This window comes from Bidens hawaiensis, unplaced genomic scaffold, assembly GCF_021521415.1.
Source record: "Bidens hawaiensis isolate Kalapana, Puna unplaced genomic scaffold, B.hawaiensis_p1.1 tig00000055_1, whole genome shotgun sequence".
In the NCBI taxonomy this organism is placed as follows: Eukaryota; Viridiplantae; Streptophyta; class Magnoliopsida; order Asterales; family Asteraceae; genus Bidens; species Bidens hawaiensis.
In genome coordinates, this window is record NW_027491016.1 from 4,664,965 (window position 1) to 4,737,053 (window position 72,089).

General features: G+C 37.3%; 3 protein-coding genes and 1 pseudogene across 4 annotated transcripts; 2 read left to right on the forward strand and 2 right to left on the reverse strand.

The window, feature by feature from the left end:
- Positions 1 to 11,515: 11,515 nt before the first annotated feature.
- On the forward strand, positions 11,516 to 19,041 carry LOC143531667 (transmembrane E3 ubiquitin-protein ligase FLY2-like). The gene is made up of 15 exons (XM_077026944.1): positions 11,516 to 11,888; positions 12,988 to 13,060; positions 13,186 to 13,313; positions 13,457 to 13,572; positions 15,277 to 15,337; positions 15,422 to 15,488; positions 15,567 to 15,644; positions 15,732 to 15,889; positions 15,977 to 16,036; positions 16,121 to 16,214; positions 16,317 to 16,484; positions 17,183 to 17,511; positions 18,177 to 18,293; positions 18,449 to 18,608; positions 18,847 to 19,041. The coding sequence occupies exons 1-14, from the start codon at positions 11,772 to 11,774 to the stop codon at positions 18,548 to 18,550; spliced, it is 1,668 nt and encodes a 555-aa protein (XP_076883059.1). The 5' UTR covers positions 11,516 to 11,771; the 3' UTR covers positions 18,551 to 18,608; positions 18,847 to 19,041.
- A 4,083-nt stretch (positions 19,042 to 23,124) lies between these two features.
- Positions 23,125 to 30,621, reverse strand: LOC143553288 (putative serine/threonine protein kinase IREH1; annotated as a pseudogene). The gene is made up of 17 exons (XR_013138810.1): positions 30,072 to 30,621; positions 28,451 to 28,518; positions 28,169 to 28,351; positions 26,818 to 28,095; positions 26,572 to 26,744; positions 26,240 to 26,486; positions 26,078 to 26,170; positions 25,854 to 25,994; positions 25,686 to 25,778; positions 25,239 to 25,440; positions 25,081 to 25,166; positions 24,891 to 24,979; positions 24,709 to 24,760; positions 24,583 to 24,639; positions 24,130 to 24,300; positions 23,976 to 24,053; positions 23,125 to 23,358 (listed from the first exon to the last, which is right to left on the reverse strand). The product of XR_013138810.1 is annotated as a putative serine/threonine protein kinase IREH1 (transcript).
- A 6,078-nt stretch (positions 30,622 to 36,699) lies between these two features.
- On the forward strand, positions 36,700 to 38,908 carry LOC143531770 (uncharacterized). The gene is made up of 2 exons (XM_077027017.1): positions 36,700 to 36,882; positions 38,327 to 38,908. The coding sequence occupies exons 1-2, from the start codon at positions 36,721 to 36,723 to the stop codon at positions 38,873 to 38,875; spliced, it is 711 nt and encodes a 236-aa protein (XP_076883132.1). The 5' UTR covers positions 36,700 to 36,720; the 3' UTR covers positions 38,876 to 38,908.
- A 12,089-nt stretch (positions 38,909 to 50,997) lies between these two features.
- On the reverse strand, positions 50,998 to 56,908 carry LOC143553380 (nuclear poly(A) polymerase 1-like). Its single transcript, XM_077043412.1, has 12 exons — positions 56,337 to 56,908; positions 56,171 to 56,248; positions 55,975 to 56,082; positions 54,093 to 54,155; positions 53,839 to 54,000; positions 53,630 to 53,743; positions 53,479 to 53,541; positions 53,055 to 53,384; positions 52,787 to 52,951; positions 51,547 to 52,266; positions 51,358 to 51,428; positions 50,998 to 51,283 (listed from the first exon to the last, which is right to left on the reverse strand). The coding sequence occupies exons 1-12, from the start codon at positions 56,451 to 56,453 to the stop codon at positions 51,238 to 51,240; spliced, it is 2,037 nt and encodes a 678-aa protein (XP_076899527.1). The 5' UTR covers positions 56,454 to 56,908; the 3' UTR covers positions 50,998 to 51,237.
- Between the last annotated feature and the right edge of the window lie 15,181 nt (positions 56,909 to 72,089).

Below are 72,089 nucleotides of genomic sequence, written 5' to 3' on the forward strand. Positions count from 1 at the left end.
TGGGGCAAGTGCAGTAAATGATCGCCTACTGGGATCCACCGATACCCAGTTTGAGAAACGAAGACTCCCCCGCCAGACTCTCGATGAAGTTAAGGCATGGGCGGAGGCACGACAAAAGGAATTCCAGGCTGAGTTGGACGAACGCTTGCGTTCCGTGCAACAGGCCGACGAATTCGAGTACTGGGAGGATGACTCGGAGGAATCCGACTCCGACGCGAACCCTCGCCATAGGGCAAAAGGGAAGCGTAAGGAAACGGAATCCCAACCGAAAAGGCATTTTGGACAAGCCTTCAAACCAAAAAGCACAGGTGGAAGTCCACGAGACTTCTCTAAAACGTTCAGACCAAACGTTGCAAATGCAGGAACGTCCAAATTTGCAAGGGACATTGCTGAGGCAATCGCCCCAAAGAGTGCCAAACAAATGCCCAACATAGGCACATATGACGGTATATCTGATCCAGACGATCATTTGAACAGGTTCATAGCGGGGGCAACCGTCAGCAATTGGACGGAACCCACGTGGTGCTACATGTTCCAAATGACGCTTGTCGGGGCTGCTAGAGCTTGGTTTGATCGTCTACCGGTCAACCACATCTACGACTGGGCAGACTTCCAACAGAAGTTTAGCCAACACTTCAGCCAGCAACGGAAGTATACCGAGGAGCAATGGACAATCCTCAAATGCATACGAGAGGAAGATGAATCTCTGCCAAACTTCATCACTCGCTTCAACTCAAAGAAGCTAAGTTTGGGCAATATCAGCGAAGATCTTGTTCGCGCTGCCTTCATCCAGGGCGCACATGACCCAGAGCTCATCCGCACCCTAACGGGTAAAGATGGCATGCCATCCACATGGGATGGCATCATGACAGCAGCAAAACGCTATGCGGAAACGGAAAAGCAACTGGGTAGAGATCTCCCACAGAGCACAAACCTCTACACTCAGAAGACGAGAGAAGACAACGTCCTCACCGCCAGACTAAATAAAAAGCGAAAGCTAGGCATTTGGCAGTCAAGGGTAAACTTTGACACCTCATCCGGCTTGCAACATCGAGTGGGCGGAAGGGATAATGTACAGCCGCACCGAAACTCCAGATGGACGCCACTCACCAAAAGCGTCACTGAGATATTCGCCACTGAAGAGCTCCCGTGGCCAAAACCTCCGATAATCCGACATCGTCACGATGCTGATCGGAGCAAATACTGTGACTTTCACAAGACAAAGGGCCACAACACTGAAGAATGCATAGACGTAAAAGACATGGTCGAAGCATTTGTCAGAGATGGGACGCTCGCGCACCTCGTGGCGCAATAAAGGCTGAGCAGGCGGATGCGTGTAGAACCCCAGCTGGGGAAAACGAATAAAAATTCCAGCTTCAACATTGAGACTACATGCTGCGTAAAGAACGAGATCCCGAACCAGGTGCGTATCGGCTCGATGGCGCTCCCATCCCAACATGGAATGGAGCTCATTTACACAGTTTGCATGTAAATCAATTCCAATTTGTAAAGAAAAGGCCAAGAGCCACTTCTAATGGAAATGATTCTCTTTTAAGAACATCGAAGCTGATGATTTTACATTTATACTTTTCTGAACACAAATATGCCGGTTTTCACCGCATAATTACGTGAGGACATTGCATGGGAAGGCGGTCCTACCCGCACGAACCCAAAAAACGTGACAAACCTTCACGCAACCGCGCGTCGAACGGTTAAACTATGCAACACTGGTGACGGCATTCACATTACGTGAAGTCGTTGCGTGGGAAGGCGGTCCTACCCGCACGAACCCAATAACGTGGCAAACCTTCACACAGGTCAGTTGAAGGAAAAGTTCAATTCTCCCATTAAATGAAAGTGCCGGTCTATCCGCATGAATCATGAAAGGAAACTGAACACTAACCTATCGACAACCGCGCGTCGAATGATCAAAAACAAAATTCTTAAAAGGATAAGGAAAACCTACACGCAGGTCAGATAAGGGTAAAGTTTTGCCATCCTACTAAGTGCAAGTGGCGGTTCTACCCGCACAATCACGAAAGAGGAAGCAAAACTTCACACCTATTATCAACCACGTTCAAAGGTTAACTTATCCTCAAAAGATGAGGAAAACCTACACGCAGGTCAGATAAGGGTAAAGTTTTGCCATCCTACTAAGTGCAAGTGACGGTTCTACCCGCACAATCACGAAAGAGGAAGCAAAACTTCACACCTATTATCAACCACGTTCAAAGGTTAACTTATCCTCAAAAGATGAGGAAAACCTACACGCAGGTCAGATGAAGGTTAAAGTTTTGCCATCCTACTAAGTGCAAGTGACGGTTCTACCCCCACAATCACGAAAGAGGAAGCAAAACTTCACACCTATTATCAACCACGTTCAAAGGTTAACTTATCTTAATGCCTTAAGAAATTTCGAAAAGGAAAACCTACACGCAGGTCAGATGAAGGCTAAAGTTTAGCCATCCTACTAAGTGCAAGTGACGGTTCTACCCGCACAATCACGAAAGAGGAAGCAAAACTTCACACCTATTATCAACCACGTTCAAAGGTTAACTTATCCTCAAAAGATGAGGAAAACCTACACGCAGGTCAGATGAAGGTTAAAGTTTTGCCATCCTACTAAGTGCAAGTGACGGTTCTACCCGCACAATCACGAAAGAGGAAGCAAAACTTCACACCTATTATCAACCACGTTCAAAGGTTAACTTATCTTAATGCCTTAAGAAATTTCGAAAAGGAAAACCTACACGCAGGTCAGATGAAGGCTAAAGTTTAGCCATCCTACCAAGTGCAAGTGACGGTTCTACCCGCACAATCACGAAGGAGGAAGCGAAACTTTAACCCATTATCAACCACGTTCAAAGGTTCTTATTCTAAACACCTGGAAAATTGCTAATTTAAACTAAGTATGCAAGTCATAAGTTTATAAAGCAAGGAACCCAAAGAGGGAAATAACAATCTTATACGCAAAAAGATTAATATTTCAAGAATATATTACAAGAATGGCCGGGTAACTACCCGCCTAAAAGAATAAAACTATACAAGTCTATCTTAGCAATGGGAAGGGATCTTCAGGATCAAGCTTCAGGGCCGCTTCCACTTGGACCCGCTCCGTCAGAAGAACGGGGTGGTTCGAGGAACGCTTTGAGGACAGCTAACCCATCATCAGCAGCAGCTACTTCGTCCACCTTCTCCACCACTGGATGCGGGAAGGCGGCGTATTGGTTCAATGCTTGGTCATAAATGGCTTCGGTATCCACATCGAACAAAGGGAAGTTGGAAGGCGGGACGCCTTTCTCAACAAACCCTAGACCAAGCAGGAAGCCGGCCTTTTCCCCATCCTCATGAGAAGCGTTGAGGGCTGCGGTCATAGCATCATCGTAAGAGGTCTCTGAAAAGACCCGACGCACAACCTACAAAGAAAACACAAGTATTAGAACCCTTTCTTACAAAAGAAAAGCGTGAAGATAAAACTAAACATACCTGAGGCAACGCTTCTCGAAGAAGCCATTGGAGGGCAGCTTGAGCTTCTTTATGGGCGCGTTCGGCTTCGCTCTTGTTAAGGTTGGCAAGTAAAACTTCCTTTGCGGCAGCCTCTTCGACGCCCTTAAGCTTCCGCTCGGTGTGGTCAAGCACCCCCCTCTGGTCCAGGATTTCCTGGAGTTTCTTGGCATCTTCCATTGCCAAGGCATCATGAGCGCGTTGGAGAGCCTCTAATTTGGCCTTGAGCTCCTCATTCTCCACACGCAAAGGCTCAGCAACGGCTTCAGCCTTGGCAGCCCTCTCGGTCTCGTTTCGCGCAGTCTCCCTGGCCAGCCGAAGCTGTTCATTCACAGCTTGGGCAGCCTTGGAGCGGGCCTCGAGTCGCGCCTGAACTTCAACCTCGAGGGCCTTGAAGGCCTTCTCCTTGTCGGCGGCAGTTGCCGCCAGCTGTTGGTTCTCCTCCCGAAGAGCACGCGCCTCAGATATGTCCTTGGCGCGAGCTGCTTTCAACTTGTCGTTTTCACGACAAAGCAGCTCGACGCGCGGCTGCATCCGGGCCTGGAGAACCCGAAGCTCATTAGTTAGCCTACCCTCCTGGTAGCTAACCATGGCTTCCCCCAACGCACCCGGAGGAGCAGCGTGGCGAGCCCAGTCCACGCACTCCACAGGTGTGCGAAGGGTTGTTCCTCGGCGTATGTTCCATCGCGGAACATACACTTCATTGGAATCCGACACTGCAAAAGAAACAAAGGCAGTAAGGAAAAGATGATAAAAAACAAGAGAAAAGAAAGGAACCCTACGCACCTGTAGGGTCAATGACAGGCCGATATCCGCCAAACCCATCACCTGAACCTAAAGGAAATCCATCCAACAGGTCAGGCAGACGGGAAGGTGGCAAAGATCGGCGGGAAGCCCTGCGCGTACCTGATGGTCCGGCCATCGGTGCCGGTGGCGCGGGCATGGTGGCAGCCGCCGAGGCCGCCGTTGTGGTCGCCGCCGCGGTCGCCGCCTCGTAGGCAGCAGCAGTAACCGCCGGCTCTGTGAAGGATGCTGTAAAAATCGCACTCACAGCCGGCGGTGACGTCATCTCAGCTGGAACAGTCTGCTTAGAGGGAGCAACTGAACCAGCGGTAGCAGGCGCAGGCACCTGGGTCGACGCCTCAGGTAGGCTGACCAAGCCTACCGTCATTGGCGGAAGGGTACTCCTCTGCGCTTCACCCCGGAATGCGTCAACATCCACGCCTGCACAAAGAAGAAAGTGTTAAGATAAATTTATGAAGTAATAAATCTACAAAGACAAACTATGATTGTACTTACGGGTTTTCTTGACCCTGAACGTACGGACGGGCGGGGAGGAACCCGATGGAGCCGGCCTCTTTGTACCGGTCACCGTCGTCTTCGTTGGTTCTCCAGAGGTAACGATCGTAGCCTCCGGAGCAGTGGTCTTCTCACCACCAGGCTCCCCCGCCACCTCTTCACTATCTGACTCCGAGTCAGATAGAACAACTGGATCAGCTGTGGAGGCCTTCTCCTTCCCCTTCACGCCGGCAGCAGCCTTCTTCTTCCGTACAAGGGGAGGAACATCTGCGGATTCCTCAGAAGAAGATAGGATGTAAGGATTTCCAGCAACGGGTACAGCATTGAGGGGTTCAGGATAGAATATCTCCTTACCTGGCCGCCGGTGGCTCAGGATCTCTTGGCCCGGCGGATAGACCTCCACAAACCTATCCGCCGTTTGCTCCAGGATGGGCAACTCATTGTCGTCCAGAGCACGAGTGCCCACCCGCACGGGACTGTCAGCTTCCCGCGGGAACAGGAGCGACTCCAAATTATTCCCCTCTGAATGAAAAAGAAACAGTTAGAAAATTAACTAATATCAGCAAGAAAGACAAGACATACCATAAGGAATAGAGTTCAAACCGTATTCAAGAAGGATGGGAAACCGGGAAGCATCCTTCCATACCCGGCTCATCCCCAGCAGCACCATCCCGGACTCCGCAAACCGGTAAACCGGAGATTGGACCCGGGATATCTTCGCGAACCATTCCGCCTCCTGGTAGCTGGAAGCGTGAAGGCTCGGAAGCGCTTGACCCTTCTTGAACTTCATAGCAATGGGGATGGCGCGGGCAGAGATGTAGAAGAACTCCCGCTTCCACGATCGGAGACTGCGCTCGGTCACGCAGATCTTCAAACCCTTGATACGGGTTGTCAGGGTGTACCACCCCTGGACGCACCTCCAAGTATAGAAGGTCATCAGGCGGTCCACGTAGGGCTCAATACCCAGAATCCGACACACCCACTCGAAGTGCCGGACCTTGGCAATCGCCATCGGATGCACCTCGGTCAGGTGCACCCCGTGCCTCTCCAGGACACGGTACACAAACTTTGTCAATGGGAACCTAAGGTTCCCATAAACAAAGAATGCAGCATATACCCCGATCTTGCCACTGGGGGCATCGTACACAGTCTGGTGGGATTCAGGAAACTCAGGCTCGAGAGACTCGAGCATGAACTTCCTGACGATGTACTGGTACTGATCGACAGGTAGAGCACACTGGCATTCGCCAGCAGTACTCCTATCGTCGGCTACAGCTTCAGCATCATGAGAAGACATTTTTGCAGAAAGAAGAGTGATTTCGGGAAAATGCTTGCCTGAAAAAGGGGAGTATTTGCCGGAAATCACTAAGAAGAAGAAGAGAGGTGAAAGTGTGGATTACAAAGAGGCCTCTCCCCCTTTATATACTAATCGCAATTAATGCGGTGAATTTAATGCGGAGGAGAGAGAAATCGACGGTGCAATGAAACTATGACACGTGGCAAAAAACAAGCTGGCAACAACTGTAGAAAGGACGTGTGCCAGTAATTTCGCGGCCACGCGCCCGAAAAATCGCGCCCACGCGCCTGAAAAAGCGACTGGAATGACCATGTTCTGTCACGTCACCATAACTTCCTGCACGTCCTGACACAGTCAGAAGAAACCGTCGCACGACGTTTCAGAGGTTTGGACTGTTCTTATCTTTTCACCAACTCTTCGAATTTCAAAATTCAAAATTCGAAAATATTAAAAAGTAAGCGGGAAAATACCCCTTACCCCTTGGCAAGCAAGTAACCGTAAGACGGATGCGGGTACAGTGTAAAGGCAAAACCCTTCACATACCTAGCACCCGCAGGGAATTGAAGCCAAATAAACCTTGGCAAACAAGTAACCGTAAGACGGCTGCGGGTACAGTGTTAAGGCAAAACCCTTCACATACCTAGCACCCGCAGGGAATTGAAGCCAAGAAAACCTTGGTGAACAAGTAACCGTAAGACGGATGCGGGTACAGTGTTAAGGCAAAACCCTTCACATACCTAGCACCCGCAGGGAATTGAAGCCAAGTACCTCGGCAACCAAGTAACTATAAGACGGGTGCGGGTACAGTGTAAAGGCAAAACCCTTCACATACCTAGCACCCGCAGGGAATTGACGCCAGGAATACCTTGGAAGTAAAGTAACCGTAAGACGAGCGCAGGTACAGTGTTAAGGCAAAACCCTTCACATACCTAGCGCTCCGCTGGGAATTGAAACCAAGAAGGATCTTCTGGGCAATGCTTGCGGAAACGGAAATAACATCCCCGCATAGCGGGAACGTCGAGAACTACGTTGTTTGAAGCTCCAAGATGGAATTGGTGGTCTTAACATAATTGATCACTATGTTCAAAACTACCAAAACCTCATGGAAAATACATACAACTGGGACTCAATGCTCCTGACTTGCGAGGAGGTTACAGACCTACCCGCATCATACCCAAAGACCAAGCAGGAAACTCGGGCATTTCTGCAAGTGACAAGGACTTCCGCGGAAAGAATCCCCATGGAAAACCTTACAAAACCCCTTTTCAAAACCCTTTGCTCAAGTCCAAAAGTTCACCTCACTTTATTAAACACTCATGAGAAGAACATTGGACTGGGGGGACTTGAAGAGGTAGGTCCCAGCAGAGCCCAGTTGGACCCGCAAGACTCACCTTAAACAGGGACGTCTGCGCAGAGACCAACTGGATCCGCAGGACCAACCATGCTCAGAGACGTGACGTCCTTACGCGCAGTACGCAAGCTGGTCCCGCAGGAAATGCCTCCCAATGGTGAAGGACTCCGCCTGTCCCCGCAGCCTCGGATACAAGCCATTAGGGAAGGCCACCCGCGCAGCATGGCTACACGCACAAGGCACTTAACTCTCGATCATTCAGTGTCACCTGAAGGAATGAGCCAAGCCGGGAGCAATCCCGCACAGAGGCGGGAGGGGGAATACTCCCGCCCAAATAAGCCAGTCCGTATACTGAAGGATCTTTTACTGTACCTGACGAGGTATGGGCGAAAGATCTGATCAGAGATACGACAGCTCACTGATACAGTATGGCGAGCAGCATGCTCCTGTACTGTATCACTATTAGCCGCTGCCTACTCACCAACTACTGCCATACCACGTGCGTAGCCGTCAGTTGGTGGAACAGGAATAGTATACAGCAGGACTGGTCACTATCAGCCGCTACCTACCCACCAACTACCAGCAGGGCACGTGCGTAGGCTACTGTTGGTGGAACAGGAACACTGTTGCAGCCGGCCATACCTCTTTGGAAACCTACCTTCGGCTATAAATACCACAAATGGTATGACCATCTCATCTTACCTTGTATGATCATCTTACTACATTATCATCATATTATACCTGATATCTGCTCTAGCAATCTCTTAATATACTTTTATATTTAAAGAGCAATCTAGTCTGATTCTCACGCCGGAGGGTGGTCACAAGGAGGAACCCCCCCCCTTCTCAGTGACGAGCTCACGGTGTCTGTTTTGCAGGTTATCAGAAGAACCATCTTCCAAGGGTCTAACCCCTCGTGGGAAACAGCTATCCAACCCCCAGGTTACCAGTAATCTGTCCGGGGTCCGGTTAGTGTTTCTTCACACACCAAAGCTATAAACATCGCTCCTACAAATAACAAGATAACAATAATCTTTCTGGCATCAAGAAACTCATTTCTTTTCTTCTCAATCCATGTAAGAAAAAAAATACTAACTTCTCATCCAAGGGTTAATTTCTTAGGACTGCTGAAGCCATCCACTCAGTCTGAGAAAGTGTAGCATGATTATCGACAATAGTAGATATATTTAGGTGGCAATTTTGACCCACTGACTTATGAATGGATCAATTAGGGTTATATTTCATCTCAACGGGTCAATCAGGAAAAAGCAAAACAACTAATCAAACATATAGCCGTCCAAAGTGTATTTTTAATGGATAAAAACCTCAAATCATTTTATTAAAAACTATATACATAGCAATTAGTGAAATAATATCATTTTTTAATCATATTTAGCACACTAAGTATAAAAAGCATAACATTTTCTGGACAAAAGATGTTTCCTGTCAACCCGCTTTGATTAGAACCAAAGGTTTCATGTTTTGACCCATTGCCCGAAATAATAGGTTGCCACCTTTAATTTATGATAAATTACAGTTTCTCCTTGCCATATACTAGAAAATACATTTTTAGAACATCAAACTCACACACCCATCAACACTACACCAATGTCCCAAACGGGACTTAACCTCGACCTCGTAGGGATGGCACCTTAAATACATCCAGGATACCGTTAGGCCAAAGGCCTGTTGGTACTAGAAACCTTAAATATGATTAATGAAACCTTTAAAGAGAGGAATCAAAATAATTAGATTAACTGTTAATAAGGGGTGTTTGGATGTGTATACAATTTCAGGAATCAGTAGGGATAGGTGGGTAATTTCACATTATCTCAGTAATCAGTTTTCTTACAGCAACACCTTAACTGATTATCCAAATATGATAATCAGAAAACCGTAACCATAATCAGTTTACCCAAACACTCTAAAACTTATTATTGTGGCTTCGTATCACAATAATTAGTTTAAATGCACATTCAAAGTTCAAAATCTTACCTCCTCACCTCGGTAGTCCCGGTCACAGTCTCTACGAATAATAAACAAAGTAAAAGAAACAACAACGATCATCACCATCGAACAAAAATGCTTATGTTCATGCTCATTTATTTAACAAATGAACATTTGTGTTCATTTGTTTAAAGTCTAAACGGACGTAACTAAACAAAAATAAACGAACATATATGAACAAATGCAAATGAATAGACACAAACATAAATGAAAATACTTAAATGAAACAAATTAACAAATATAAAAATTTTAAGATGATGACTCATCCAGATAATAAACGAACGAATGAAACACGTGTTTAGGGGTGGCAATATGAGTGGGTTGGTTGGATTTGGGTGATGGGTTAGAATGGGTTTGGGTCAGGATGAGTTTTTAAAATAGAGGGTTAGGATGGGTATGAGTAGAGATGTTCAAAACGGTTTGGGACTAGGAACCGGAACCGGTTCCTAACCGGTTCCTATATTCAAAACTCCCTTATAAACCGGTTCCAGGCTCGAACCGGTTAGGGAACCGAACCGGTTCTCCCACCCTCGGACCCCTAACCTATGGAACCGGTTCTTACCGGTTCCTAAACCGGTTCCTGTACCCTAACCGGTCAAAAAACGGCTATTTTTGACCCCAATGGTCAAAAAACGGCCAAAAAAAACGGTTAGGAACCGGTTCCGGTTCCAGAACCGGTTCCGCTTCTAGAACCGGTTCCGGTTCGGTTCCGGTTCCTACCCACCCCCACTCAGAAATGCAAGAACCGGTCACGGATCATCGGGTTGAATCAGATAGGGTCCGGTTCCTACAAAAAACGGGTAGGAACCGGTTCGGGTCCGATTCGGTTCCACCGGTTCCGGTTCCAGAACCGGTTTATTTGATCATCTCTAGGTATGAGTCAAGATGGGTAAAGTTAATCCATCTTGACTCAAGTAAAGGTTAAAATGCAAAGGGTTTCAAAAACCCTTCAAAAAAATATTCTAAAAATTTAATAAAAAATCAATAACTCAAGATATAAATTAAAATAGCAAAAACTAAAATAACTAAAATGTGTCCCCGTCGTCCTCATTCATAAAAAAAAAAAAACTCGGTTTTGTCTTGGCTCAAGTTCAGTTTTTTTGGTTCATTTTTGTTTTTTTTTTTTCGTTTCGGTATCTATTCGGTTTTTGTTCGGTTTTGATTTCTCAGTTTTATTCGGTTTAGGATGGGTATAGATCAAGATGGGTAAAGTTAACCCATCTTGAACTATATAAAGGTTAAAATACAAAGGGTTTCAAAACCCCCCAAAAAAATATTTAAAAAAACTAATAAAATAATAATAACTCAAAATATAAATCGAAAACACAAAAAGTAAAATAACAAAAATGTTTTCCCCGTCTTCCTCGTTCATTAAAAAAAAAAACTCGGTTTTGTCTCGGTTCAGGTTCAGTTTTTTCAGTTTCTTTTTTCGCTTCGGTTTTGTTTTTTTTCATTTCGGTCGGTTTCGGTATGTGTTTGGCTTCAATGGTTTTGGTTTTGATTTCTTGGTTTCTATTTGGTTACGTGGGTTTTGTTTGAAATAAAATTGAACAAAGCTTTTTTTAGTCCATTCTAACATATAACCAAAAGTCACTAGCAGCTATCTAACCCATCCACCTTTTTGCAAAATTCTTTTGATCCATCTCAATTTTTAAAGTTATCCAAATTGACCCAAAACAACCTATTTGGGTTTGTTTTGCCACCCTTACATGTGTTCTATGTTTGTTCGTTTAATAAATGAACAAATGTTTTGTTTATGTTCATTCGGTTATTACATAAACGAACTTCCCACCTGAAAGATTTACAAACAGTCCATCATCATTCGGTTCGTTTATAGACGTATCCTTTGCTACTAGTTTACTAGTTTTCTAATAATAATATCCTCCATTAATAATCACCAAGTCTTACCTCCTCACCTCGGTAGTCCCGGTCACAGTCTCTGCGACTAATAAACAAACCAAAAGAAACAACACCTACGATCATCACCACAACCACTACCCACTCAAATCAAATCAATTAATATTATTATTAATATTATTCTTATTATCTTCTGGTAGTTTAGTAATTGACTTGTGAATTGATTCTTGTTGCAACAACCTGACCGCCTTAATCGGTTGTTAACCTCTCATTTTCTCATCTCTATCGGCTGTTGTTGACTCCACTTCAAGCAACACTCGCTTTCATACTTCCTTTACTAATATTATTATTATTATTACTATTCTTATACTTATAATCTATGTGTTTGCTGTTCGAATCTGCTCGCCGATTGTGATTTGGCTCCGTGTAATTGTGTGATCGGTGAAGTTAGGGTTTATGGAGGTGAAGGTGAAGGAAGTTAGGGTTTTGTTAGGGCTGTTGTGGTGCGTGTTGTCGGTTTTACAGTCGGCTAATGGATTGAGGCCTTTGAGAGACAGAGCTTGGGGCGATGAGGTTAGGGTTTATAGCTTTGTGTTTGTATTGTTGTTAGGGTTTGTAAAAGTTAAATGTTGTGTGTAACTGTTAATGATGACCGAATTACAAAGAAACAGAAGTTATCAAAATGATTGTCAATGCCGTTTGACCTGTTAGTTTACCTGATGCGCGTGTTTACGCAGACTTGTTTCCTACTATTGATCTAGAAATGATTGATGTGGCTTGCGTGTTGCATTTGCCTTATACGTTATCAAAATGTATGCCTTTTGTTATCTTCTTGCTTACTGCTAATATTTTGAATTGCTAACATCCGTGAAGCGTGTATAAGATTTTTGCAATTTATGCTTTATTGCTATGTTGACATTTGTTTATTGATGTATAAGGAAGCTTTCAAGTAATAAATACCGTCTTTATACAATTTATGTTGTAATTCCATGCGGATTTCTATGATAGAATGACAAATAATTTTCACTTTTCTTTTGAAGCACTTTTTGGTATACAATTGAAATATTCTTTGTGAATTAACAAAGTAGAAAATATCTTGTATATTGCATACCAAAAATTCATTTTCTACCTTGTTTATTAACATAAAATTATTTCAAGTATATACAAAAAAGTAGTCCAAAGGAGGTGAAGTGAACATTGCAGTTTGTCATTCTGTTATAGAATCAGCATGATATATTACAACCTAATTGTATGAAGAAGTTACTTATTACTTGAAAGTTTCCATATGCATTAATATACAAATATCAGCATGGTATAACAACCGTAATTGCAGCAATATTCTACATGCTTCATGAATGTTTGCAATCCGAAACACAAGATCGATATTGCTAGTGTTAGTCTTTGTAGTCTGCTACGCAATAAAATAACAAAAGGAATATTCTGTGCAAATACTATTAAATGCCATCCCACTTGGCACTGTCTAAACTTGTAAAGGATAGTAATAAGATCAATGGTTTGTTCAGTTGTTTGCAACAAAAATCAAAGTACTCTGGTGTGTAATATCGGTGATTCTTATATTCTGTTTGCTAGAAACATCATGATCACAATCGTTTTTGGTATTGAAATGCCAAGACAGAGTAAAATGTAATTTAACCCTCTCTGGTTCTTTCAGTGGCTTGTTGCAAGGAAAGATGATAATGATGTGGGCCCATTCTCTGCATGGAATATAACCGGGACATACAGAGGTTTGCAAGTTAAAATTAGCTCTAATAACATGCGTATCAAATACTTATTTTCACTTTATTACATGAACATCAAGATATTTTAACTAGGGTTTGTGTAACTGACTTGTTTTTATGCTATCCCTCAGGGGCTTGGAGGTTTCTTCAGTCTTCTAATACGTCTAGCAGGTTTCCAGATTTTAAGAAATCAAGCGGGATTTCTGTTTTGGAATTGATCACTAGGCCAACTAAGATAAATGGTGTACATTATGTTCAGGTATTATGATCATATTGTTGTTATGTATCAAGATTGATAGCTTCAAATATTTCTTTCACACTAAAGGCTACAAATGATGTTTTCTTTTTTTATTATAAGGAATTCTAGATTTGTAATAGAACTTTTTGTTCCTGACATGACAGGGTGTAATGATTTTCCATGATGTGTTTGATAATGAGCCTGAAGTTGGCCGTGTCCGAATCAGAGTAGAGGGAGTATATATATGGCCGTTCAGACAACTTCGATTGGTAGTCAACAGGTACCATTTCTTCTCTGTGTTCAGGCAATTGAGCATATATAAGTTACATGGAAACATATTGGCACATGTAATGGCTAACTAAATATGTATAATTTCTGAAGCATGAAAGCATATTTCTGGTAATAGCAACGACTACTCCCATATTCCTGCTTCTTCCCCTAAAACCCAAATTTGTCCTTACCTTGATCCATATGCTAATGTTTTGTTTCAAGTTTAGCAAATTTTCAACACGCTTTTTGCGTTTAACGTAACTATATGTAATGTAAATTATATATATTATTTTGGAAGAAAGCTAATAGTAGAAAGAGGAAGCAACACACCATAAAGGGATTATAATGTATGCATGTTTTGAATATTAAAGTTATATACGCACGTTTTTGTGTGTGCTGTGGAAGGCATACCCAAGGGGATGAAGCAGAGATGATAAGGGGTTTGAATTTGATAGATCCATGGAACGATGCGATCTGTAATACTTGAGCATGCCATGTAGTTAATATAATATTATGTAGTAGGAACAATATAAGTGCTGAAATCAATAAAAACTTTAAAAATGTGCAACTAGTTTCAACTAGATTCTGATTTTTTTATGTGAACGACTCTATTTTGTTAAGTTTAAGGGTACAAAGAATGTACAAAACTTCCATGCCCCATTTTAAGGTAATAATAGTCATGCCAAATTGGGTTTTATTTTAGCATTTTGCAAATGTTTTAGATAATTTAAAATGTTTTATCTAAGAAAATCCAACTACATCGATATTAGATATGACTGGTCGCTGCTAGTATTGAAAGCCCAAAGTATGACTCGTTTGACCAGGATTTTAAATATCATTGTGATAGAAAAAAAGAATTAAGGATAATCAGCTCTCTTGGAGGAAAAAACAAGAGTGTATTTTCTTAGTTGACAAGACTTGCAATCAAAAGAATACAAAGATGACATGCTTGATGCTAAGTTCTTTAACTTTGAAAGAGATGGATTGCTATAGAGGTGATGAAGGTAGTGTAATCTTATTGTATAACCAATTGCAGCCAATGGATGAGATTCATCCAAGTAGTATGTCCTTGTATCTCATGCCCTGTTCTAATGATCTATTGGGCACTTGTTGCATTATAACCATGCATTGTTATTCCCTGATTTCCCTCTTCCGTTACCAACCACAAATGCAGGAGCTGGGTTAGAACACTGGTTCTAGTCATATTTGGGAATCGTATGAAGGTCTCTCTCACAGTATGTCTAGTAGACACTCGGGATTAAGTCTAGAAAGAGTGACAACTATAAAGAATTCCTACCTTTGTGCGCAATCTATTCTACACGTGAGTTCGATGTGCCTTGAACTCTTGCATAAGTGCCTGATCTTAGCGTATATAGACAGTTAGATATGGGGATGAACATCCTAAGAACCCTAACGTGCCCTTTTCATGTAGATGTGCATAACACTAATATATTCTAGCAGTTCGTAGTTGAGTCAAAGGGCAATCTATTAAGCCAACTTATACTTACATGAAAATTGATTAATCTATTTTTTATGTATATAAAAGAAAGTTACTCTTAGCAACTATGTCAGCAGCGTCACAACCTCAAACAATTTGTTTTTTCTTTCCTTTGTTTCCTTTCATCCTGTTGCTTTATATGAAAAATGTTGATTATATACATTAAAAGTATGTTGATGAAATGAAACATATTTAAAGATGTATATTGTATTGCAGCGGTAGAGACGGAGAGTCTGGTCAAGAAGAGGATTATATATTATCCAATCCATACCACCTGGTAATCTTTATATCTTATTTATGATCACAATATCATCATACAAATGATTTTTGTTTATTGCTCATTTTCTTTACACAATTCCAGCTTGGAGTTTTCTCATCACAAGTCTTCCAGGAGTCCTCACAAGATAAAATCAGAAAGAACACACAATGTACGTTTTCTTCCTTTTACCACACTTTGTTCTTTATTAACTTTATTTCCCAATAAAGTTTTGAGTTTGTTGTTGCAGCTCCAATTAGTGACATCGACAAACACTGCAATGTTGAAATCTCTGCTCACATTTCTCGTGTACCATCTACTCAAAATGGTATTAACTAACTCTCCAATAAAGCTATACTTTTCTTATATTTACAATAACATACTTTGCTAGTAATGTTGAAATCATTTGTGTTAGATGTGGAGCATGATCGTTATTATATGGAAGGGTTAATGGAGAGCCCATCTGCTGATGATGATGGTGATTGCTTCTCACCCATGCTAATGAATGCTACATCTGTTAACATAGAAGTTTATTACAACAAAGCAGTCAATTACACCTTAATGGTTACCTTTGTATCCTTAAATCAATTGAGCATACTTTTGTTATATAAAAATCATCGACTGCTTTATTGTTGCTCCTTAAACTATTCTGTGTATCAGATTTCTTTTCTCCAGGTTCTTCTGATAATTAGGCAAATGGAGCATAGTAATACACAATCTGTAAGATTTTCATAACTTCTACTTGTATTCCTGTAGATAGTTAAGTTCTAGTATTATTATTAATGTATATATTTTAAATGCAAGGGGGCTGCGAAAGTATCAATTCTGATGATTGGACAACAGGCTATAATGGATGCATATCTTTGTCTTTTACATTTGACCGCAGGGATATTAGTCGGTATGTTTTTGCTTCATTTGACTATTTGATGTCCTTTTGTTAGTACTTTAGTCCATGTTTTGTCTTCTGCAAACACATTAAATGTAGCTATTTGGTTTGCAGAATCACTGTTTAATGCTTTTGCTACTGCTGCATTTTTTAAGTTTGTGGTGTTCTCAATATTTGAGATGAGGTATCTTCTTGCTATTTGGAAAGCCAATCGGTCTATAACTAATGGAGAGGGTTGGGAAGCAATGAGACGTGAACTGTCACTTCTTTACAGTCGGTTCTGTAAGTACTTCTCTTAATAACCATTTCTCCCTTTTTTAAAGTTCATGACAAACTCCATTTAAATTGACTTATATGCCAATTTCTTGTTTACTAATCAAATTTAGCTATTTGTCCATTTGATTCAGTTTTTTATAAGATAGTATTATACAAGCTGTGTGTTAAGTAACTCTTTAACACTTGTCTTTGTGTGTGTGCGCCCCGCTGCCCCAAAAAATATAATTTTTTTTTATCCCAAAAAATATGAGGCATTCCTTATTAAGAAAATACTAAAAAAATATTTATGGATGATATTTTAACTTGATTACTTTTAAACACTAAAATATAAGATATTCTCATCATCTCTAACCAGACTTGTTCAATTGTTGGCCTAATTTGTTAAAATACGAAATCCATTGTTCAACCGATGGTCAGATTTGAAAAATTAAGACCCATTGCAATTTGTTCAGATACTGGTCAACTACATAAAACGCCACATCATGCATAAGATCGAATCAGGGGGGGGGGGGGTGGTTAAGGTTCACTTTAGTATAATATTAGGGTTTCATTAAATACTAAAGTTCTAGATTTGTAAAATATATGAAACTTTAATTTTTGGTACCCTACTTTTTAAATTGGCTACTTTCATTGTTCATTTTCCACATTTGTTAGTTGTGTCACATGATCTGTAGTGTACTAAAAAATGTGTGTTTTTATGGCAGATGGGATCCTTTTAGGTGGTATTCTGGTGATGTATGAATTCCACAGATATTTGAGGGGTATTCTTGTAATTTTTCATTTGTTTTGGGTTCCACAAATTGTGAGTAACATTATTGGCGATTCAAGAAAACCATTGCATCCGCATTATATAGTAGGGATGTCCCTGACTCGCCTTGCAATTCCTTTGTATGTGTTCGGGTGCCCTCATAACTTCATGCGAATCCAACCCGATTACAAGTGGTGTGTTACTTTGGGTCTTCTTGTTACTTTTCAAGCTGCGGTTCTCATTTTACAACACTATCTTGGATCCCGTTGTTTTATTCCTCGCCAGGTTTCTTCTTTTTATTCCATAAATCATTTTGTTTTAAAGATTTGGATTTAATATACCTTTGTAATTATGCGAACGGAAACTATCATCAAATAGTAACCAAATTTCTCCAGATGTTTTACCAACGTCAATCAAACTTTTTTTTGTAAAGGAAAAACCACCCAACTTTCATATGTGTTCTAATGCTGTGAAATTTGGTATCTTTTGTAGGTCTCAAGTTTACATAGATTACATGGAATAATAAAATAAGTGATGTGGATTATATTTTCAAAAAAGGATTAACTCTTATTTATAGCATATATACTATTAAAAAAAGTATGTTCGTTAATAAGTTACATCGTTGAACAACTCTTTAGAAGGATAAAATGTACCAAATACAAAAAGTTTTATGATCTTTATATGTGCAAAATATAAATATAATTCTTTTTTTTCCTCTATATTTCTCACCCATCCACACTCGTATTTTTCATTATTGAATCATATTAAATGTTGATAAAAGAATAAAAATTCGGACAGAAAATGTGCTTGTGGTTCAACCCAACTCGTTTAGACCCATTTAATGAAGATTATATACGAAAATACCCTTTGTTTTTATCCACTCATATTTGACCTGTGGCAAGCATGATTTTACTTTAGTTTCTTTTGACTGGCATTTCATTTTTATGCAGATTTTGCCTGAGAAATACTGTTATTTTAGAAGGGTTGATCACGATTCAAATAACATTCCCGATTGTGTCATTTGCATGACTGCAATTGATCTCACTCAACGTCCTGATGATTGCATGGTATTTGATGCCAAATTCTAGTTATTTAGTTACTTTCATCATTAGGTCTAGAAAATAGTTATTAAATATTTTATATTATACTACGCTTTCTAAATACTTCTATTAACTAGATAATGGTGGTATGCTATTTGAATCTACCTAAATGCTGTTTATAGGTTACTCCGTGTGATCATTTTTTCCACTCGGGTTGTTTACAAAGATGGATGGATATAAAGATGGAGTGCCCTACTTGTCGCCGTTCGCTGCCACCAGCTTAAAAGCCTATTACACGGACATGAACCAGTTGACATGACCAACCTGTTAATTGTTATCATGGTAAGAAACGATTAATATTATTTTTGGTTCCTTTTGATATAACTTTTAGAAATTAGACTATGAACCAAAATTAAATATCTTTTATTTTCAAAATTGTTTCCACACATCGGATTTCCTATTTAAAACAAAAAAAGATGTGTTTATCTGAATTTGAACGGTACCATGCTTCACATTAAAAGTCAAACATGGTCATTTTGTTTTCATTAACTAACTTATGACACTGTATGATTATTTGCAGGTGTTGGACCCATAACCGTGATTTGCAGGGGTACCGAAAAGTTGACTTTTATTGAGCTTATAATAGGAAACTGCATAAACTGTATATTGTATATTATGTAAACATTTATTCCAGCACCGGGACCAATTGATGCCCTCTTCAACATTAGGTCATCCATATTGACTAGGAGAAACCACATTTTGAGCTACCAATAGTCATTTGTTATAATAATGTGTATATAATTGTATGGTGAGTGAATTCTAACATGACCTTAACAGTGGTTTCTATCTTTATTATTGCCCATTGAATCTGTTGTTTGAGCTTATTAGTTATTGTAATTGTCTTCCTCTCACTGTTACAATCGTGTTCTCTACAATTTGGTTAATGCTATAAGTAGTTTCAGTGGAGACTATTTTCAGATAGCTGTGACAGTGGCGATTTTGGCAGCAAGTGATAGGTGGTGCAGGCTTATTTAGACTCGTTTTGAGTTAGTAAATTTCATAAAATGAATCGGAGTTGATTACATAAAATGGTTGTGGTTTGTGGTATTTTAAAGTTAGCCTGGAAGATCTGGTTTCAATTTTGTAATATTGAGGTCATAACACTAATATGTTCAATTTTATGTTAACCATATTGGCCGGTCACCCCCGATACTGGTCTCGCCCTCTAAATCCCTCAAATTTCTTAACACTTTTTTGGCAGTTTCTTTAAAACATCATAATATCATATGGTTTAATTTGCTCCTTGCTGCTTGTACTTGGACCATGGTGGGAGATTTATGATATGTTTTATCATGAACCTGCTGTATGTTCATATCTTCCGTTGGAAAAACTCTTTTAAAAAACGGATACACAAATCTCACAACTTGATTACCAACAGATAGTTTGCTTCACTTTTTATCTAGTGGCAAGTCCCTTAATCCTCATTAGTGATAACTTGTCATTAGTGACATGTTCTACTTATTCTTCATGAGCTGTAAGTTCCCTCATCAAAGACAACTCACCCACCAGCAACAAGTGCTAGCAACTTGGATGCAACTCCATGGAGTACATTGGTGGCAAAATCTTCTGTAACGGTATTATCTTTCATTACCGACAAGTGATCTTCAATGGTAATTGACAAGTGATCAGTGCTAGGAGTTAATATCATTCCAATTCCCATTACAAAAGTGATGGCCCGGTCTTAGGGGGAGACTACACTGCCAAGGTATGTATAGGAATAGGAGAAAAGACTGATTTTAAGAGAGTGAGCTTACCACCAAAAGAGAGAAACCTAAAAAAGAAGCCCTGTAGTTCAACACTGCATCTTGCTCAGTAGGTATAGCTTGGAGTGAGAGTGTAGCGGGGTAAGGCAAGGAGGCTGGCAGGCGGGGTGGGCATCACATTAGCAAGTATATAATTGTAACATCCCTAAATTTTCGGGCCAAAAATGTCAACTACAAAAGTCAAGGGACTTAAAATGAAAATTCTGGATTTCAAGTCCTATCGCACTACGCGATGGATTAGAAAGCAACCCATCGCGATACGCGATGGGTATCTCACCATATCCCCGAAATGGCGTTGTCGAGCTATGCAACCGCCTAATCTCAAGGGTAATCGCGATACGCGATAACCAGGTTAAGCAATCGCGGCACGTGTCCAATCACGTGTCACCACGTGGCGGGTCTACATGTCGAGTCATCAAGGCTAGTGGGCGCCGTCATGCTCCGTGGCGGCTAGCCCTAGTATCCGTCGCGATACGCGACGTATTAAAATATTAAGAGACAGTGTAATAGGTCCATCACGTTACGCGATGGATTGTTTTATGCTCCATCGCGATACGTGATAGGTCAGGAAATTTGCCTATAAAAGGAGGCCACGGGTGAAACCCCATTCATCCTAACACACTTTATCATACACACACACCACCTAGAAGTGCGTGCCACGCCCCGATGATCCGGCTAGCTCCTCGAAGTAAGTGCAAGTGGTAGAGGTTCTGATGATTTATTCCTTCCAAATACTCGACGATAAGTAGAAGTGCTGCCCGTGTAAAGCGTAGGTATTTCTTATAAAGTAACCATACAAGGTAGGGGTTTTGCCAGATTATTTTATTATATTTTGGCTTTACCCTAGTCGGGGGATATAGATCATACATCAATCAGGTAAGTGAAATGTAGTTTTTATAAGACAAGGGTATAGTTAAAATATTATTATTTCTTTACAAAATAAAGTTTTTGTAATGTTTCTTCTTGAAGACGAAAGTATATAAAGAAGAAACGAAGCAAATGATTGATAAACAAAAAGGGGACAAAAGGTCAATATATTTTATATAGAAATGATTATCAAGGTAAATGTTATGCAAAAAGGACTAAATGTCTAAAGCTAGATCGTTGATCTAGTTATTTATGAAAGGTTATTCTCGTACTATAGGTCCGAGGTAACAAGCAAACATAAATTAGTGAGACAGACTGACCATAACAAAGGTGAATACGTCCAAACATGAATACGCTCAAACTTTTTGTAACTCTTTAATCGAGTCTTACAAATGCTTACATGAGATTATCTCTAAAACTTTATAAACAAAGGTAGTCGTTGGCCCTTAGGCTATCGTATATGTTTTCCTGGACCCTTTCGTATGTGGGTAGACGGCGGGCACACCGCACCACGCCTGGTTATTCCTCTGCCACGTTGGGCCGGATCTAAGTAATATTCGAGTGGGAAATAATCTTGTGTATATTGGTAGTTGATAAGTACTCAAACGTTGCGGTGTTTGCTGAGCGCTTTCCAGTTGAGCTGGAATTTGTAATAGTAATTTAGACTTTCGGAACTTAGTTATTCTTTATGCCACGATGGGCCGGGCCATAAGATACCCCAGGGAGTAATAAGTATACAAATTATTTTAGTGTCAGCGTGCTCACTAGCATGTGTAACTGACGTATTTTATAAAATGTTTTACAGGTAATGAGGAATAGTTGTTTGGAGGTGACGAATAGTCATTAGACGATCTGATGGCTCAGATGAAGTTTTTGTTTTAATAATGTAAATTATGGTTTGATAATTTCACACACTTTTGTAACAGTTAACGGGTGTTTAATTCCCAACTTTTTGAATATATTAATATTTTAATCAAGGCTTCCGCTTTACAACCCAAAACTCTGATATATTTCAAAACAGTTACCAACTATTGGTCACACTCTTAGGCCCTAAGTTGGGGTTTGACAATAATTATCGGGATGCCCCAAAACATTCGTACTTCTTCAATAAACTTATTTGCTCTTTAATCATTAATAATTAAATTTGTTAAGATCAACATCTACCTTTTAAACATGTTAAATAAGAATAGGCAAGGATCGAGGCCAAATAAATGTGAAAGACTAGAAGTAGAAGGTGCTGATGAAGTCTCATTAAACATAACATCCATTGATTCTACCATCAGTTTTGTTCATTTGTTGAAAACCTTACAGGTCTTTGTTCATTTGTTAAAAACCTTATAGGTCGTTTGCTATCAAGTTCGAACTCATTGAGTCATTGTAAAGAAAATATCAACCAATAAAGTTTCATAAATGTTTCATTTAAGTAAATTAATTTTAAATCAAATAAGAATCATTTCAAAGACACTATTTAAGGTTCAAGGGGCTGTCTGGAAACCTCTACACCATTAAATGCTGAATTAGTAATAGATCCGAATGGTTAAGAAACTCTAAGCCAGTAAGTATTAATTCGATGTTGAGTATGACAATAAGTGCTAAAGTCCATGTTGAGCGCACCGGTGTGGTAGCAATTGGTGGTCGTGGAGTTGGGGCGTAAGTGACAAACTAAGGGTTATGATGAACACATGCAATGGGATAAAGGAGTAAAATTTTCATTCAACATCATTTTAAAGCTTAATGTATAAGAGATTTGCTGACCGATTCAAATGCATTATTCTTGTAAACCAAACACGCTTAATGCTGACTTGTGCATAAATAGCCTCCTGATGGAATCATTAAGATGCTACCAAACAGCCCCCAAGTCTTTAAAGATTAAAGAATGGTTTTGTTATTAAAAAAAAAGTATTTAAGTAATATTGTTAGAACTATACTGTTTTATGATTTCATCCCAAAGAAAAAAAAAACACTAGTACATGTTATTAATCAACATGACAAGTTAATTTGTGTTTTATCATCCATGAGTCAAAAGTCAAAACATAATAATTTTTTTTTATGATAAATTTGTGACTGTAATAGCATAAACCTGCCTCCTCAAAGCAGAACATGGATAGAAAGACAATCCATCCTCATGTATAGCTGCTATTTCTACATCTGAAACACAAAATCATATCATCTCATCATTTGTTGAAATAGCCTAAAAGTTACTGAAACAAAGATACATACATTTACAATGTATATATACAACCAACAGCATGCTGATGTTTAAAATCAGATCAGATCAGAGCACACAAACATCCATTTCAAAAGGGAGATCCGGACACAGATCCAGATCCGTTTGTAGGCGTATCATCCTTCAAGCCTTTAGTCAGCAAATCATAGTTGATTGATGCAAGTTGTGACAGATTCTAAAGCAACCATAAGAAAGAGATATTGTTAGTAATGATGTTCTCATATTATAAGGTCAAATACTGGATCAAGGCTGGAAAAATGCAATGTTTGAATTAATTATTATTTTATTTATAAACACATAATTATAAGTAATATTACAAGCTTGGCTCGTTTAGTATTAATCGATTATTTTAATTTATAGATATAAACATATAAATGCCTATACACATTTGTAATTTTAATTGTCCATTAATATAGTATCTATTTTTTATAACTATATCTAACAATATTTATCACGTCAAATAAAGGTATAATATTTATTTAAATAATAGTCTCGTTTAGGTTTGTGAGCCTTCAAATTGAGCTTTTGTTGAGCCGATCTAGAGTAGCTAACAAGCAATTAGGCTCATCAGTAAATTTCCAAGCTCGCGCTCGGCCTGTTTACTATATTAGTTAATTAATCATTTTACTTATATATGCATAATTATGCTTATATATATTGTAATTTTTATTTTAAAGATTAGCATATATTATTTAGTAACTTTAAATATATACATATAAATATTTATTACTGAATCAGAAATTAAATTATGTCAAACAGAAAATGAAATAATAATAATAATAATAATAATACCTTGAAGGAGAAATTGCTAAAAGAGTAGTTAACAGCATATCCTGAATCAAGTTCAGTAAGACCCCCAAAATCATCAGCCTGTCACAAAAAAAAAAAAAAAGATTTAATCATCATTATTCATGTTTTATAAAATGGTTATAAAGCTACTGAACACTTCATCACGGTGATTGCTAATGCAGCTACTGGTACCACTCATGCTTCCATCATCACTAGAATTATCAGTTTCACTGGCTCCTGCGTATACCTGCTCTGAGTTATTCCACGTGTACCGACTCGTGAAATAACTGGTATCCAGTGCACTCTCTGATGAAGGAATGAATGCAGCCTGCCACAAATTAGTCACATCATTAGTTTAAAATTAGAGGTGATAATTTCCAACATGACACGAAAATCATCAAGCTTTGGGTTGTTGTATCTAACCCAGGTAATAAAAGGTCGTGTTTGGACTTTGGGTTGACCTGTTTAATTAAACGGGTTGCGCTATAAGGTTGACATGATTAACCTGCTTAATTAAACAGGCCGACCCGCTAACCCATTCGACACGTTTAACATATCCACTTCTAATGTGGTGTGATTGTAAATATGAATCATAATGAAAATCTCGCACCTTCTGTCTGGCAAGTGTATCCCAGTTAATATCTCTAAAGTATGGGTGCTGCTTCACCTGCACATTTCAAATTATTAAGCTTTATTTTCAAATTCAAATGTATATTAAAAAAAGAATCAAATAAACCTCAGTTGCTCCTCTAGCTCCAAGTCTCTGGTTAGGATCTTCTGTCAATAATCTGCAAAATAATTACACAAGATTAGTTCACAAGTCATTAAACTCTTTCAACAACAATAAACTTTTAACAAAAGTACACCATTAAATAAATAGATAGATAAATAAATATAGAGTTAAGATGTTTCTCATACTGATCAATGAGATCCTGCGCTTCATGGCTCATTTCTTCAGGCACTGCAGGCCAGGGTATGTTACGGTTCAGAATGTTGTCAAATATCATCTGCAAAGCATGAACAAAACATCCAAAGGCAAGAGTAGATTAGAGTAGATTACAACTATGGGATGTAAACCGTATTGAAAGAACAAAAGCAAGAAAAAAACCTGAGGGTGTTCTGCATTAAATGGAGGAATGCCAACAATCAGCTCAAATAGTATTACACCAACAGACCACCAATCAGCCGATGTACCTATAAGATATTCGATTATATTTTCCACTCAATATGAACTTTCCAAGATACTGTATAAGTTTGCAAACAAACCATGTCCGGTTCCCAGAAGAATCTCAGGTGCCAAATAATCAGGTGTACCAACAGCAGACCGGTTTTTTCGTCTTTCTTCTTGACTACTAGATAATGACTGAGACTCATTATCTCCCAGTAGTGACGTACCACTCACTGCTGGACCAGACAAATCATCTGTACTGTTAATCAGACCAACTTTTGAAAGCCCAAAATCTGTTAACTGTTCAAATCACAAAATATTATACAGGGTTAGCAATAAAGATGGCGTGGCAGCTAATGTATCAGTAACAATTTGACCCATGTTGACTTTTTCTACATTGGTGATGCAGTGCAAACTGAAAACTGGTATTTTGAGTAAATGCTTAAATCATAAATTTGATTTTATTTTCTGGCTAAAGTGGTTTACTAGTAATGCATTATTCCTACAATTTATTACAAAAAAACAGCAATTTATAAGCTATATACCTTAATATGACCATCATGTGCAATCAATAAATTATCCGGTTTCAAATCACGGTGAACCACGCGCAGCGAATGCAGATATTCCAAAGCAAGCACCTGAACAAAAGATGACATCATTAATATGGTAACCACTGTATAAACATTCAAATTTCCACCAAATTATACACATACCACTTCTGCAATGTATATACGTGCAACATCTTCATCCAAACAGCCCAAGTTTCTTAATAGTGAATACAAATCACCTCCATTCAAGTATTCCATGACAAGATACAAATTCTCACGACATGTAAACGAATAGAAGAAACGAACCTGAAACAATTGAAGCTCAAGTAAGAAGAAGAATATAGTTATATTTTAATGTAAGCAATATAATAGAAGCTAAACATCATTACCACAAAAGGATTGCGAACCGATATCAAGATATCACGCTCTGCTAATATACTTTCAACGGCATTCTTGCGGATCATGTCAGCCTTCTTAAGAACCTGCAAACAAATCCAGACTAGATAAAAGAAAGAAATGATAAACTTATGGTTAGCATAAGATGAAGTCACCTTTATAGCAAAAAGATCCCCTGTTGTTCTCTTTTTGGCCAAAAAGACGCGACCAAAAGCTCCACGACTAATTGGCTTTATAATTTCAAAGTCATCAATTGAAGTGCGGTCCTTTCCTGAATGCATAGGGCTGGTTCTTAAGCTGCGCACAACATCATCATCCAACGGTGCGTCTTCATCAATAACAGTACTTGTGATATCAACCTTTTCATCGTCAACCATCTCACAAAGTTGCAAATACTTCTCTCTGGCATCAACAAATAGGTCGTAATGTTATCAATGATTAGCATAACAATGCAAGAGTTTCAAAAAATGTGTGCGCCAAAACTAACCGAATAAGCTTCTCTATGCGTGCGCCAAAAGTCTCAACAGTCAGAGCATTAAATTTTTGGCGGTCAATGACAACCCTAAGGTCATCAAGACAAGTCAACAGATAAGACAAAGACCGGTCATCATCTAAAGGTGTATTTCCAGCACACCTGGCAATATCTGCCAGCTCATTCATCTACACAAATAAAAATAAACAGCATCAAGATATCGATTCCTTAAATTTTCATAATGAATAAACAAACAAGTACCTGTGGAAGATCATCATGTTCTGTGTAAGCGCCCTTTCCTGACAACAGCAAGTCTATCTGGCTAGTCCTAGGTGTCATCAATGGTGACCTAGGAGTCATACTACCAGCAGATGTCGTGGTCATTCCTTGATCCGACTTGGGCCCAAAACGGGTCCTACACGACATTGACAGCAAACCTTTTCCATTGAAACAGAATTATCAGCTTCTGGAAACGAGTCAAGCATATCCTCTGAACCTCTTCGTGACCAGTCACTAAGCTTTGGAGACACAATATCACACTCTTCATTAACACTCGAGTTTGACACTTTCGCGCCATCCAGGCTTCTAACATCCTTTTGTGCCATTAACTTTTCTAGGGTTTCAGCAACTCGAATAAGCCGTTCATCTACACGCAAACCTGTTTGATCACATTGATCTGCAATCGCACAGATTCTAGAATGATCTTCAACGTGTAATGTAGGAACCTCTTCTTCACAAATACGACATATTATCGAACTTTCGTCTGTAATATTCGGTTGATCACCCCACCCCCATGAAACCCGATGTTGATGCTTAAAAGGAGTGCTAGTTTGTGCATGTGAATCTTTTATTATTTCAGGTGGCTTTAAAGCAGTCAAATCCACATCTGAAACTATCTTATTATCGACCACATGTTTTTCCACAACTTCCTCTTTTGGGCTTTTCCCACTTGGAGACGGGAATTTTTTCCAAGATGCCATGCGATCTCTTCCCGATGGGGATTCTAAGTTTTTAGATGTTTCTAAAGAACTTGGAGTTAGAAAGTTTTCAGGTTTTGTAACCTTTTCTTTCTTCAAATCCGGTCTGTGTTGTTCTTGACTGAAGAACTTTCTGGTTGATGGTGGTTTAACACCACCAGATGGAAGATGTTTACCTGCCGAATGCAGTATTGGCGAAGTTGAAGAACGAGTTCGTCTTCAGCTAACCCGGTTTCTTTGTGAAATTGTAACAACCGTGTACATCGGGTGAGTATGAAAAGCATACGCGTATGAAGTTGCTTTAGAATACCCATTGGAAGCTCTTGACGTCTATCATCAGATCTTGAACAATGCCTTCACATTGTAACCAAAACTCTCCGGGTGATGTCATCGCACACCTCTGAGCCAATACAAGCAGATCCTCCAAGTTTTCCTGCAACTGTGGTTGACTCTCTGCATTCTTTTCTGAAATTCCGAGCAAATCACCAGCAAATATATGCAGATCAGCATCTACTTCTTCTTTTGCTTTATCAAATTTACCACGAATCATTAACAAAACCTCCTGCAAAGAATGATGTAGCAACAATGTATTTAACAAAACATAATATATTAATAGTAGAAAGTGATATGTTTACCTCTACGTTATTTAAACCACGAGGCTTCCAAAGTGGAAAAGGTCGTACGCCTTTTGAGTTCAACTCATGGGAGAAACTTTTGATGTCGGTTGGATATCTCTTTCTAGGAGCACTTGTAACCCGAAGTATAGCTTGAAAACGAGGTGACTCAGATTCCTTAGGGTTTTCACAATCATATGATGCCTAAAAAGGTAATAGTTGATGGTTTAGTACTTCAGTTACATACAGAGGGAGAAAGCATCTGCTCAATCAAAACCATAACTATGAAAGACAAAAAATTACCGTCAACTCTGGAGTACAAACTTCTGAACTCCTCAAGTTTCCAGAGAATCCCCTTGTCTTCATGCGCCCTACTCAAGTAATTGTGCAACTCAAAATACTTTACACTTGGATAAAATCTAAGCAGTTTTATCATATAAAGTGACAAAAGGATCTAAACGTACAAGTAGGTTGAATGAAAACTTTCAAGTAAATTATATCTGGTAAATTGGATAAACCATGTTAACTCTGATATCATACTTAATGTCATTTAAATTGCTTGATAAACCAGTTACTACTCGAAAATGAAAGTTTATTGGCTTATATCTAATAGAAAACATAAGCCAACAATTTTAAATAGATAAAATGTTGTAACTTCTAAATGTACAACAATAACATGTTATAAGAAACTTATCTATTTAAAATTTTGGATTTAATTTAACAGAAGATAGCTGATTAAAATACTAATCCAATAGGCAACTGCTGACAATCTATATAACATTATAACAGTCTAATTTAGCAATTTAACAGCTAATCTAACTTAACAGCTAATTCATTAAAAAACACAAAACTAAATTCAAAATCAAAACCAGGGAAAACTTAAGAACTCAAATTACATGGACTACAACACACGGATCATCAAAAGGTCAAATCACAGACACATAGGTGCGCTTTATTAAACCTAGGCTATAGCCTAAGCATAAGTCAAGTGATCCTGTTTTGTCTTAAACTGACAGAATTAAAACTTCAAGATTTTAAAATACTATTTCAGGTCTCCTGAATTGATCTAACCAATACAGTACCAAAATAACATTGTATAAAAATCAAAGTTTCATACGTTTGCAGAATCTAAATGGTTATACATTACAAATAACAAACAATTCTCCCATCACGATCATAAGTTTATATTAAAAATACTTTAACCGGCAAATGTGTAGGTGCTTGCTGATTGAATCCAGAGAATATTCTTGATAAGTGTTTAGAGCAGTCAATGTAAGATATTATTTGCGAAAACCACACACACATCAAAATGTCCTTCAGTTTTTTGAGTGTCCGAGTATTTTCTAAATACTTCTCACACTTGTTGGTTATGATTTATGTGGGTACGAGAGTTTAAACTTGTATGATAAAACATGATAACGATTTAAAATCATAGAAATGATGTAAACTACATGAATATGATGAACTATGTTAACAAAAAATGTAAAGATCTATGAAAAAATCTCTTACAAAAATGATACACACTGCTTAAGAATGGCATACTTGCTTGAATCATAAATTGCAATCATAATAAACAAAGGATCTAAGTAGATGAACTTGAAGACTGCTTTAATATAAGACGTAATACTTGTCCTTTACTCCATTGGTTTTATTAATTACACTTTTAGCACTAAACAATTACTAGTACGAACTTCCGCTGATAGCAATAATAACCATACGTTTAGAAAAAAAGTCGCAATAATACTATTTATGGAAAATAAGTCAATTAGTGTCTTCTTTGACATACTTGAGAATTTGAACACTCAACATAACTAGGGCCTAAGGTTTGAACTCCAGCAGCTAAAAACTGTTGCTTAACTCTAGCATACATATACACATATACAGTTACAGCATTAAAAATGCATACTTTCGAAAAGAACCGTACCGATTTCCGAAGAAGACTCTCCATTTCTAAGCGGCGAACGTCCAACAGGAGGCGTCTTCTCAACAGAAGCAGCAGGCATCTTCTTCACATCAGCAGCAGCCGTCTTCTTCGAACCATCACCGGTTTTCGCCTTGGACAAATTACTCGCCCCAATCGAAGACCCTTTACCATTATTATTACTACTAAACCCTAAAAAACTCTCCTGCGGCAAGGGTCCGGACCTCGTCTTAATCCGATTCAACCCGAGGGAGGCGGCGACAATCGGGTTGGTGTTAACTTGCGTTTTGGGAGCCGGGTTCTTCCGATTGGAAGCTGGGGATGAAATTGGAGTTGAATTGGATGTGGGTTTTGAAAAGGAAGCATCTTTGACTTGATTTTGACCGATCGGAGAGTCTTTGGGTACGGGCTGTTGGTGTTTCTTGGCGGATCTGATTGGGGAATTGGAATTGGAATTGGAATTGGAGGCGTTGGATCTTGGGCTGTCGGATGAATCAGGGCTTGAAGTGCCGGATGATTTCTTTGAAGAGAAGAATCTGCCTTTGAAGACCATGGTATTGTATCATAATAATCTAGGGTTTGTTTTTGTTTGAAGATCTAGTTATTATTACTTCATTTGCTACTGCTGCTGTTGCAGTTGAGTTCATCTATCTATGGATTTTATTATATAAAAGAATAAGAATAATATTAAGTTTGGGTTTGGGGGTGTATCATTCCGAAGTAATTTTGAATTGCTTGTCTGACTTCATTCATATAATGTTAATAAAATGTTATGTTTTAGTTTTTTTCTTTTTTTAATATAGGATGAGACATTTATTTTTGAACTTTGTATGAAAAAAATTCATGGGGTATTTTTGCATTTATTACGCAGATAATATGTGTAGGACATGAAAAGATATAAAGAAAGGTATGTACAATTAAGAGTGTGATGGCATTAGTTTAACCCTCAGTTTAGTAGCCTATTCTTTATGTTGGTGTCTAGTTTTTTTCATAACGGGTTGTACATAATCGGGCTAACATGAATGTAAGTTCCTGCAAAATAGAACATCATGAGCTCGTTATGAGAAGGAAATAAATGGGTCTTCTCGTAACCATCCTTCGGCGTGAGAATCAGTATTGATGAATGAATAAGTATAAGTAATAGAATGGACTAGTGAGTGTTCTTGCTCTAAGAGTTCGAACCTTTTACCGTTGAAGTGTGAGTTCTATTCATAGCCGGATATGAGGAGAGAAGGTACGGTCGCCTGAGGTGTCAGGAAGTCCACCAATCACGGAGCACCCACGTGCGCTTAGCAAGCTGGTGGGTAAAGCAGTTGACTGATTGCGGCATTTGTACTATGTTATGCTATTATGTATGTGTTGTCATTCCCTTATTGGCTAGCCGTCCTTTTCATTGAGATGCTTCCTTTTAGTACCATGTTTATGAAAATCTTTGGCACTAAATTTCCCAATGTGTTCGGTAATTTTTGGTGCTTGACCGGTTTCACCTTGGTGCCTATGGTAGCGTTTTGGCGCTTGGGTGGGTTTAGTACCCTACCTCTTCAGCTGAGCTTTTTTAAATAACTTATTTACTTTTCAAAAAGCAAATAATCATGTTTGGATATCATAAAAACACTTCTAATTTTTGCTTTTGGTGTGTGTTAAAAAGATGGTTTCCAAAAATAGAAATTCAAGCCTTTTGCTTTGCTTTTAGAATACCAAATTACAAATATACGCACAATTTCATTATCTGTAAAACCACTAAATATGTAAGATTGGCCTTTTTGGTCATTTACATACTTTTTTTGATTTCTTCAACCACAAAACATAATCGAAACACTTTTCTTAAAAACTACTTTTAAAAAAACCATAAGTAAATAAGCACTTTTAAAGTTAAATAAGCTTAACCAAACACACCCTATGTACATACATTATTGAAATCAGGCAATAAGACATGTAAATAAGTCATGTGGCTATACAATTAGGGTCTTATCTAGTATATGCAATCCAAGCAAAAGGTTATATAATGCGCAGAGTGTGGTGTAAATTGAAAGACAGTTGAACCAAGTTGTCCTCTCTAAAAAGGTCACCAATATTAGTTGTTTAATACAACTCGTAGCACGCGGGCGTTGCTTGTGCAACTTTTCTCTAACAGAATATATATTGGTTTTCAATAGCTTGATGCATTGATGTTGTGATTGAAGGGCTACTAAATAACACTAACATTGTCAAAAACTAGTAATCATGTATGGCCTGAGAAAGAAGACTTGATACTTTGAGAAGAAAGTTGTGAGGTTTATAATTGCATTGCAAATGCATAATCAACTTAAAATGCTGTCACACCCCGACCAATGAAGGCGGAAACGTCGAGGCGCGACATGATTGCTCATTGTACAATGACACTATAAAGTTACAATATTTAAACAACTCATTTAAATCCATATCATCATAAATAACACAACAATTGTTCATACAAAATGCCAAATAGATAGATAAACAAATAACTTATTCTTTTATTTTCTAATATCCTAAAGCCAAGATAATAAGTTTCTTCAAGTAATCCAATCAAGCTAACATCAAACCTGTAACATTGCATAAAATAGAATTTGTCAACACGAAGGTTGGTGAGCAATTTTCATAGTTTTGGACAATAAGTATATAGTATGAAATCCACAACTAGTATATGAAAACAATAAATAATAGCAACAATTTAGATAATAAAACCATCAATAAGAATACATTGACGAACCGTCAATAAGAATACATTGACGACAATAATGAAATCGTCAATAAGAATACATTGACGATACCTTTCTATATGGGGATACCATATATACTCGGAATTAACGTTTGATCATACTTTGATGAGGCTACCCGCCTTAGCATTCAAGAGGCTACCCGCCTTAGCATTCAAGAATTTGCACATAATTATGTAAAGCATATAACATCAAATCGAGCATTTATTTAAGTAAACATATACAATACGTGTTGTGGTTTAAGATTCAAGTATAAATCATTTGAATTTGAATAAGTATGCAATGCCACCTCCAAAACGAAAGATGAAAAACGGGGGATGAAAAAGTACTCACATTAACAATTAACATGAAAGATAGTGTCGTGAATAATCGGAGAGATCGGTTTAACGAGCAAGACCTATATTAAACGGGTTTTGTGTTAGTAGGTAGTCTTGGAAGGGTTTAAAATAAAATACATGACAAATAAAGTAAATAAATAAAGTTTAGGATTTAAAATGTAAATATTTGAGAAATTAAAAAAACGAGTTTTGTAAAATAAGTTTACTCGAAACCGGGTCTCGGTATTCTATTCATTAGTTTTTTTCTTTTTTTTTACTCAACCTATGTTAAGTAATAATGTGGGTTAAAATGCGATATTGCAAAACCCTTGGTTATAAGAATACCAAAACGAGGTTTAACGAGTGTTCGGGTTTGTCGGTTCGAGACTTGATAATTGACCAAGCTCACAGTTAACTTCCCAAAATAATAAATGTTATGAGATAACTCAATAAAATCAAAATAGACATAACCAAGTATGTAGTTCTATTGTGAAGAACCTTAACGTTCGTTAAGAGAGTATACGACCTTATCGGTTCGAACTTGTTATAAGATCAAGTTGGTTACCGACATGCCAAGTATGTTTAGAAATTAACTAAAATTGATTTAAAATATAATCTTGAAGAAAAATATGAGTTTTGGTGGCTAAAAACACACTTGTGTGTCTTAAGCGAGTGAACTCGGTTTAGTTTGGTTTTTGGTTCGGTCCTTGACTCGGAATAAGACCGAGGATGGTTACCACATACCCAATTACCATGGAACTTGTAAAATAACTTATAAATAATAATACTCAAGTTTTACATTCAAAAAGTTAACAATAAAGCTTTTAAACAAAAGTTCGGTTTTGGTTCGGTCCTTGACTCGGAATAAGACCGAGGATGGTTACCACATACCCAATTACCATGGAACTTGTAAAATAATAATACACAAGTTTTACATTCAAAAAGTTAACAATAATGCTTTTAAACAAAAGTTCGGTTTTTGGTTCGGTTCTCTACTCGGGATGAAACCGAGGCTAGTCACCACATACCCAATACCATGGAACTTGACAAATATGAACAATAAACTAAAATATGTAGAAGTTAAGCAAGTATAACAAGTTATATGGTTAGATTTGTTAAATATATAAACAAGGACTACAAAGTCCTCCATGTAACCTTGCCTTACTAGCTCGACATTTCAACCGGCCGAGACCGGAGAAATGAAAGACCGAAGGTAAACAAGGAGTGTATATTATATATATGTTGTAACATCAAGCTTTAAGTAGTGAGAAGTTAGTTAAAATGAAATATTAGCTTATGAAGAACAACTTTATAATTCAAGAATTTGAGAGAGAAATGAAGAAATGAGCAAGTACAAATGAAGAAGATGGGTGTGTATATATAGGGTAAGTTGAATGGGTCTTTCATAAAGGGTGTTTCATGAAAATGGGTTGGTTATAGACCCAAGAAAGCACAAACTACAAATGGGTCCTTCAAGTCTCCATTTTGGTAGTTTTAGTCCATGGAGTTCGTTTTGAGCGTTTTCAGGGAATTTTAAGAACCGAAAAGGGTGTTTTTTTTATCCAACAATTATAAAACAAATATTTAACATACAATTCATTTTGATAATATCGAAAGGTTCGGGATACAAAATGGGTCGGGTTTACATTAAGAATATAATTATAAAATAACCCGAAATTGACAAATGTCACAAATGTTCTCTCATTAAATATAGCATGTAAACGCTTAGAAGATCAATTAACAAGGTTGGCATCGAGAAAGACGCAATGCCCCCATGTGTGTCACTCTCAAGTCTAGAGGAACAACTTACCAATAGTCGAAGGATAAACTTATTATTATCATACAGGTTTAGATTTGTGTGGCTTTAATGTTTGATTGGATTATGAACCTTTGTTAGCTTCAGTAAAGTTACGGTTTCTACTCTTATGATGTTCATGACTGTCTATGGTGATTGGTTATGTATGCGATTGTGTGGTTTTGTAACCAAGTGTTGATAGGACTATCTTTATGTTGTTGATTGTGTGTTGCAATCTAGGGCTTGAACTAGACTCGGTGATTAATTAAGTTGGCGATGTAGGTGGCTAATTTAATTAGCTACTGTCGGATTAAAATTGAATAAAAGGATTAAAGAACTTGTTAAAACCTTTCCTAGGCATTGTTTAACTATCTGTGGGCTTACTAGCGTAAGGTGATGTAGTTTATTCATGCTTAGACCAATTCTAAGTCATAAGTAGGTTTAACCATGATTTTCTTTGTGATTTGAGAGAGCTAACATGTGTCCATAGTCTATACCATTTAGCTTTTCTTTTGTACTACGTGTTTTTTTAAGTTGTCTAGCAAAACTCACTCACACACCAACATTACCTAGGATATGATCTGACTAACTCCGTTGAAAATGGAATTTAGGTTATTTATTTAGGGTTTTTTAATTTCCTAGTTCCTACCCAAGTGAACCGTTACAAATCACTCTTTACTTTTTATTTTTTTCTTTACTTATTTTCTATGTAAAACTATCACACACTTTTTGCGAGATGTTTTTTCACTTACGTGTATTGACGTTGCATGTCGTTTTCTATTTTGCCATAGATTCACTATCTAGGGGTGAACAATAACTAAGCTATTAATCAAACCGAACCGAAATTAACCAAAAATTTGTTATTGGTAATTTTTGTACTCTCGGTTAACCGAACCATTAATATTTCATAGATTTATAACTTTTATACCACGATTTCATGTATTTAGTTTATGCTTTCATTTCATTTATTTATACATCCATTTTATGAACTTCTAAGTTAAATTTTAGTCCAAATTTGATTTTGGTTATTAACTGAACTAAACCAAAAATAAAAAAATTAACCAAAAAAACCGAACCAATTAACCAGATAATGTCGAACCTTTGATTTGATTGAGACTAATAACCAGGGCTGTAAATGACCCAAACGTTCAGCAAACAGTTTGTGAACCATTCGACGGGAAGTTTGTTCGTGTTGGTTCGTTTAATAAATGAACGAACACGAACAAGAAATTTTGTTTATTAATTAAATAATGAACATGAACAAAGTCCCGCTCGTGCGATTGTGTTCGTGAAAGTTCAGTTATGTGTTCATGAACGTTCGTTTATTTTCTATTGTACGTGTTGTTCATGAAAGTTTTTTGTACAGTTATTTATTTTATCTAAGTATTTTATATTCTTTAGTTTATTACCCTAACACAAAATAGGAAACCATATTATCAAATTGTTTATGCATTGTTCTCATCTCCTTCCTTATTATTCACATTAACGGATGCTTCGACCTCAATCTTTAGGTTCCGCTAATTTTATTTGTGTCTGATTATGTTCGTGAACCGCTTGTGAACATGTTCATTTCCCGTTCGATAAGTGTTCATGAACTGTTCGTAAACATATTATTTCCTTAACAAACGACGCCTGCTAATAACTAAACCGAACCGAACTGTATACCTCGCCACGCGGCCGAAGAGAGAGCAAAAGCAAAAGTAAAAGTAAAAGCAGCTGATTCCCAGCTTTACTCCTCCAGCTTTACTCCTCCATTGTTTTGTTTGCATAATAATTTGATTTTATGGTCCAATAATTGAATAGCGATGGAGGAGAAGGATGTTGATTACTTTCTGGTGCCTTTGGGCTTAGCCGTCATGATCGGCTACCATATTTGGCTCCTTTGCACCGTCATCAAACACCCCAGACAAACTGTTATGGGCCTCAATGCCGAGAGTCGCTATCAGTGGGTCTTCTCTATGATGTCTGTTAGTCTTCTTCTTTCACCTTTAATTCGCACTCAAAGACTCTGATTCTTTGACCTTTGATCGGTTGCTAGGTTTAAGTTCAGTTTTGACTTTCAAATTCAAGCATACTAAACTTGTTATTTGGGTAGTTTACTTTTGAGTGGAATTACTAATTGGAATGCCTTTGACTTGTGCGTAAACCGAACTGAAACAATAACCAACAGTTTGGCTTTATGTTTTTGTAAAACTTAACTTGCGCTTCGGTTTTGGTTTTGCATGTAATAAAACGGAAGAACTGAACCAAACTGAATTTGCAGATTTTCATTTTCTAAGTAATTTATAAGAATTTAATAAATATGTAACTCAAATATTTTAGCTCAAGTGTATAATAACCAATTAGTTATTACTTAATAAAATGATTTAGGCCTAAATTCATTCTTGTGGGCCTATATCTTTTTTTCCACGAAATTTTCAAGCTCAAACGGCAAAATCAGAAAAGATCGACACCAAACGGTTTTCAAGAATTGAAAAAACAAAGTTTCAATTTAGGCCAATACTGACAGAAACCGAGCCATGCACACCCATACCATACTAGAAAAGTAGAAAGTCAGATTTCATTGTGATTTAGAAGAGAGATTGTACTATTGTAGGATTGGTTCTATTGTTTTGACATTAGAATAACAACTTTAAAAGTTGGTTTAGAGGTCTTGTTTCACTTAGAAGTTACAATTACATTTGAATGAAGCTTAAACTACTAGGGGTGCTAAAAAAATCCAAATCTGAATCCGAATCCGAATTATCCAAAAATTTGCATATCCAAAATCTCGGATATCCGAATTTTCGGATTCAAACAGTGATTTTGAAAATTTCCAGATAGTTCGGATACCTGAAATATTTTTTTAATTATTAGATACTAAATATTATTTATAATTTTTGGATATGTCGGATAGTTTTTTTTGGATATTTTGGATAATTTTCGGATATTTCGGATAATTTTTGGATATTTCGGTTAATTTTTCGGATATTTTGGATAATTTTCGGATAGTTTGGATAATCTTTTGGATATCCGAAATATTTTTAAAAGTAGTTCTTAAAATTTTCTTTATAATTGTTATTTTTTCGGATATCCAGTACACTATCCGAACTTCGGATATCTGAAAATTCAGACTCGGATAGTGAAATCCACTATCCGAAAGGTCGCTATCCGGAAGTCCGGATATCTGACTTTGAACACCCCTAGCTTAAAGTATAAACAAAAAATTTGAAGTTAAAAATGGGCATATATGAAAGTTTAAAGTTTTTAAAAAATAAAGGGTAAAATGTCAGCTATTTAATTGTTTTTAATGAATCGAGCATATTTGATATTTTAATGCTTTGTAACGGCATATATGATATTTTCCAAGTTTATAGGGGCATGTATGAAATTTCAGCTGAAAATGAACTTTTCGCGTGTTCTTGAATACAGGATCCACTAAAGAATGGTGTATTAGCGGTCCAAACTATTCGCAACAACATAATGGCATCGACTCTTCTAGCCACAACCGCAATCACTCTAAGTTCAATACTAAGCGTTTTTGTGAGCAGCGCTTCAAACACAAACCACGCTTCACAGTTGGTGTACGGAAACAAAACCCGACTCCTCTCTTCAGTAAAATACTTTGCCATCTTGCTCTGTTTTCTCGTCGCATTTCTTTGCAACGTGCAATCGATCCGTTACTATGCTCATGTTAGCTTCTTGGTCACGGTTCCTACATTTATAGACCGAAGAGAACCTAAAAATTATGTTGCTAGGAACTTGAACCGTGGAAGCTTGTTTTGGTCTATTGGGTTGAGAGCGTTTTACTTCTCGTTTCCGCTGTTTTTGTGGATATTTGGACCGATACCCATGTTTGTGTGTTGCATTATCATGTCGTTCGTGCTTTATTTCTTGGATACGACTACTAGTTTTACTAGGAATCTTCATAGTTATTCTATGAGAGAGAAGACCGAAGAGAACGAAAGCGAGGTGGTTTAAAATCAGTTTTTGTTAGTTTTGTAATGTGTTAATGAAGTATTGTAAATGTTTGTTATGGCCAGAAGAATTTGGCTGCTGCTTATAAACCGTTGAAATAATTGCGTTTGGTTGCAAGACACAAATCTTTTAGTACCGTTTTTTTCTTCTTCACGTGTATGAAAACGTGTAGTTTGCCCGGTTGTTAGCAACTAAGTAGGGTTGTTTAATGGGTCACTCTTGCTAAATCATCATTATTAATGTGGGTTGTAATGGATATTTATATCATTATTATCATCTAATCCACAAAACATGTGATATTTTCGGTTTATGTGCATAATATAATATTCACGTACCGTCCCCAAAAATTTCTGAAAATTTTTCGCTAGATGGGAGTTAAAGAAAGGGTCATTAAAGTATAAACTCAATGGCTCATATATAGCTAAAATAATTTGATAGCAATAAACAAAATTGTTGTAATAAAATAATCGATTTTAAGTAGTTACACAAATCATGAAGCTTTCATAGCATTTTTGACAACAAACTTGTTGATTGACTGATTAACTCTTTATAATTCATACTCTCAAATATCAGGTTTCCAATTATGTGATAATTAATTTGACAATCTTACAAATTAGACACTTCCAAAACCCAATACAAAACAAAGGAAAAATAAAAATAATAAGAAACTTACTAAAAATGACACATATTAAACATAGAGAAAAGTTACTTTAAAAAATAAAAATGACACATCTAGGATAAAGGAAAAATAAAAATAATAAACGAACTTACTAAAAATGACACATGTTAAACATGGAGAAAAGTTACTTTAAAAAATAAAAATGACACATCTAGGATTTAATTAGTGAATTTGGTTAAGTGATTAGTTGACCTATCATCCAATTTGAAGATGCAAGTTTGATTCCTATTTGGGTTGTTTTCATAGACATCTGGGTGAAAGAATCACATGTTCGAATCCAACACGGAACAAGGGTTTACAGATTGCATCCGGTTCCCGTGCATCATGGGGTACGGTCTCACAAAGGTTGAGGGGTCGACCTTGGGCATAGCCCCGAATAAGATTGGTTTACATGTGAGATCCTCTATTTAAAAAAAATATAGGATTTAACTAAAAACCTTTGGATTCATAAACTAATGCAATTTCTATTGCACCAAAGAGTCATTTTTTAAGCTTTTGTTTTAAACAATAATACTTGTTAACTTTGTTGTCTTTGACTTTTTACTTACTACTGTTTGACTTTTGATATCTGTTTTACAATGAAGTGGCAGGTAAGCGGGCAACAAGCTGCGTCGCAACCCCCTTTTGGATAGCAAGCCCAATCCTATTAAAAACAAAGTTTTGATTCTTATGAGCCGATAAATTGCTATGCATGACTTTTTGAACTCTGTTTAGAAGGTCCACGGCATCTGGAGCTAAGTAACCAAAAGTGTCAAAGGAAAAGGGGATAAACACGTGTTGATTCTCCAAACAAGCTTTCTCGTGTTTAACAACCTTACCTGAGGCCGCCTTCAATGCTGCCTGACAGGCAACAAACCCATTGTCCCTTAGCCCAACAAGGGGGGAGACTCCTGTGAGATCCACACAAGCGTGTTTCCCCCCTACCCACCCAAAAACAAGAATATCGGCCGGTCGTAACGTAGATCTTCCTTCAAGAGGATCCGTAAGAAAGTTTACAGGAGCCTCCTTTTTAGCTGAAATTCCGGCCCGTTTAAGAACATCGCATAGAATATCCTTCACCAAATCATGTCTGTATTTAAACCTACTTAACTCTTTGCAATGAATTGCGTGCTCGCCAAAAGAATCCAAACAGACCTTATGGCAAACTGGGCATGGCTCATCTACCGGGAACAAAGGAATCATTAACCGATACTTAAGGATGGTCCGGTACTCCAAAGCCGACATATGTTGGCTCAGTCCTTCAATAGGGATAACACTTAAGAAATCTTGAGCCCGTGGAGATCGAAGGCACTCAAACACCGCTTTTTGACGAGGAGATAAATCAAACTTCACTTCCAAACTCTGAATGATTCCACTATAAAGGGCACTCGCCAAAGCATGTTGAGCTTTAGGTGGGGCGGTGTCTTTATTAAAGGAACCGCTAATATTAAAATCAGGAAGTGAAATATGCAACCGATCTATCGCACTCCCATAATCGGAGTCAAACCCATCAATACCACAATCTCGAAGAACGTGGTCTTGCAATTTCCAAGATTGTGCCATCGAGGCCACAAATGCATATATAGATACGTCTGAAGCTGAACATAAACCCAAACCTCCAAAACGAGTCGGAAGTGATGCCAACCGCCATTGAAAATCTCCAAAACAAAATGTATATAAAATATAAACTTTTAAACAATTATGGACACTCGGGAGAGTCCTGTGCGGTTACCCATTTACACATGGGTTGATCCGGCCCTGATCATGTCTCTATCTCATGGCTCAACGAGTTGTCTTGTTTGATGATTTTATATTTTTCTTTTTATAGAAGTCACTATTAACAAATTAACATTCTCAAGTTGACTAGTAACTACCATTATACTTGGAAATGAACTAATTTATAGGAATTAATTTATAGGAGTTAATAAATTAGTTGCTTGAACCAAAATCAGCTCGTATATTTACAGGGCCAGTCTTTCATAATTTTAATATCTCAGTCGAGCTGAAATAAAAGGCCCGTATGCCCTAACGAGTAACGAAATATATAAGCTAATTTTTTTTAACGACATTAACGTTATAATAATAAAAATAGCAAAAATATAGTAATAAAATTAAATACAATAATAGCTAGCCAATGATTCGTGAAACTCTCCTAGCATTCTTGACAACAAATTGTTTGATCATCTATTCGTAGTTTATATTATCCAAATATCCAATCGTTTGATCAAATAGCGTAACAACCATAAAATAATCAAATAGTTAAAACTTAAAATCATACCCTGGTGAGTTACTGAGTTGGTATATGGCGGTGGGCGGTGTTATGTTCGGTGGCGCCGACAATGGTGGACTGCTGGAGATGGTGATGACTGGTGGCATGGAACTAAAGGAGGGTTGGAACTTGGAAGAGGGAACGAGAACGACAAAGCGTCGCCAGAGGCCTTATTTTTATTGACGCTTAATTTTATTTATTTTTAAGTGATTATTAATTTATTATTATTATTGATTTTGCCATTTTGGTTTGGGCCCAATAACCCAAATTTTAAACAATGGATTTAGAATAAAAAAAATTTTGGGCTTGAAATTTTAAGAGGAATCAAAATTCAATTATAATACATAAAAATTATTTTTTAAATACATATATATATATATATACACATACATACATACACACACACACACACACATATATAGGGTTAGGTTAGAATAAAAACCTAGTTGTGAAAACTCTAGAAACCTATTCTCAACCACATGTTTTTAATTAAAGATTAAATCATGTGGTCCACAATAAAGTTAATAAAAATGTAAAAGTTTATTTACATTTTCTCTCTCTTGAAAAACATATATAAAAATTACTAAAAAAATGTAAAAAAAATTGCAAAACATTTTTTTTTATGTTTTCGATGTTTTGTATTAAATGTAAAAACATATATTACATATAACAAAAAAAAGAAAAAAAAAGATGTTACATAGGGTTTTCAAGGGTTTTCTCAATTCAATAGGGTTTTCAAACTATACTTCTCCTATATATATATACTAGCTTTTAGCCCGCGTGTCACGCGGGTTACTTTAGTTTTTTTTATCTAACTATACTAATAAACTAAAATAATGAGGATGATGTGGCAGTCTCACATTCATTCTTGGCCTAATCTTTCTTTTCATTCATCCTATCTATTCATGGCAAATGAGTAATAATTTTCTTCTAATTCTCTAATCTCCCATCTCATTGCAACTGCATTGACCATCGACCGATTACATAATGACTGTATTGCTCTGTGTAGGGAATCAATGTAGTGAAGTATTAAAACAAACTAAAAACCATAATATTACAGCAGTGAAACATGCATACCTAAAAAATTAACTACATCATCAAATGCTAGAGTTGGGCAATTAGGAAGACAATGATAAGTAAATGAATTCTTTGTAAAGATGCTATCTCACACTGCTAAGAACATACCCATGTAGGTGTAGGCCCGGACCAAATCAATGCCTATTAAAAATGACCTGTTTTGAGATGAAACAAATTGATACCTTTTTAAAATAGCCCAATACATTTTTAAAATGGCCCAATACCGCTCCATAATGGTTGCCAAAGCTCAAGATGGTGATTTGATATGCTTAAGCATATGTTGGCTTGACTTTCAAAACGTCTAATCGGGATCAAGCATTTGTCCGCTTCTTTTGCCATTGACGGTAAAAGCAGGATTAGTCGACACCACCGTAATATACATGAAGATGCTTTTAACATGTCTCCTCACCCATGGCTCACATTTAATCTCAGCCGCTGCCTATAATAGCTAAACATAATTACATTATATTATTTGAAAAACAAAGTGATAAGGCAGGAAAACAAACAGATTTAGAAAATACCATATTCCTAGATCCTCTTGCTTGAGCATTTTCAAAAATTGAACATGTAAATCTTGAAGCCACTTCTTCTAGCATTTACTCATTGGTTTTATGCAAACAAAGAAAGACTCAAGACGTCAACTATGGTCAGTTTTTACAATTTAAGTAACTGAAATAACTGACACGTAACCGAAATAACTGACAACCAAACTGAAGTAACCGAAATCCGAACCCAACCGATCCAATGTCTGTTTTTGTAAAAACCAAATTTCAGGTTCGGTTTCGGTTTTACATGTACCAAAAGTAAAAAAATGGAACTGACTTTTATAACCGAATCAAACCTGTGAAAACCAATAAAACTGACTTTTACTATTTGAACTTATGAATTATGATTTTTTTTTATTGTTAAGTAATTTTCAAGAAATTAATAAATGGTATGGTTCCAAAATTTAATGTGTAATAATCAATTAGTCAATAATTAATAAAAGAAATTTAGGCCAAAAATTTCAGGCATAGTCTCATTATTTTGGGCCATATTTTTGAACCCAAAGATTTCAAGCCCAGATGGCAAAACTGAAGAAACCAAAACCGAACCGAACCCATTGTGAAAACCGTAATGAACCTAAACCGAACGGTTTTCAAAAACACAAAAACCGAAACCTTCGGTTTTTGGCTCGTTTTGAGTCTAAACCGATAGATTTCCCCCCGTACAACTGACTAAATGCTTTAATTATAACTCACTAATTATTTACAAAATGCTTTTAAGAAAAGGGAAAAAAGGTGATTATAGATCAAATGAACCATTACCCGACACACCAGTAATTAGTATTTGAAACGAACCTTGGTGAGTGGAGAAAAGACCCGCAGCCCGTGCCGTATCGGGCTGAAGCTTTCTTCTCCTATGATTATGTCCATCAAGACGTTTTCTGCAGCTTCGTTTTCCTTCGTCAAATTCTTCTAGTGAATGAAATCTACAAAATAAGTTATAAGTGTTAGTACAATAAAGACTCCATGGTTGACCTTTAATAGTCAAATTAGATACCTTTCATGCTAAAATTAATGAAATATAATCAACATGAATTGAGCATTTTGTTTAAAACAATAAAGAAAGAAAAAATGTTCATGGAAGCACTAAAAATGGCAATTGTTTTATTTTATATTTATTTACAATATAGAGCATAACCTTTTGAAGTACACTGGGCACATACTTCCACCATGAAAGTTTAAAAGTTTAAAATAAACATCCAGGTGATCAAAAAAAAAATGCTAAAGATTTACAATCTTGATTTACCAAAATAACTACTATCTTGATTTCAAAATCATAGATATTAAACATATCAAAATACAGAATGGAGAGATTCTTACCTCAATATTCATATGCAAGCGGATGTCTTTAAACGCCTCGCCAAACCTGACCCGGATAGACCCAACCCGACCTGTTTTGATGTGACATGTCTGAGCCGACCCTACCAATATGCGACTACTTCCAATCTCTCTATTTCTATTTCAGAAGCTCCACAAGAACCGCGTTGCTCATTGCAAAATACAAAATGATGTTTCTTTGAGTTAAAATGTTGTTTAACATTTGAATTTGGGTAGATGGGTCAAAATGACACGAACACGAAACGTGACCGTAAGTTCGACCAAAAAGGCGGAACTAACCCGAACCCGTTTGGATTAAACCCAGACCCGCGAACTTCATCTTAGGTTTGTGTTGTAATATTATCATATGCATTAATATGGTAACAAAAGCTAGAAGCTAAATAATATATAGACCGAACCTGAAGTTCATTAATCTGAGTGTTCATGGAGTCAACGGTGGAATATAAATGTTAACCTGACAACTAAGAAGACAGTTGAAGTGATAAGTGGTAGCCATCCGGCCCTCTTCCTCCATTTTGTACGCGATGGTTAATGCATTTGAATGATCACCGACTCTGCAATCTTCTTCAATCAAAAGATCATATATCTCATCAGAAGCTCTGAGTCCATCTTCAACATCTTTCATGAATACTTTGTTGGCATCATCCAAATAACTGTTTCTAATAAGTTCACCTGATCATAAATCACAATAATTAAACTTTAAACTATCACAACATAATTTAAAAAAAAATGTTACATGTTTTGCATAAATTTGTTTGCAAGTTCACCTGGTTCGGCTACCACAAACACGTCATTTTGCCAGCTGGAAATGGTAAAATAAATAAATTGGATTTTAGTTATTATTAACTAAACTTTTCAGTTTAGTCATTACAGTTCAATAAAAAAAAAAAACTAAACTTTTTAAGAACATAAATCAAGTACTGATAGGCTTGTAAATGAACCAAGCGAATGCGAACGGTGAATATTTGTGTTGATCTAACATTAAAAGGAACAAACAACTGAACACAAACCTCAAAGTAACATTTTCACAGATAAGACAAATATTCAGTGGCTGAATGTTGTCTCCGTCAGCGGCAGTTACAATTGCTGCTTGAGTTCACCAAAATCGTCTAGATATACTACGCCAAACCCTAGAGCCTTCCGCCATCGAACCCAACAGTCACTAAACTTTGACGGAAAAATGAACAACATCACCATCAGCCCCTAGAACGGAGCCAAAAACGAATAAAGAAGGAAATTGTACTTACCAAGAATCTTCGGTAGCCGAAGTCTTTGTAGCCTGATTGAACTATTGTTATCGCGTCAGAGGTGCGGGAAACAGAAATAGAACTGTCTGGAAGTGAGACGAAAACTAAAGACGATGGAGAAGGAAAGGTTTCAATTAGGGTTTGTCGAACAAACTACGATTTGAAGTTTGATTATGGGCTAGGGACGGTGGGATTGTGTGAAAGATAGGTAGGGTATGTTTAACGATGATAAAGAAGAAGATGAAGACGGCAGATGATGGTGAAGAAGGTGAGGCATTATTACCCGTTTTACCAGAACTTGACCCGTTAAAAGACCCGCGAATTTTCTTTAAAAAACCCGAGAGACCACCATTTTGAAATGGAGGGCACGAGAGGGGGTGGGGAGCGACACGTAGGATTTCATGGTAGGCAATTATATATATATATATATATATATATATATATATATATATATATATATGACCCCAAGCCCCGGCCAAAGTTGCGACTCGCACACCTTCGTGACCGGGCCTGAGTATTTATATGAGTGACTTACATTCAGCTTGAACTCAGATTAAACATATTTACATGTGAGTTTGGCTCAGCTTCAACAAGCCAGTAAGTTTTTAATACGAGCTGAACAAGACGTGAGTCAAGAACTATGAAAACCATACACCTTGAGTGTAAGAAGATGTTTAGATTTCTTAATCATGAATTAATACAAAAGCTTTAAAACAATATCCCATATTCATGCCTATAGGGTGGATAAATGGAAAAATATCCATATAGCACATATAACAATAAAGATATCTAAAATTTCGTTGAACTTTGAAGAATGAAAAAGTGTCTAAAGAAAAGAGACGCACACCATCTATGAAGTCTCAACAAAAGGTTTCACACCTTGGAAAGCAAAGAACATAATATATTGCTCGTGATCCGAAGCGTTAAAAGATCAAAAATGGGAAAAAGAAATACATGTACAGAATATAAAGTTATACTATTATTAAATATTAACTGGCCGGGTTTTTGTGTGATAGGAGGTTCCCAACTAAATTAAAAGAGAAATTTTACAGGATTGCTGTTAGACCTACTTTGTTATATGGGACAGACTATTGGGCCATCAAGAAAACACAAGCACGTAAGATGGAGGTGGCGGAGATGAGGATGTTGAGGTGGATGTGTGGGCACACAAGGTTGGACCGAATAAGAAATGAGGTTTTTAGAGAACGACTAGGAATTGTTAGTATATGTGAAAAAATAAAGGATGGGAGATTGAGATGGTATGGACATGTGAAGAGAAGACAGGTAATATCGCCAGAGGAAACCCTCAATGTAAAAGGAATGAGGAGTAGATGCAGACCCAAATTGACTTGGGAGGAGCAGATTAGGTAGGATTTGCTAGAGTTACATCTTTCTGTGGACATGGTCCATGGCAGGTGTTCATGAAGACGTAGAATTAAGGTTAAGGACTTTTAGAGAATGCCATTTTTGCTTGTATTTGTTCTTTTGTTGGTATGTCTATTTGGATTTTATGATTTCATATGTTCTGGTATTTGACTACGCTACTTTATCACTATAATTTTTGTCATTGATACATTTGTGTTTATATGTTTCATGCTTTGGAGCGAGGGTCTCTTACTGGATACGTTTGTTGTTGTTACTATTATTAGATAGAGATGTTCAAAACGGTTTGGGACTAGGAACCGGAACCGGTTCCTAACCGGTTCCTATATTCAAAACCCCATTTTAAACTGGTTCCAGGCTCGAACCGGTTAGGGAACCGAACCGGTTCTCCCACCCTCGGACCCCTAACCTATCTAACCGGTTCTTACCGGTTCCTAAACCGGTTCCTGTACTGTAACCGGTCCAACCGGTTACAGTGTAAATTTTTTTTTTTTTCGTTTTTCGTTTGCGATTTGGATTCTAAACTACGATTCGTATTTGTATAACATGAAAAATAAAAAAAACAATTAACATAAAATTCATTTTATTTACTTTAAGAAGTTAAAAAAAAAAGGTTACATGTTTTAAAATCTTCAAAAACAAACTAACAAAACATTAAACTTATAAATATAAAGTTGTGACATATTATTTCTAGAAAAGCCTTCTTGTTCGTCGTAATTATTGAGCGGCGACTTCTTCCTCGGAATTACTTGTAGAAATGCCTTCTTGTTCGTCGTGCACTCAACATCAAGTGGCGTTTCATCTTCGAGAGTGGTTACGTGTTGAATACGATCGATTGAGTCCAAGTGATCCTTTAAGCAAATGCACATCTCCACCGACTCCGAATTTAGTCTTGTTCTTCTCACCGATATTACCCTGCCACTAAGAGAAAAAGCGGATTCCGAAGCTACCGTAGAAGCTTGGACGGTTAGTAAATCACGGGCCATGGTGGCAAGAATCGGAAACTCGGTTTCTTTACCTTCCACCAAGCCAAAACATCAAAAGTGCCATATTCCTCTTCGGATAAACCGGTAGAGTAATCGTTTGCACTATACCTTCCTAGTTCGCTTGAAGGGGTCTTACCCCTTTGTTTTTTAGCCGTTACGTTGCGAACGGTGTTCATAAGGCTAATCATGGGATCTCGTACTCTAGTAGCACTTGAACTTGATGAAGACCCCCCCGGCATAGGCATGTGTATGTTTGACCCATATTTATTTAAATAAAAGTCATACATAAATTTAAAATTCAAGTTAAAATAATTTTTTGCCTCTGTTGAAAAGTTTGGGTCAACTTCATGCATATCTAAGGCTGAAAAAATTTCGTCTATCACACATTCAACCCCCGTAACATTTAACATTGGGTTTAAAGCGGCGGCGCAAGTAAAAACCGGTGGCAACTCAAGAAAGTATTTTTTTAATTTAAACTTCATTGGTAATATGATGTTTGAAAACATTGGACTTTTATTTTCAAATTCTTTAAGATTGTTAACCATTAAAAATAACTCCGAAAGAACCAAGGGACTTGTCGGATAATACGTTCCCGATAGTTTCGTAGTTGATGTTTTAAAAACTTCAAGAAAAGTCGATAAGTCATTGATAATTTCCCATTTCTCATTTGAAAAGGGGATTGCCAAATCATTCTCGGCAAGACTAGAATGAAACATTTGTAAAGTTTCTCTTTGTTCCAAAGCACTTTGAAACATTATGCAAGTGGAATTCCATCGATGAGGTACATCCCAATTAGCTCCCAAAGCTTTTCTTCCCGTATCTTTACAAAATTTTCTATATTCCATTTGTCTTTTTTTACTTTTCTTAAAAACTTCATGTATCATTAGTCTAAAATCGTTTATAACCGATGTAGCCTCATCCGAAGCAAGTCCGTCTTGCACGATTAAATTAATGATATGTGCAACACACCTTGAGTGAAAAAATACACCATTGCAAATCGGCGTATATTTTAATTTTAATTTATCAACCGCCGATGTATTATTCGACGCGTTATCAAATGCCATTGAAAATATTTTATTTTCTAGTTTATAAGTTTTTATAACATAATCTAAAATTTCAAACAAATTATCTCCCGTATGTGGATACTCAAAGAGTTCGAAAGCAATGGTGCGTTTCATCATTTCCCACGATGACGGGTCTACCCAATGAGCGGTGACACAAAGATAAGATTCGGGTAGACCATGTGGAGCCGATCAAACATCACTAGTTAAGTTTATTCCCGTATTTATATTTTCAAAATATGCAATTAGTACCTCTTTGGCCTTCTTCCACAATTTTAAACAATAACGTTTAAGAGTATGACGACTTACGTGAGTGTATTGTGGTTGAAGCATATCTCGAATCATGGCGGTTAAGCGAGGGTTGTCGAAGTGGCTAAATGGCAAAGCTTCTTGAATCACAAACTTCGCCATACGATCTTGAACTCGATCAATTTGGTATGTAAATATTCCGCCTTTACTATCCATTTGCGTCTGTTGCGAATCGACGTTCTTTTTCAACGCCTTGCAATACGGTTTTTCGATGTGTTTCTTCAAATTTGAATTCGAAAGTGGGTTTAAATAAACCCCACAAAACTTGCACCGAGCCTTCAATGAATGGTCACTCAATTCAACCAAATCCCAATTGCACCAAATCTCTTGATTACGATTATGAGGTACAATACGAACGAAACTTGGTTCGGCGTTGGAACCTTGACCAACCGATGATTGTGGGCAGCCATAACAACAAATATGAATATAGAAGAAGAGAAAACAAGAGATTAGAGAACTCAAAACGTTGTAATAGCGTTTTTTTGTATTTTTTTGCGTTCGGGTTTGCGTTTTGAGTGTTGTGATGAACCCATGACACCAAATACCTATTTATACTAGTAGTGGGGTGCTTGGGGGAGCCAAAAAACGGCTATTTTTGACCCCAACGGTCAAAAAACGGCCAAAAAAAACGATTTCCAATGGCTATACTCGATCCAACGGCTAGAACCGGTTAGGAACCGGTTCCGGATGGAACCGGTTAGGACCGGTTCCGGTTCGGTTCCGGTTCGTACCCGCCCCCACTCAGAAATGCAAGAACCGATCACGGATCATCGGGTTGAATCAGATAGGGTCCGGTTCCTACAAAAAACGGGTAGGAACCGGTTCGGTTCCGGTTCGGGTCCACCGGTTCGGTTCCAGGAACCGGTTTATTTGATCATCTCTATTATTAGATACCAAGACACCTAAAATGTTACGGTAGCATAGGATAATAGTGAAGTAACAACTAACCAAACATGTCAAATTCTTCACCATACACAATTGTAGTGCAATTGTATAGCTAGCCAATAACTTAATTTTGAATAAATAAATTTTAAGAAAACAATCCGGTTAACTTAATTTAAAAGAAATAAATTTTAAGTAAACAATCCGGCTAACTGTTTGCATATGCATAAACTGGATTTAGATGATAAAGGCAAGATCATCCCAAACTGGGTGGATATTACGTCTTGTTTTTGCGTGAATAATAGTAATATAGAACCAAATTAAGTAGAAAAGTGTTGATACATTGCAACCAAAATGAAACAATGGTCCCATAATTCATTAAGTAAAAATTTATGTGAATTTTAATTTTATTATCCCAAAAGATAGCACACATAAAAAGAGTTGCACATAAAGATCCGCAAAGTAACAAATACCACCAATCAACACACTGTTATCTCATTGTGATACTGCAAGCCAAGTACAAGAGTTAATCAACATTTTAGCGAACACTTGCACAAGAAGTTGATACTAGTCCGGGCTAAGCAGGCTTGAGTTTTGTGTGTAGCATTTATTAACTACTGTTGCCAGTAGCCTTTGCCAATGAGGTAAAGTTAAACCTGTAAACAAGAAGAAAAAAAACAGTTCACGCAAAAACATTAATTAATTATGTTTCCATCAAATATAAAACTACCTGATAATTGACTTTTTCTGTGCTGCAGCCGCATGCGTTGCCCTCGGCAGAGGCACAACAAGTTCGGGTGCCTTTATACAAAGTTTAGAAATAAAGAAGGTTTAAGTGTTATGAAATATAACGAATCGTGTAATGAAAACACATAATTACCAACCTAAGTAAATGTATCTACTGATTAGAAAAACTAACCTCAAGCTCTTCTAAGCTCTCATTCACAGAACTAGCAACTTCTTTAACAGTTGAATATTCCATGTCATTTTCTTTTAAATATGCATTTTGAAAACTCTCATCAAGTTCTTCTAGCTCCTCAACTTGTTGACCTAATTGACCACTGATATCTTCACTCTTTTGGTCCAAACTCTCATTTTTAACTCCCGATGTCCCCGCTTGATCGTTGACATTAATACCCTTGGGATCAACAGTAGGCACATCATTTATCAACTGCTCGGGAGTGGCCAACTTAGTCAATTTAGTCAACTCATCGTCCTCCTCTCGTTTGCGTTTCCTTGTATCATCATCACCCGGTCCATCAACAACATTAACATCAACTGAAGTTGCTGCATCCACACTGCTCGCAGCACTTGTGTCCGGGGCCCGCCTTTCTTCCACACTTGGTCGAGCGGGCCGTGCAGGCCGAACACCACCGGGAAAAACAAAAGCAGGAATGTCTCTACGCTTTATGTGAGTTACACTTATGCCCATTCCCGGCTTCCATGACACATATGAACCAACATTACCTTTAAATTCTTCAACTGTCGCCCGTATATCAAACTTTTTGGCTTCATTCACAGGCACACCCTCTTTCCTTTGAAGACCTAAAAAGTAACTGCAGTGACATGGGTTTGACTTGTCTGGAAAGTCACCTGGATGTGGGTGGCACAGCAGTAATTTGAAGGTGTCTCTTTCAATCTACATTCATAGGGGAATAAAAGTCAGAAGTTGAAAAGTAATGCATCTTTTTTCCATTTTTATTAAAAAATAACTAATGTGCTAATTATGATGACAAAAGATATGCTACTAAGATATAATAAACCAAATCTTCAAATAGGCGTTTTGGCAGGTGTGCTGTTTTGACCATCTGTTTTTCAGTTAAAACCTTTTACCAACCCATTTTCGAATTAAGACTGAACACAAATGAACCAAACAAACACAAACATGAGCAGGTTCGTGTGCATTCATTTAACTTTAACCGCACAAACGATCGAACAGAGCAATTGAACAATCAACTGAGCATGCTTGCTCGCTTATGTTTGTTTGTTAACTGAACATAGATGAACGAACATAACCGAGCTAAAACTAATGTGAAAAACAATTTGTTGGGCCTAAAAGGTTAATAAAACTAGAGTACTAGACTAAGATGGAATGAGCCAAAAAAAAAAAAGAAAATGAATATGCTAGCAAACATAAAATAACAAAAGCTACGTATCACCTTCAATACAAGGTAGCGTATGCGGGATTCAACCCATCCTTTCCAATTCATCATATCTTGATCAGACACTGCAACTATATCTATCTGAAGATAATTCTTGTATGCTTCAAAAAAACGATGCGGCTCAAACAATTCAAGCCAACTACCATTATTTAACACCATAGCCTACAGTTCAAAACAAAATTATAAGTGACCGCGACTTCATAGCAAAACAAACCAACTTAAAACATAATCAAAAGGTAATGAAAGTTTAACTAAATATTATTACCTCACAAACATCATGACCCCTCTTAAACTCTTCAGTCATTATTCGTAAAGTACTTGATGACACGTTATAGCTGGAGTTCATGCTAGGATAAGCCGGAGTAATAATTGGCATTAAATGGTATTTATCTTTAGGGTTTTTTCTAGGATCCCAAATTTGCAATCCAAGTGATCCTTCCTCAATAGCACAGAGCATTACTGGATTTGGCCATCGCCACTGAGTGTAGACCCTAAAGAACCGAGAAACTAGCATATTTGGCAGTGCATTAGGGTACAGTTGGCAAATGCGAGCAACAAGTAAAGCCCAGTTTATGCCACCTAGAAATCCTGCAACCTGACCATCAAAATAGAGAAGATACCTCAAAACTACAAAATTATATTGTAACAATCAAACTTCAGATGTCGATTATCAGAAAATAATATCATACATTTGAATAAACGCCCCTTCGTTTGGCCCAAAACCTCATGCATCTAAGTGTTGTGCGGAAATTCTGCAAACCCAAAAAACAATGAACTGTACGGATAGAACTAATAACTTGTATATAGAATCACATAGAAAATGGTAACAATTGTGAAAACCTGAATATTAGGCACTAAAGACAGGATCTGATCAGTAACTCTGCATCCATTAAGACTGCGAACAGTTTTCTCATCAGCGTTTTGCAGTATTGAGTCTTGAGAAATATCCAAATCCTGAAATATACAACTCATTAGCCGCCGACCTGTTGAGCATATGTGCTATTTCACCATCAAATTTAACAAACAAATCTTATGTTTCAACCACTTACATCAGGTATAACCCAAAGTGAAAGCCTAGCATACAGAAGATCTATTGAAACCCCGTTCAACTTGAATCTCATCACGGGGACATGAGCATCGGGTACAGGATGCAATTCTGTTACATCAGGCATCTCCAAAAGCATTCTTTTAAGTTCGCCAAAGAAATCCTCCTGTAAAAAATTAAACCATTAGTAAGTTGTGTTGACTATACATCAAGGTTAACAAACTTTAAAAGTTTAGTAAACTCTAAAGAAGATATTACATCTCGATCTGCATGCCTTGGTCCAACACAGAGTGTATCAATATCCGCACCAGGTCCATGTACCTATAATATACAGAATGTAGACAAGGTTGAGTTTCATTCAGATATATGGAAAACAAACACTGTATAAATACACTCAAAGAGCAATGAAGTAGCAAAAGATACATTAAACAAGCAAAACCTAAAAGACTGCAACAAGCTAAAAATCAAATGGAAGTATGACAAGAAAAAGAGCACGTGATAGAAAGGAGAAAACTGCATGCTCTATGTAAGGTTATACCAAATAACCAAAGATAAGCATCAAGCAATTATTCCTTTCTTTGACATAATAAACATGAAATTCCATAGTATGGAGAAAGAACATAAAATCTTGATCTGTTGATCAGGCCCAAAGATTTAAGTGAAATAACAAAACTTAATCAAAAAGTGAAGGACATAATAAACATGGATTAATCAAAATCGAGTCTGAGTGATAACCTTGGTGTTAAAGAAATACATGTTGGTTAGCGTTAATTGTTATGTCATAATTAATAACAATAACCCTAGCTAATATACTCTCTTTAATAGTAGAGTGGAGTGTGGATAAAAACATTAAGACTTAAACCCAACTAGAGAAGGAGACGCAAATAGGTTTAGTTCAGCAAAAGAAAAAAATCTAATAAACCTAAAACAACCAAAGAACTCACAAAGATTTAAGCTGAAATTACAAACTTAACCAGAAACTAAGAAAACTTAAAAATATAGACTACTGATGAATGATCTAGATGAAGTGAAGTGAAGCGATGCATATGGGGCTTTGGTATCCTAAAATGAAAACAAAATGGAACTATGGAAAAGAAAGTTTGGCTAAAAAGAATTAAACCTTAACTTAAGGGGGGTTAAACAAGAAAAATCAGAAAAAAGGAACATAAAGAAAGAAAGATAGCAATATAAGATTCATACAAATTTCAGTTAAAAATAAGAAAACCACTGGAAAGTAAGCGACCTTAAATGTAGACAAGATGATGCAAATAGAGCTTTGGTAGCACAAATAAAAACTAAATGATAAGACAATCTAGCTAAAAAGAGTTAAATCTAAACAAAGGGGGATAACAAGCCATGGTTTAAAAAAACGCTGTGAGGCGGCGCCTCGGTATGAGGCGGCTGCAAAACAAATTTGAGGTGGCGCCTCAGGGGATGGAAATAGACGTACGCCTCTTCATGGCCGAGGCGGAAAAAAACGTCCGAGGCGGAAAAAAACGGCTGAGGCGTTAAAGAGGCGGGAAACCCAAACTTTTTTGTGTGTTTTAATGTTTTAGACTTTTGGTGTCAGTTTCAAACTTATGTCTTTTATTAAGGTTTAGACTTTGTGTGTTTCTCATGACTAGTGAATCTGATGATGAAATTATTTTGGAAAGTTCTTTGTTTGATGTTAAGTATTTTTTTTTAATAAGATATAATTTTTATATTCATTTTTAAATTCCGCCTTGAGCTTACGCCTCGTGTTGCCTCGAGGCTTACGCCTCGAGAGGCTGTGGGAAAACGCCTCGAGGCGCGATTCTGTACTTTTAAACCTTTTAACAAGCAAAATCAGATAAATAAACACAAATAAACTAAATCAACAAAACAAGAATTTAATGAGCCTAAAATAACAAGAAAACTCACATAGATTAAGTTGAAAAGACACTTAATCAGAAAATAAAAATGTCTTTAATATAGTCTAATGATGTAACATACAAAGATTAATCAGAATAAAATCTGAAAAGTAACAGATAAAAATCATCTATTACCAGTTTCATGTGCCAGATATGCATATCAGAAAGGCTACAGCTAACAGCAGGTGTTGTTAAGATCATGACATGAACATTTAAACCATTAAAAAAACTGAGAATAATCCTCATACCCCAAGACGATAGGATCCAAATGTGAAAATTTTAGCATTCGCTTCCTGTACAAGCTGTTCGTTTAACCCCCTTGCACGGCTTACTTTTTTCACCCAAACTTTTACAATCTGATCAATCGAACAACATGAGAGCAACAGTAAAGCATACAATGAAAACCACCAAACCACAAAATTCAAACTGGAAACGTAATTCAACCTGATCAAGCCGCCCTAACACCTCTTCCCTACGTATGGCCTTCTCATGACACTCATAAAGTCCAGCTTCAGCCAAAAACTATGCAAAGTAAAGAAGTGGATAATTAAGTACTTCAAAAATCAACAACATTATGTCAACAACCTTGAACGTGAAAGGAAAATACAACCTGTTCAAGTTCTTTGGTCTTGATTACATCAAACTCGGTTGGTCCACCCAAAGATATGGGCTCTGTGATGCCCAATCTTTGACCATTTTTCTGACCATTAAACCCTTGGCTACCCATATCTTGTAAAATTCAGATATTTCTCAAAGAATTTGAGTCTGCTATTAACAAAATTACTGTAAAAAACTTAAATTCTCCCCTAGTTTTGAACCCAAAACCCAGGTAATACAAGAAATAAGAAAACAAATCACAAAACACCACAATATATCTTCCTTAATGTACAGTATGTCTCAGGCCATTATAAATTAGCCAGTGCTACAATACAAAAAGAACTCAAAAAGGAAAACACACAAAAAACCTAATTAAATTGCTCTTCTTTTATATTTATTGATGTAATACTGCTATTAAGAACAAACCCTAGCTCTATGAAACTGATTGAAACAAACAACTTCAGGTGATCAACAAAAGTGAATAGCCGCGTCCTTTTCGAGCAATCTTTTGTAACTCTTCAACATAACAATCAAACCACGATTCAATCGATAGATATCTTTTAACTCATTCACCTACCAAAAAACAGGAAAATTGCATGAGATCGTTCCAAAATCAATTAGCAAAAACTGAACAAAATACAAACGAAATATTGATCACGTAACCGTGAATTCACAATTTTAACCTAATAGAAGAATGCTCAACTTTAACCTGATCAGATATTACAAGAATTTAACCTAATCAGAAAATACACGAATTAAACCTAATCGGAGAATACGAGAATTTAACCTACTCGGAGAATAGGTGTATTTAGCCTAATCGGATAATACGCGAATTTAACCTAATCAGAGAATACCAGACTTTAACCTAATCGAGACTAATCAGATAATACACGATTTAACCTAATGAGATAAGTAGATAACACACGAATTTAACCTAATCAGAGAATAGGTAAATTTAACCTAATCGGAAAAATAAGCGACTTTAACCTAATCAGATGATACACGAATTGAACCTAATCAGAGAATACTATACGTGATTTAAACCTAATCGAAGAATAAGCGAATTTAACCTAATCGGATTTTAACTGAGGCGGTGAAGGCACCTGCAATCGGAAGCCGAGAACGATTCCGACTTACGAATTCCGATGAGTATGCGATGACGGAGAACGGATAAACACAGACTCGCTTTTGCTTTGTTTCCAGAATTCCACCGCAAATGCAGTGAACAACAATTCACACAGATAACCCACCCCCTATATCTTCCCTTCTTTTATATCTTCAGCCTCTAACTTCCCTTTTATATATCTTTGGCCCCTAGCGTACACTTGATGACGCGTCGAGTATAGTCCCTAATAACTAACGATTAACCGATGATTCGTGAAGCTAGCTCTCTCCTAACATTGGGAAAAAAAAACATAGCTTGGTCTTTGGTGGCTGGCTTCGTCAACCGCAGAGGAGCTTTGTGGTCAAGGACGAACCAACAGTGGTGGTCGGCTGGGTTGTTTGTTGTTCAGGGTTTTGCTCAGCATTTGCAAAGAAGGGACGAACTAATGAGGAATTTCAGTCAGCCACCATTTCTTTATTTTGCATTTGGTTTCTATTTTATTTTTCTGGTTTTAGTTTTAATTTGGGCTCAATAATTTAAACTTGATTGAATGGATTAAATAAAGTAAAGATCATATCATATTTTATAAGTTATATCTTTTTATATGTATATATAAAAAAAATTTTGACTCCTAAAAATTACGTGCCTTGGCCGACAATCCGACCAGCACTGACCCTGGTTCTGAGCACACTAAGCAAGCGTAGTATTCACTAAATGATGCTTTGTAGAGTCATCCCAATCAATCAATCATGTACATGCAACAAGTAAGAGATGCCATTTCATCAAAATATACATATATGTTGATAAATTAGATAATTGTTGAACATTTCATACAACGCGTATCTCGGTCTAATAACAAATAAAGCCATTTAAAAGTGCACACGTGAAAAGTCGCCTAAACACAATTAACCTTATACACTTTAGTCTCTAACACACCAAAAGACAACACACCTATCACAATAATGTTTCACGAAAACCATGATATATCTAGTTGAAACATGATGACGTGGGCATTCTTACCCACCCATAAGTCAGGGAAGCCTAAAGTTAAGAAGTAACAAGCATAAGTTGCTAGACCACGGAGCTCGAAGCTTCATCACCAAAGCTTCTAGGTTGACCAGGGACCTCATCGCTACAATAAACGAAGGAAAAGTCACCTCTGATGTGACATAAATAAAAAAAACTGCCATAAAGCATAAATGTCGACATGGCAGGACAAAAGCAAAAAACAAAAATTACACTAAAATGGTATTACTTGTCTTCATGTGTTAAAAGAGGAGTTGACCATTTCCCTTTAAGAAGCTTAAGCTTCTCCAAAGAAGCTTCCGGGATGCCTATAAAAGGAGGACTTCACCCAACGGTAACATTTTTTCACACTCATCCTATTTCTTTCTACTCTCTCTTCATACTTACTCTCTTATCACCTCTTGTATCATATCGCTGATTCTCATACCGAAGGTTGATCGCAGAAGACCCCCCTCCTGCGATGAGACTAGCCGACCGTGTTTATTTCATCTTAGTAGTTTTAGGAAGCTCTATTAGTATTATACTCTTGGACCGCCATACCATCATTGTCACTATACTCGTTGTAGCAACAAGTGGTGCCGACCGTGGGGTCGGCGCTACTTAGAACGAAAAGGCGCTACTTAGAACGAAAATTCCGGTAGTTTCGGTCCTTTTGTTCTCAAGTACTCCTTTAGTATGGCTGAAAATAGTACTCCAAAACAAGAGTGTTCATTAAAACGATGATCGGCCTCAAAACAATTCCTCTTCGGAGGATAAAAAGCTCCGGTCTTAACGCCCCTACTACTGCTGTGCAGCCTTTATGATATTGGCTGTAATTCTCCAAAAACGGACAGAACTCCGGTCACACCATTAGCACAAACTTTTCAGTTTCAAACACCCTCGTCCAGAAGTGGCATTTTTTCTCAAATGGATGACCTTTTACTCCCTATAGAGAAGATGGATATGATCCTAGAAGGTGTTAAACGAAACTTTGTTCAGCTCAGAGAGCTAATGAATAACTATGCTCAGGAAGAACGAGTATAAGGGGTGAGAATAAGGTTAGACTCACTGAATAACCTAATATCACGCTTCCCCCGATGCCTAGTCCGTCAAGCATGAGTACACCTTCTCTATCGGGAAGAAACACTCAGGGACAAGGTAGCTCATCAGATGGGGAAGCTGAAAAATGAACTCTCCCCGAGGAGGGGTAAGCTTACCAGCTTCACCTACAACTTGTAACATTTCGGATATTTCATATTCATAACAGCATTCGTTTACCCGACTCGGGAATATAATTAGGATACTTTGTATTGATAAAAACCTATATTTATTGATATTTAACCTACTTTATAATTTCATAACTTTCAATCATGCTAAATAGTTCTTAGAAACTCTTAAAATTGCTTAAAATGGCTAAAAATGCATTTTCGAGAACTACAGGGACTAATTTCAAAAAAATTATGATGGACTAATTTCGGGAACTTACTTTATAATCGGCTATTATACATTGTCTACATCCATTTCTTGTTCATCACACCAAGATATTTGAATTAATTGAATCGATTTTGTCTTAATTATGTTATTCGGTTTCCTTAATCTGAAGACATTCTCCAACCCTAAAACCCTTGTATCAACCGTTCATAACATCAAACCCATGAATTCCTCTTCCCCATTATCATATTCTTCAAGTTTAATCGAATTTTTTCAAGACTAGTTGACTTTGGTGTTCAAGGCTTCTTTGACCACGATTTTATCATCCTTTTATTCATCTCCGAGGTAAGTTGTCTTCTTCAATATTGTAGATTTTTATATGTACAACAAAATCCCTCAATCATTTTTGTAGATTGATGGAGTCTTAGTGGTCAATTGGACTCCGACCCTTTCAAGGGCAAATCGGTCACAAAGTTGACCAATCAATTTCTATCACTTCTGGTGGGAACTAGCGTTTGGACTAGAATACTTTTAGATTTATTTTGAGATTTAGAGTGTACTGACCAAAACTCGACTCTCGAATCGCTGTTCGGATTCTGGTCAGTACCAGCTCACTTATTTACTAAAATTCTCTTAACCGAAGTTCTATACATCCGTTTAGAATGATTCCAGCGACTATGTTCTCGGTTTTAATCATAGTTTATTATCTCTAAGTTTCAGGTTCATCTGGGTTAACTCAGTCAGCATGCTAAAAGTCAGTTTCTTGTTTATTCTTATTATTATTCACTAATACTCGCCTAAGTAATAAGGTGAGAAGTCATTCCCCACATTTTACTAATTTTAAACATTTTGGGGGACATTTTCACACCTATTGGTATTTACATATTATATTGTATATGCACTAGCAAACTGTGAATATTGTGTGTTTATCAACTGAATGACTAACTGCTACTTGTTGAGTTGTTTTATTTATCGCATTCGGAGAGGTCCATCATAAGACCACTCCCATTGGTTTGGTCGGTTGGCCAAGAAATGATCAAGAAAAATGAAAACTAAAATTCCCCAATTAACCACCCCCAATCAAGGTCGGTCCACCAACCTTTGGTTGGGCATTTTTATATTATTTAACATGATAGTATTTGTACGGTTTATACACTTTGTAATCAAAATTTTTATTTAAAAGTTTTCACATTATCTAATTACAAAAAACTATATATATAAATTATAAAATAAAAATCTCTTTTTGCAATGGATAATATTAAGTATTAACATGATCGATATATGTTTCCGACTCTATTTCTAATCTCATTTCAAATTTTTTTAATCTAGAATAAACTATTATAATCAAAATAATCATTTATCAACTACGATATAAAATAATTATTATTTTTATTTGTAATAACATTTAGAGAATTAAAAATAACCATAAAGCTTATTAATATTAATTTAGTTAAATATTAGGTTGGGTTGCTAATGAGAGTGAAAAATTAGGTTTGGTTGGGTTGTCTATGTGGAGGAAAGAGAAATTACTTTTTTAATAAAAAGTTGGGTTGGGTTTGGTTGTGAATGGAAGTAGTCTAATCACATCATAGTATGATCACACGACTGCCATAATTGCCATAGCCCGTGTTCGTGAGGCAATGTCAACTGACACCCTTTTTTGTACTTGTTTTGTCATAGTAGTCATAGCTTGTGTTCGTGAGACATAGTTAATTGACACCCTTTATTTGCTCATGGTTTGATTGATTTATACCCACAATATCAGTTTTGTTCTTTTATTTATATATCATTATTATATAAAAACTGGTGACTTTTCTCATTCAACCTCGTGTTGACAAATATATATATTTTGTACGCATTTGCATGTTATCATTTGGTTTGAAGCTAAGGTGAAGACACACTTAGAAAAACCTTAGTTAACTTAATAAAGACATTTGTGTTTGAATGGTTGTTTAATTTGGGTTGTTTGGTAATTTGTTTAAACTTTGTGTACTTGATTGAAATGTTGGAATTAATGAATAATTAGATATTGTCATATTTAAATTGTATGATAGTACCTTGTGAGCCGCTAACCAATGGTCACAACTCTACGGGAACAAGAGAGTATACCATGGAGTAGTTGTTCCAAAGCTCACCTGCTGCAATACTTCCACCAACAAGTACTTCCTTAGTAGAAGCTCTAATGTCCTTGCCTTTAGCAAGAAGCATGGATACCTTAACATTAGTGGGAGCCACGAGCTCCATGCCTCTGGCTTACCTACAACCAGGGTCATGCTACCGAGCATGACATATCCTTAGATGGCTACACTCATGATGCCTTGGTATATCCAGCCATAACCGGGAATCCTACAATGGCAAGCTTCTCAAGGCTTCCCAACTATTAGCCAACCTATGGAAACTCAGGCTCCAAGTATCGTTACCACCAGCATAGGTGACTTAACACACTTTGAACCTTATCAACCTTACAAGCCTTCGACCTTGTCATGCTTTTCTGAAAAAATAACAAACTTTGAGTTCCAAACAAAGGTTAAGATGCCAGCTAACATAAAAACTTACGACGAAACAGAAGATCCAGAAGATCACCTTCAGATCTTCACTGGAGCAACTACTGTATAGAGGTGGAATAACGCCGAGTGTTGTCACATGTTTATGCAAACCTTGATAGTACCTGCTAGACTTTGGTTCAACGCCATTCCACCTTGAAGCATAGCTTATTTTGACGATCTCTACCAAAGCTTCTTAACCAATTTCACACAGCAAAGGAGGTGCACCAAGGACGTTGCGGTCCTACACCCAATCAGACAAAAGGAGCATGAAGACTATCAAATCTTCATGGAAAGATATAAAAAAGAGTACTTAAACTATAGTGGTGCTTCAGAAAATATGCGTGTGTCCGGCTACATGAATGCCATCAAGGCAAAGAAGCTCGTGAGACGATTCCATGAAAACATGCCCCAAGCAATGAAAGAAGCTTTTGAAAGAACCGAAGCTTACCTTCTAGGGGAAGAAGCTTTGGATAACTAAGAAACGAGAAAACGTGACCATGGAAATTGGAGAAACCAATCCTCATAAGGAAAGAAGCCCTGATTCCAGTCCTTTATTGAGAAGCATCCACCTAAGCACTATGAGCATAGAAGGTCAGATGACAGAAGCCATCGTTCTCGACAACAGAGACCTCAAGAGAAGGAGAAGGTGATTGATGTATATAAATTTATACAAATTTTCATATCTCCAAATAGGCATAATCTCAACAATAATATTAGAATAAATAACGACTAATGTTTATAATTTATATTTCTATGTAATTACGGCCTTAAAGAATAAAACAAGCTGATATACGAAGAAAAACGGAGAAAATGTGAAAATCGACTCAACACACCCCATGTTGAAGCAAGGAATGACCATGTTACAAACATATGAGGAAAAGAAAATTCAGAAGTCACAACATGACCCATGTTGACACCAACACACCCCATGTTGAAAGTTCAAGCGGAAAAGACAACACTGACAAAAACACCGGCCATGTTGACATCAACATGCCCCCTGGTGACAGTACAAGAGAAAAGACAAAATAGAAGCTTGCTGGCTCAACATGGGTCGTGCCCAGGCTCAACCTGGGCCGTGTTCTCTTTCCTGATGTACTTTTTGACAACAAGCATTTAACATTATCAGACAAAAGAGTCAACATGGTCATGCACATGTTAACACAGGTCGTGTTGACAACCCTGATCAGCCTATAAATTGAATGCTCGTCCATCACATTCAAGAGACATTAGAGAACACTTAATACACTTCATCCACCTCCTTTCACCACCATTAATAAGGAAATTATCCCATCCATCCACCTTTTAAAGATCAAGAAGATTAAGTTTTTGGAAGAAGTCAGTAGCATCAAGGATTAGTCATCTAAATTGGTTAGATTGTTCTAATTTAATCATGTTTGTATCTATTACTTTGATGTATAACATTATGCTTAGTATTGGCTAAACTTTCATAGTATCATCTTGGTTTAGAATGAATCTTAATTAAGTTTAATAATATTGGTTAAACATATGATTGGTTTATAAAAAGTAAAGATTATGTTGTAATTATCACTTGATGAGGAATGTTAAAACACTCTTAAAAGATACACCAAGTGCCTAGCTTGATGATAAGTCGAGGAACTGTCATTCTTGTGAGGCCTTGGATAATATAAACCTGAAAATAGACACCAAGTACCGAGCTTGATGATAAGCCGGGGAACTGCCATTCTTGTAAGAGTTTGGTGATAAAACATAAATCCTAATATAAAGATGGACCAAATGGAGTAATTGTAGTAATTAGTCATCTTGAAAATGAGAATGCTGACAATAATGTGTAAACGGATTGTTGATGTTAATCCACTAAAATTGGCTGATTACTTATCATGTGAGTGTGCAACAAAATATATTTTAAACAACTCTTGGGTGGTTATCACAAAGTTCTATAATTATCCAAGAGTTGTGTGGGTTAATACTTGTTAATTCAAAGTTGATCATTTATGACTTAACTAATTTTAATTGGTATTTTAAGTATAATACAAAGGTTATATTTGCTAAAATATCAAGGACAATTCACTTGGATATTGTCTCATCTTTAAAGTGAGTTATCTTATGAATACTTAATATAAACCAACTTGCTTACATAAAATAATGTTTTAGTGGAGATCATGAAGTTATGCATATCTCTTTATTTAATTATCATGGAATAACATGACTTAGAAATAAGGTATTATTCCCACATTTAATTACCAAAACAAGTTTATGTAACATCTCGAATTTTTCGTATTTTTCGTTTATGTTTAAACCGATTCAGGAATGAAATTCGGATCTTTCAAACTATTTAAAACTTGTATTATTGTTATTTAACTTATTTTATAACTACATAAGTTTCAATCATGCCAAATAGCCCTTTGAAACTTTTAAAATTGCTTAAAATGGCTAAAAATTGCATTTTCGGAACTTCAGGGACCAACACTGTCAAAAAGGAAAAGATCATATTTTTTCCACGCCGCGTAGCGCGATCTAGAACACCCTAGCTTGTCGTGGGCGCGGCCAAACCATCAAATCAGCAAGATTTTGTTTATTTTAAGTCCTAACTCGTGTTTTAATGCTAAATCGCTTATTTTTGGACCAAATCACGTGTTTTAAGCTCCAAGAAAACCCTCATATGTTCATATACATTAGCCCCTTCCTCAAGAACGAATTTTAATTGATTTTCAGTTGATTGAGTCATTAAACGAGATATTGTTGCCTAAACGAGTTATTTGACTAAAATTAGCTTTCGTTTATTAATCCTATATAAACAAGACCATTATAATCTGCAATCCTCTTCCCCAAACCCTAATATCTACTGTAGGAGCTTTCACCCTCAAGAAAAGCACGATTTCCCCTTCGTTCTTTGATTATTTCTTCAAGATCGTTCTTTTTTAGGTTAACTTTGGTAGTTTCCCAGTGTTTGACTCCGTTTCCTCATCAATCTAAGTACCTTCTGGGTAAGTTGTCTTCTATAAAGTTGTTCTCCATTGTTCAATAGTCAATAACCCTTAATCAATTTATGAGATTGAGGGGAATTGACGGGTCAATTGAACTCCGACCCGTTTAAGGGCATATCGGTCAACAACGTTGACCAATTGATTTCTATCACTTCTGGTCGGATCCGACTTTTGGTTTTGAAGACTTTTATTTTTATCTTGAGATTTTGAGTGTACTAACCAAAACCTGACTTCCGACTCGCTGTTCAGATTCTAGTCAGTACCAGCTCGCATATTTACTGAAAATCTCATAACCGGGGTTCTAGATATCCTTTTGGATTGATTCCAGCGAATACATTCTCGGTTTTAATTGTAGTATATTGTCTCTAAGTTTTAGGTCTGTTCGTATTAACTCAGTCAGCGCATTAAATGACGGTTTACTCTTTTATTCTTATTATCTCGCAAACTCGCCTAAGTAATAAGGTGAAAAGTCATTCCCCACTTTTTACAGCTTTTAAACATTTTGGGGACACTTGCGTACTTATCAGTTCTACATATTCGCACTAGCAAACTGTGAGTGTTGTGTGTTATCAATTGAATGATTAATTGCTATTTGTTTAGTTGTTTTATTTCATTGTTTTTCAGAGAGGTCCATCAAAAGTCTAGCATGCCAGTATGATCATACACCGTCTTAGTAGCCAAAGCCCTATTCGCTAGGCGATGGTCAACAGACACCCACATTTGTATTTGTTTGTCATAGTAGCCAAAGTCCAATTCGCTAGGCAATGGTCAACTGACACAAATTTTTGCTCATTGTTTGATTGATTTATACTCACAATATCAGTTTTGCTCATTTTACTTATACATTATTATTATATCAAAACTGGTGACATTTCTCACTCAACCTTGTGTTGATAAATCTGTATTATTTTGTACGCATTGCAGGTTATCATTTGGTTTGAAGCTAAGGTGAAGAAGCATTTAGAGAGATTTTAGTTAATAAAATAAAAGATATTTGTGTTCTATTTTTATTTTGGTAATTTGTTTAAACTTTGTGTGCTGGATTGAAATTTTGAAATAAATAAATAATTAGATATTGTCATATTTAAATTATATGATAGTACCTTGTGAGCTGTGAACCAACGGTTCGCACCCTGACATTTCCGCCTTAGGTTGGGGTGTGACAGTTTATATCAGATTTTTACCAACTAATTGTTAAACTAAGTTAACATGAGTTTTAACCAAGATGGTACACTTTTATCCTTGATCATCTTTATAAAAATATAAAAACCCAAAAATATTGTCTTTTATTTATGCTTTTAAAATTCTTTCAAAATTTTCTTGTTAAACCAAAACTACTATGGTGTGTGACGTCCTAGTTTCGTTAATTAAATAAATAAAGTATGTCGGTTTATTTTAACTATCGTGTCGAGAAACGTTAATTTAAATTAATTAAATAATATGTAGAGTATGGGTGAAATTAAGGGATTATTGAACCTAAAGAATGATTTGGGCCTAAAAGCCTTTGGGCTTTGCCTATTTAAACCCCTAAACCCTAGATTTACATCCTTATCATTCCACCATCATCATTCTCCAATCATTGTGCACACATATCCATACACACAACAAAGATCTCCTGAATACAAACATTCCAAATCCAACTCCATTTAACCAAGATCTAACCTTCAAGGTATGTATAGAATTAATATTCGTTTATCTTTCTCATCTTGTTTCTATCTTAAGATTTATAACAAATATAGAACCGAAAATCTGAAAGTTTGCAATCGGGTCGAACCGACATAAACAAACCCGGTACGTGTAAACAAATAAATATACATGTATACATACAAATATGAATAAAGGGTTACATGTATGGCATAAACAACAACTAAGATGAAAAGAAAACCCGAGAGCTTGAAACCGAAACCCGCAAAAGCCAAACCCAAATCTGAACCGACGAACCGAAGTGGGTTTGAATCCGAACCTTTCAACTGACTCTTGTAACCCCGAGATAGGAACCCAAGCTCCCTTAACCTAACCCAAAATAACGACGGACAAACACCAAGCTAACCGGCCACCAGATCTGGAAAATAAGTCATGCAAAATTGGAGATTTCGCACACCATGCGAAATTGGGTATTTCGCACCCTATGCGACAAAGTGTATGCGAAAAACCCTATGCGAAAAAGTGTATGCGAAAAACCCTATGCGAAAAAGTGTATGCGAAACACCCTATGCGAAAAAGGGTGGTGCGAAACTCCCTTTGAGAAAATGCGATGGTGGTGTTGCGCTGCGGTGGTGTCGCCGGACGGGAAGGAGGCCGGAGATGGTTAGGGTGGCGGTGGTAGTTGGAGAGAGAGAGAGAGAAAGAAGAAAAGGAAGATGAAGTGATGTACAAGGGGGCGGGGGGTGTTGGGGCCGGGTAATAGGGGGAGGGGGTTAGGGTTGGGTTGTTGTATTAATATAATAATAATAATAATCTTTTATAATGTTAATGATAATCATATTAGTAGTAGTAATAATAATAATGATAACAAGTAAAGAGAAGATATATGGAGATAAAGACTTGGATAAATCCGAACCCTCTAACGACCCGAAACCCGCCTCACGTAAAGGAATGAGATTATAAACGCAAGATAGCTTAGAGCGGATAGGAACCCAACTGAGCATTATTCAAATGTGAACCAGATACGAACCCGAGCTCGCATAGAGAAACATTAACTCACAAACATATTAAGGACTTGAATTAATAATAAGGAAGCAAATATAATTGTTAGGACCAGGATCTTTGATCCTCGAAATTCAAGTATCATTAGCAACTGTCAGTAGGACTGAGGATCCTCAGAGGTTCAAGGATCCTCAACAGTCAATTTCAGTTATATTCTAATCTATTTTTGCAGGTATAACACGTGCTTACTGGAATTCCTACTTTTACGGAGAGCATATTTTACCAGGTCCATCCAGCTGTCCATGTTCGTGAACGGTCATGAAGAAAAAGTAAATAAACGTGGTCGGATTTGTAGGAATTAGTTAGTTTACGTTATTATTTTTGTATTTATATATTGAACCTTGGCTGATCACAGAGAACACACGAACACACTTAGAACTCTTAACAAAAACTCACTGTAATCACGATCAGCCTCGATTCCATCACTTGTAATTCTTTTGAGTTTAATATACTTGGTAGTGATAGTTTTCACTACCCGAGGTTTTTGTGCCGGCGGGATACTAGTTACCAAGGGTTTTTCCTCGTATAAATCTCTGTGTTCATCGTTTACAATTGTTACTTTGATTATTTTGTTCATACAAGCACCAATCCTCACATATGAATTTGGTTCATTGATCCTTTATTTGATTTTTAACCAAAACAGTTTGGCGCCCACCGTGGGGCACTTGGTGCTTTAATCACAAAAAATCCTTACCTTTATTCAATCCTTTGTTATCACTCACTTAATGGCCTCTCAAGGAAAAGCTATTCCTACAACCGCTGCTTCAAGTGTCCCGGCTCAAGTAACTTTACCACCGCTACCTGGCACTACGAAGCCACAAAAGCAAGTAGTTGTTACTTAAAAGAAAGAGACTGCTGTTTTCTCCAGATCAAAATCTACTACTGTTTCCCAAACGGTAACTGCTAACAATGACGTCTCTATTTTGTGTTCACAGATGAGGAGCTATATGGAGCAGCAAAACAAGACTAATCAGAGGATCCTCTACGAGATTGAGGAAATCAGGAGGACAAAGAAGGCCGCTGAAAACACAAGCCCCATTATGCCGAGGATGCTTGATTTCAGCACTCCGGATTTCCCGGACCAAAGGTGCCCAGCATCCACGTATCCTCAGCAAGGATCCTCGGACCTCTCCCAAAGAAAATTCTCTGATCAATATTCGCAAGGATCCTCCATCCTTCAACAAGGATCTTTGGGTCAACCTTTAAGACCCTTTAATCACCATTTGCAAGGATCCTCAGCATGCCAACCCGAACCCTTAGGATTCCGTCAAGGACCTCCAACCAACAACTTCAAGGATCCTCACTCTTTCAACCAGGATCCTTGAGTTTCCAAACAGAATCCATCATCCATCAGCGTCCAGAATCCTACTATCCTTATGGAAAAGAGCCCCTTAAGGAACCCCGATCCAGGCCATTGGAGGTCCATGAAGGCGATTTCATACCCATGCAAACTACTGCTCCTGCTGGACCAACTGCTGATGCCGAAACAATATATTCCGGACGCAACTATGGAGCTAGATATTTTGATCACGTAAACGGTAACCTTTATGATAATCCATCTTTTGGCACTAACCATGCTAGTATGCAGGATACTAGGATCAACCAAACCATAGCCCGTGAGCTACAGAAGCTCAAGGATATGATTTCGAGTGTGCCTGGAATCATCAAACCTATTCCCGAAGTACCTGCAGGAAGCCACAACATATCCAGGTTTGCTTCACCAATTTGCGATGCCGAGATACCAAAATGCTTCACTGCTCCCAGTATGAAACTACATGACAGATCCACGGATCCTGAGGAACATGTAGCCTTATATCGCGAAAGGATGGAAATTAATCCAATCCCAGATAGATTGAAGGAAGCCTGCTTGTGTAAAGGCTTTGGCTCGACCCCCACTGGATCCGCCCTTAAATGGCTGCTAAGTCTTCCTCCTTATTCTATTACTTCGTTATCTCATTTAATCAATCTATTTAATAGTCAATTTTCATGCAGTAGATCTTTCGAAAAATTAACTAGTGATTTATATAGAGTTGTCCAACCTCGTGAGGAACCTCTTAGGCAGTTCCTTACAAGGTTTGGAAGAGAGGCTTTGGAAATTCCAAATTTGGATGTCCCGACAGCTGTTGAGGCATTCAAAATGGGGTTACAAAAGGACTCTCCATTTTATCAAGATCTTGTGATGACCCCTTGCAGGAATTTAGATGAAGTGCGAAACAGAGCTTTAAGATTCATCAGGTTGGAGGAGGGTCAAAGAATACAAGATCAACTAAGCACTCCGATGAACAGCAAGGACCTTACTTCAGGAATAGCAACTCTAAGCCATACAATAGACCAAATGGTCAGAAGATCAATACTGTAGAAGAGGAGGAGGATGATGAAGATTGTCCAAGAATATCTGATTATTGCTTCTCCGTAGATATGGGAGGAGTGATGCTTGCTGTTAGGAACTTGGGCAACAAAGCAAGATGGCCAAGAAAAAATGAGAAGGCACCGCTCCCCAAAGACAAATCGAAATGGTGTGCCTTTCACGAAGACTTCGGCCATATGACAGAAGATTGCATAGCCTTGAAAAGGGAGATAAGCTACCTCCTCAGCAAGGGTCACCTTAAGGAACTGTTCGGAAGAAAAAAGCCCAGGAATCAGGATCCTGAACCAGTTCAGGAAAAGGCTGCTCCACCTCCCCCAGACGCTCAAGTTATCAACATGATCTCTGGAGGATCCGATATATGCGGAACTTCCTACTAGGCTATAAAGAAGTACGACAAAGAATGCGAACTGGAGAGTGGTGAGAGGCCGATTAGGACCTCTACAACAGCCGAGCAAAAAGTTATCTCCTTCGATGAGGACGATCGTGTCAATGTCCAGGATCCTCATCATGACGATTTAGTCATTACTTTGTTTATTTCTAACCATTATGTACGCAGGATACTTATTGATGGAGGAAGTTCAGTTAACATCATCCAACTAGAAGTCCTTCAAAGGATGAATATAACTCATAAACTTGGAATTGATCCTTCTTTCAGGCCTATTCACCAAAAAAGAAGGAAATTTGCCCTAGAAAGAAATGCGATCATCCAAGAGGAGGTACAAAAACTACTAAAGGCAGGTATGATTAGAGAAGTAAAATATCCAAAATGGTTTGCCAATGTGGTTGTAGTTCAAAAGAAAAACGAAAAGTGGAGGGTATGTGTCGATTTTACTGACTTAAATAAGGCATGTCCCAAAGATCCTTTCCCTCTTGCCTACATTGACTCCATGGTGGATGCTACCGCAGGGCATGAAATGTTGATATTTATGGATGCTTCCTCAGGATTTCAACAAATCCAGATGGAACTATCTGATCAAGAGGATACAACGTTTATAACCCCTACGGGCATATATTGTTATATTGCTATGCCATTTAGTCTTAGAAATGCAGGTGCTACATATCAAAGACTAGTCAATATGATGTTCAAGGAACAATTGGGAGATACCATGGAAGTCTACATCGATGACATGGTGGTGAAATCAAAGAAGTCAGAGGATCACCTCAAGGATCTGGAAGTAGCATTTGACATCCTCGACAATTACAACATGAAGCTAAACCCTACTAAATGTGTATTTGGTGTCAAAGCCGAAAATTCTTAGGATATTTGGTAAACAAAAGGGGGATAGAGTCGAGTCCAGAGCAAATCAAAGCCATCTTAAACCTCAAATCTCCAACAAACGTCAAAGAGGTACAAAGATTAACAGGAAGGGTGGCAGCACTTAACAGGTTCATATCAAAATCCTCGGAAAGATGTAAAGATTTTTATGACATCCTGAGGAAAAACAAGAAATTCGAGTGGAGGGAGAAACATGAAGCTACTCTCACCGCTCTGAAGGATTATTTATCCTCAGCCCCCGCTTTGATGAAACCTGTAGATGGAGAATCATTGACCCTCTATCTAGCCGTCTCCCTCACTGCCTTGAGCGCGGTCTTGGTAAAAAATCACGAAGGTAATCAACATCCAATCTACTATGTAAGT

Bases quoted from the DNA above. Each gene is read 5' to 3' on its own strand.
- LOC143531667 (XM_077026944.1), top strand. From the start codon at position 11,772: ATGGAGGTGAAGGTGAAGGAAGTTAGGGTTTTGTTAGGGCTGTTGTGG. The intron at 15,489-15,566 runs GTACGTTTTCTT...TTGTTGTTGCAG, and splicing joins AATCAGAAAGAACACACAAT to CTCCAATTAGTGACATCGAC. The intron at 18,294-18,448 runs GTATTTGATGCC...TGCTGTTTATAG, and splicing joins AACGTCCTGATGATTGCATG to GTTACTCCGTGTGATCATTT.
- LOC143531770 (XM_077027017.1), top strand. From the start codon at position 36,721: ATGGAGGAGAAGGATGTTGATTACTTTCTGGTGCCTTTGGGCTTAGCC. The intron at 36,883-38,326 runs GTTAGTCTTCTT...TCTTGAATACAG, and splicing joins GGGTCTTCTCTATGATGTCT to GATCCACTAAAGAATGGTGT.
- LOC143553380 (XM_077043412.1), bottom strand. From the start codon at position 56,453: ATGGGTAGCCAAGGGTTTAATGGTCAGAAAAATGGTCAAAGATTGGGC. The intron at 56,083-56,170 runs GTTGAATTACGT...TCGATTGATCAG, and splicing joins TGTTAGGGCGGCTTGATCAG to ATTGTAAAAGTTTGGGTGAA. The intron at 51,429-51,546 runs GTTAGTTTTTCT...CTTTGTATAAAG, and splicing joins AGAGCTTAGAAGAGCTTGAG to GCACCCGAACTTGTTGTGCC.